The 72,089-nt window shown below is 43.7% G+C and overlaps 2 protein-coding genes across 2 annotated transcripts in view; one reads left to right on the top strand and one right to left on the bottom strand.

Moving 5' to 3' along the window:
* Nucleotides 1–228, top strand: part of LOC115469643 (embryonic protein UVS.2-like) — a 22,387-nt gene extending 22,159 nt beyond the window's left edge. The window contains exon 13 of the mRNA XM_030202437.1: nt 184–228. Coding sequence (XP_030058297.1) covers nt 184–191 — 8 coding nt within the window. The 3' untranslated portion in view covers nt 192–228. The remainder of the gene's footprint in view (nt 1–183) is intronic.
* Nucleotides 229–14,561: 14,333 nt separating this feature from the next.
* Nucleotides 14,562–35,667, bottom strand: LOC115469642 (astacin-like metalloendopeptidase). The gene is made up of 12 exons (XM_030202435.1): nt 35,599–35,667; nt 32,703–32,724; nt 31,743–31,823; nt 29,740–29,880; nt 29,455–29,578; nt 28,647–28,825; nt 27,961–28,045; nt 26,281–26,408; nt 25,523–25,656; nt 23,122–23,347; nt 16,482–16,600; nt 14,562–14,780 (listed from the first exon to the last, which is right to left on the bottom strand). Exons 1-12 carry the CDS (start codon nt 35,665–35,667, stop codon nt 14,562–14,564), a joined length of 1,527 nt encoding a protein of 508 aa, XP_030058295.1.
* Nucleotides 35,668–72,089: the final 36,422 nt, after the last annotated feature.

Raw genomic sequence — 72,089 nt, 5'->3', positions numbered from 1 at the left:
TAACACTGCAGATAGGTGTACTGAATATGGCAGTAGCATCTTTTCTCGGTAAATTACAAAATACCTCTTTTACTCAGTGCCTAGAAGGACTGGGAGACTCTACTTTGCAGTTTTGATATCTTGCTCTTAGAATTCTCCAGAGCTACAATCTAATATTTCTTTATCCTCATTCTCTTCCTGCAGTGCAATAATCCAATAGGACTCAAACATGACAGAGAGACACACGGAATGAAACATGGCATCTCCTAAAGCTTCTCTGGTGCAGGAAAAGAAAATGATTTTATGATTTATTTGCCTTTGCTAAGGCTTGCCTCTATATATTTTTTTCTTCTTATTGAATCTTTCACTGTGTAAGATTTAGAAGCTGGGGCTGATTCTAAGATGATGGGACATGGAAGAACCAATGTAGGATAACTGGAACTAGTTAAGTATTTGAGAAATACCATGAGTGATATTGTTCTGCAGAACTGTAACTTTAATAAAAGTGGGAAGCTTACTGCCATGATAGTAGGTGACAAATTACAGAAATAAAATACAGAGCTGTTTATTATGTGTAATTTTATTTTATGAGCTGGATGATGCACATACAATGTAATGATCGACATCAACATGTCGTGTGAGGTGGAGAAAAGAAGGTTGAGGTGGCAAGTGCTCTACAGTCTCACAGAGTGGAGGAATATTCTAGTGGTTAGAATAGCAGGCTGAGAACTAGGGAAACCAAGGTTCAAATCCCACTATAGCTCCTTGTGATCTTAGACAAGCCACAGTTACAAACTTAGGGGTCCTTTTACTAAGATATGCTAAATGAATTTGATGCACACTAATGAATTAATGTACATTAAGTGCCATGTGGCCCATAGGTATACAATGGGCTGTGCGGCATTCAGCACACGCTAAATCCATTAGCGAACCTTAGTAAAAGGACCAGGGCTTTTTTTGAGGGGGTACTGAGTATCACCACCTTTTCCATTGTCTGATAAAATTGACCCAAGGACCCCAAGTTTTAATGAAAGAGCTCAGGCTCTACAACCAATTCTGCCTTGTCATAGATTCTGTGACTGGTTGCAGGGGGTCTGGCTATTATGGGGTGGGTCCCTCAGTGATCACCCCACTCCTAAAGGGTGGCCTAGCATTTGAGTACCGGCACCTTTTTTGCTAGAAAAAACACACTGAAAAAGACCCTTTAGATTGTAAACCCTTTAGGGACAGGGAAACATCTATTGAACTGAATGCAACTTGCCTTCAGTTACTACTGTGTGAACTAAAATGTGCCAGTGTTTATCAATCTGTTGTGGTTTCTTTTTCTGATCTTTTTTGATTATGGAGGAAAAGCCTCTGCCTGCCTGCGGTCAAAATTCAAACTTTCATATGACTCACAGACTCATTCATCATCATTCATTAACTGATGATGAATGAGTCTGTGAGTCGTATGAATTTTGACCGCAGGCAGGAAGAGCTCTTCCTCCATAATAAAAAAAGATCAGAAAAAGAAACCACAACAGATTGATAACCATTGGTGTGTTTGGGAAGTAATCTTCACAGGTTGGTGGTTGTAGTTTCAGCCAATTGAAGTGCACTAAAATGTGGACAGTTTCTTCTCCTGTTTGCTGATGCTGCAAAGCATGAGCAAAATTGTCAATGTGTCGGTTCCTGTAAGACTCCACAGCATTCTTGGGATAGTGTATTAATACACAAGACCTACATCCAGCAGAAAGTTAGGTGACAGATGTTCAGAATATGTCTGCATCATCCGATTCCACAGAAATGTATTCCTACAATGAATCTATTCTTGGCAAGTTTGTCTACGCAAGTGCAACCTGCAAACACGGTGTCATGCAAGATACAAAAGTGGAGATGAATGTGATGCTTTATTCATGTATTTGGGGCAAGGTTGACCCCAGGGTCAGGCACACACATTATTTTTTGTATGTCTGAGGCTATAAAATTACAATCACCTTCACAATCCTCTTCCCGAGCAAACCAAACAGGTATAAAAGATCCTTGATGGCTAGCTGTATAGTTTCTGGAGAGGCACACCAAACCCAAACAAGAAAAATAAACGAAGGAGGCTGATATGGGTTAGAATAAAAGTATCCATTTAGCAGGTCCTCCACAGGCACACAAAACATACAGAAATAGAACTATGTAAGCAATAAGCACATGGGAGCACATTTAAGCTGCATTAAGTATGAACTACCCTAAAATCAGAGGTCAAGAACCTTGGTATACTACTAGACTCATCACTCATTCTGACCCCGCAAATTCAAACAACCTTCAAAAATTGTCTCTATCGCCCTCAGCAGCTACAAAATCTCTCTCCATATATTGAAAAGATGAGTCTGACCACTGTGGTCCATTCCATGATAACATCACAACTAAACTACTGTAATGCCTTGTACACTGATCAAACCAAAAAGAGTTTGCAACAGCTCCAACTAATTCAGAATGCTGCAGCACGACTGATCGAAGGCTGCATGCAGCATGACCACATCACATTCTTCCTACAAAAACTACATTGACTACCAGTACCTTACAGGGTGAAATTTAAAACTCTATGATTGATTTCCAAGGTCCTTAGACAAAATGGGCCAGAGAACTTCAAGAATAAGCTAGGCATTCCTTTGAGACCTCTAAGATCCTCTTGAGGAGCATCACTATGTGTTCCTTCATCAAACAAATTGTATGATGTGAGACCCATTAGCGAGCCTTCTCAGAAGTAGCCCCTACACTCTGGAATTTACTCCCAGAGGGCCTACATATAATGTGAGGCTACCTCTAATTCAGGAAGCAGGTGAAATCCTGTCTCTTCTCCCAAGCCTTTAATAATAGGGTGTCTGACTATACACTCATTCTGCACCTGGACTAGCTTGCTACACACACTGTAACAGATCAGTTCCTTTTATCTTGTTTAACTGTACAAAGAACTTGCCTTGAGTTTAGCCACCCATCTATTTATCTCAACAATACAGTATAGGGGGCGAAGCACTTCTGTGTATGAAAGAAGAGCTGGATTTGGGGGTGATTGTGTTCGAAGACCTTAAGGTAGCCAAGCAGGTAGAAAAGGCGACGATCAAAGCTAGAAGAATGCTTGGGTGTATAAGGAGAAAGATGACCAGCAGGAAAAAAAGAGATGATAGTGCCCTTGTATAAGTCTTTGGTGAGGCCTCATTTGGAGCGCTGTGTGCAGTTCTTGAGACCACACCTACAGAAAGATATAAACTGGATGGAGTTGGTCCAGCTACCAAATCGGTAAATGGTCTGCCATAAAACATATAGGGACAGGCTTATGGACCTCAACATGTATATGCTGGAAGAGAGGCAGGAGAGAGGGGATATGATAGAGACATTTAAATACCTCAGTAGCATTAATGTACAGGAGGTGAGTCTTTTTCAAATGAAGGAAAACTCTGGAATGAGAAGGCATAGGATGAAGTTAAGAGGAAATAGGCTTAGGAGGAATCTGAGAAAATACTACTTCATGGAAAGGGTGTGGATGTATGGAGGTCGTGGAAACGAGGACTGTGTCAGAATTTGAGAAAGTGTAGGACAGGCATATGGGATCCCTTAAGGAAAGGAGGAACTAGTGGTTAATGAGGAAGGGCAGACTGGGTGGGCCATTTGGCTCTTATCTGCTATCATGATTCTATGTTTCTATATTTCTATTTAACTGACTCTGTACCACACATCTTGTCCCCATCTACTGTATATATCTGCATTTGGCCTCACAGCTATATGGTAAACTGTATTGTAAAAAAGCATTAGTTTCATAACTATGTAATTGAATGTTCTAATGTATGCTTATTAGATATTTCATTAGTAGTATGCTGACATAGACTTTCAGGCTGTTAAATATGTATAATTTTGATCCCATTTCATGGTAGTCCTATTATGCCATACTTTGTATTGTTATTTGAATATTTTTACTGCTATAACTATCTATTGCTCATGTTTGATTTATTCTTACTGTACACTGCCTTAAGTGAATTCCTTAAAAAATGCAGTAAATAAATCCTAAAAATAAATAAATATTAGGATTCAATTTGCTGTTTTCAAGTTTACCTCACTTATTATACTTATGTTTATAGTTGGTCACATTACTATTGTTATGCTGTTAACAAAATTGCAAGTTTTACATTAAATTATCCCTGCTGTACACTGTCTTGGGTGAATCTCTTCATAAAGGCGATTAATAAATCCCAATAAATAAATAAGCAACTAGTATGGGTTTTACCACACAATAGATGTTAATGTGGATTCATCCTAATGGAATCAGCCAGTGCAGAAGAAAAACATGCCAGCTGCTTAGCATTGGTAAGGGTAGGTTGTGGATGTGACAAGGACAGACTGGAGAAGTGTCTGTCAGTGACAGCTAGAGTATGAGTCAGCTGCCATAACTGCTGATAGCATGGCTGCACTTAGCACCACCTCAAGACGTGACAGTAAGTGCAGCTGCACTATCGACAGTCTGAGAGCATGATCACATTCTTGATGGCTAACTCACGATCACCCCCCTCCCCACCAATATCCACACCCTGATCACAGCTCCCTGATCCTTCCCAACACTGATCACTGCTGCTGGTCCTCTTTCCACCCTGATCACGGTTTCCCAATCCCAAGGCCCAACCATGACCCTTTGCTGCCACCTCCACCACTGCTACTGCTTCTCTAGACCAGCAGTAGGGTAGCAAAACAACAGAACCCAGGCATGGGGCTGTAGCCTATATGTATGATATTGCTGGCTCTGCTTGTCTGATTTCCCTTCCAAAATTGGGGCAGGAGCAACAGAGCCAGAACCAGTGTGCATAGAGGCTGAGACCCCATGTCTTTTTCTTTTTATTGCTACAGAGTGCCAGGGAGGAGGAGGAATAAAAGATGCCAGGAGTGGATGGAAAAGGGGGAGAAAATAGATGCTAAATAGAAGGAGGTAGATACAGGATGCATGAGGAGAAAACGGGGAGATGCCAAATGGAAATGGGGAAGACAGAGGGGGATATGCTGGATGGAAGGGGGAATGAGGAGACGCCAGATAGAAGGGGGAAAGAGAAAGAGATATGCTGGATGGAAGGACACTAAATAGAAGGAGGAGAGGGGATACTGGATGGAAGGGGGAGAGATAGGGAAATTCAAGATGGAGGAAAAGGAGAGAGAGGGGAGATATCAGATTGAGGAGGAGAGAGGAGAGTTGCTGAGTGGATGAGGGAAAGGAAATGCTGGATGAAGAGTTTAGACAGAGGGGAAATGCTGGATTTGGGAGCGAGAGAGGGGAGATGCTTGAAGAAGGAGAGAGAGAAGGGAAATGTAGAAGGAGAGGGAAGAGAGAGAGAAGGGAGATTTTCTGGATGGAAGGTGGAGAGGAGATCTGGATGGAAGGAGGAGATGTAAGATTGGGTGGGGGAGGAGAGAAAGAGGAGATGCTGGGTGGAAGATATAGATAAAGAGGTGAGATACTGGATGGAATGGGGACATTCTTGATTGAGAGGGAGAGAAAGTGGAGATGCTAGATGGAAGGTATAGAGAAAGAAGGGAGATGCTGGATGGAAGATGGGGAAAGAGGGAAGATACTGGATGGAAGTGGGAAAAGATATTCTGGATGGAAAGGGGGAGAGACAGAGGGATGCTGCATGGAAGAGGGAAGGGGGATGCTGGATAGAAGAGGGACACAAGAGAGATGATATATTGAAGGGGAAAAGGATAGAGGGAGATTCTTGATGGAAGGGGGAAGAGAAGAGAGGGGAGATGCTGGAAAGGGGGTAAGATAAAGTTAGTAAAAGTCTGGGGAATAAGAGGAAGTGATACCAAGCTATCGAGAAATAACCCATGAGAACACTAGACATGCCATATTTAATGTGTAAGGGCTGTATCTTTGGAATTCACTCCTAGCTTCTCTTTGCCTTCAGACTTGTTTAAAACTGACCTTAAAACACACCTTTTCAAGGATACATATAAATGAGTCTCCATCTGCAGTGAGTGGACCAGGAGGTACCTGGAAGACACCTGTAGCTCTCCCTCTCGTTCTTTTCTCACTTTTCTGTCCTATTAACTATAGTAGTTCTCCCCCTACCCTAATAGTCATGTCTGAAATTCTTTTTGTATTGTCTACCTTGTTCATTTTCAATGATATTTAGGATTTTAAGCTGCCCTGAAGGCTGGGTAAGGGAAAACTGCATATAAATGCAGTAATATGAGTGAAATTGAAGTCTGGATAGTAAGAATGAATAAAATTTAGACAGAGAATCAGAAAAATAAATGGAAGAAAGCTGAAAGGAAAAGATCAATATATAAGATGGATATCGAGGAGGAAGTGAAGACAGAATGATAGAGAAAAATATCAAATGGATACGAAATCCTAGCAAGAAAATTAAGGAAGACAGAGGAAAGCAGAAACCAAAGAAAAGGACCAGACAATTAGGAACATTAAATGGTCAGACAACAAAAGTAGAAAAAAGAATTTTATTTTTAATTTAGGATAAAGTATTGTGATAGCTGTGTTAGTCCACTCAAAGGGCCCTGTTTACTAAGCCGTGCTAATTCTAACTTTTTGCACGTGCTGAAAATGCTAGTGTAGGCCTTAAGGGTTATAAAATAAGAATAAAACAAAAAAATGGAAATAAAGTGATATCTTTTTATTGGACTAAATACATCTTTTGATTAGCTTTTGGGTCAGGATGGTACAGCATAAGAGTAGTATACTATCCTGACCTGAGGAAGGAGGTTTTTGCCTCTTAAAGCTAATCAAAATAAACGTATTGTTAGCCCAATAAAAATGTATAACCTTATTCTCCATTTTTTGTTCTATTTTTATTTGCTAATTTATTTATTTATAGGGATTCACCCAAAGTGGTGCACAGTAGGTACAGTTTAACATAAAACTTATAATTTTGTTAACGGCATAACAATAGTAAAATAACCAAGAATAAACATAAATACAATAAATGAGGTAAACTTGAAAACAGCAAATTGAAACTTAATAATAGATCTACCATGAAATAGTATCAAAAATATACACATTTAACAGCACTGGAATTCAAATACCAGAGATATAACACAATGTTAGTTTAATACTAATGATACACCTAATAAGAATATATTAGAACCCTCAATTAACATAGCTATGATACTAATGCTTTCCTATAGTACAGCTTACCATATAGCTGAGGGACCAAGTGCAGATATATATATAGATGGGGACAAGATGGGTGGTACAGAGTCATTTGGGATAAATAGATGGGTGGCTAAACTCAAGGCAAGTTCTTTGTATAGCTAAGCAAGAGATGAGGAACTGATCCAAGTTACAGTGTGTGTAGCAAGCTAGTCCAGGTGCAGAATGGGTGTATAGTCAGTCACCCTATGTATTAAAGGCTTGGGAGAAGAACCAGGATTTCACCTGCTTCCTGCAGTAGAGGTAGTCTCGAGTTATATGTAGCCCCTCTGGGAGCAAATTCCAGAGCATGGGGGCTACTCCCGAGAAGGCTCACTGGCGGGTATCACATCATACAATTTCTTTTGACGAGGGTACAGATAGAGGGGCATAATCGAACGACGCCGGCCAAATAGATGGCCGACCATCTTCGGGGCCGGCTCCGCAAGGGGGCGGAGCCAACCGTATTTTCGAAATACGGTTGGGGCCGGCTAAATCGATCGCCGGGTTTAGAGGAGATGCCCGGCTTCATTTTTCAGCCATAATGGAAACTGGGCCCGGCCATTTCAAATCCAGCGAAATGCAAGCCATTTGGTCGTGAGAGGAGCCAGCATTTGTAGTGCACTGGCTCCCCTCACATGCCAGGACACCAACTAGGCACCCTAGGGGGCACTTCTAGAAATTAAAAAAATAAATAAAAATAGCTCCCAGGTGCATAGCTCCTTTACCTTGGGTACTGAGCCCCCCAAATTCCCGCCAAACCCCACTCCCCACAACTCTACACCATTACCATAGCCCTAAGGGGTGAAGGGGGGCACCTACATGTGGGTACAGTGGGTTTTAGGGGGGTTTGGAGGGCTCAACATTAACCACCACAAGTGGAACAGGTAGGGGGGGATGGGCCTGGGTCCACCTGCCTGAAGTGCACTGCACCCACTAAATACTGCTCCAGGGACCTGCATACTGCTGTCACGGAGCTGGGTATGACATTTCAGGCTGGCAAAAAACTTTTTTTTTTAATTTTTTTGGGTGGGAGGGGTTGGTGACCACTAGAGGAGTAAGGGGAGATCATCCCCGTTTCCCTCCAGTGGTTATCTGGTCAATTGGGGCACTTTTTTGTGACTTGGACCTAAAAATAAACGGACCAAGTGCAGCCAGCAAAATGCTTGTCTGAGCCGGCCATCTTTTTTCCATTATGGGGTGAAGCTGGCTATCTCGTAACCACACCCCACCCCGCCCCCGTCCCGCCTTCTGTACCCTCCCTTGAAGATTGGCCGGCTCTGCAACGAAAAGCAGTTGGGGCTGGCTAAAATCGGCTTTCGATTATACCGATTTGGCCGGGATCAGGAGATCGCCGGCCATGTCCCGATTTGTGTCGGAAGATGGCCGGCGATCTCTTTTGAAAATAAGCTCAATAGTGATCCTTGAGAGGACCTTAGTGGTCTCAAAGGTGTGTAGTAAAGGGCTAACTTATTCTTTTAGTACTGTGGCCCTTTTTGTCTGAGGGCCTTGAAAATCAGAGTTTTAAATTTCGCCCTGTAAGGTACTGATAATCAGTGTAGCTTTTGCAGGAAGGGTGTGATGTGGTCATGCCACTTGCAGCCTTCTATCAGTCATGTTGCAGCATTCTGAATTAGTTGGAGCTGATACAAACTCTTTTTGGTTTAGCCAGCGTACAGGACATTATAGTAGTCTAGTTGTGATGTTTTATCATGGAATGGGCAACTGTGGTCAGACTCATCTTTTCAAAATATGGAGAGAGATTTTGTAGCTGCCGTAGGTGATAGAAACAATTTTTGAAGGTTGTTTGAATTTGTGGGATCAGAGTGAATGATGAGTCTAGCAGTATCCCAAGGTTCCTGACCTGTGATTTTAGGGGGAGTTCATACTTCCCAAAAGGTTTTTTGAAGTTGGGCATTTGTCCATTTGTGTTTGGTATCCAAAGAATCTCTGTTTTGTTTGGGTTCAGGCAAAGTTTGTTGTTCGCCCATTCCTGAGTTGTGGTTAGGCAGGCAGTCAAATTACTCAGAGCTGTGGGTAGATCTGGTTTAATGGGTATGAATAGCTGCACATCATCAGCTAAGATTTTGTAATGTAGTGATTGGAATATGTAAGTTCTTGAAATTTACCTCTGCTGTCTTTAAATTTTGCACAGTACAGGGAACATGTGCCACTGTTTCCCTTTTTTTTCTTAAATCTTGTTTTAGTTATTTGCATTTATAAGAATTCAGAAGCAGACACACTTGTTCAAAGCAATCCAAAGTTATAATATCAAGGTTAACAAATTTAAACAGAAAAAAAATCCCATAGAAAACTTAAACATATTTCAGATAATATAACCTTTCCTTAGACCACAATTTGTGTTTTTTTTTTTTTTGGGGGGGGGGGGGGGGGGGAGTTGAACAGAAAGATAAGGTGCTCATATTACGGCAACATACCTAAAAGTAAAGGCCCTGCCTAAATTAACCCCACATTCCAAATAATTCAATCATCCAAACTAAGGGACTCTTTCACTGAGCTGCACTAAAAGGGGCCATGCGCTATGATTAGGGCGTGGTTAGTCCCATGTGCTGAGGCCACTTGTAGCGCTGCTATGAAATGGCCACATTTCCCTGTTTTCCATTATTGTCTAGGTGCTAATTTCCAAATTTGCTTGTGGCCATTAGCACGTGAACCCTTATCAACACCATTTAGTAGGTGGAAAGGGTTCACATGCTAATTATGTGCTAATCGGTTGGCATGGCAACATAGCTGCGCAAACCGATTAGTGCTGGGCACACCTCCTCTCTGCCCCCCAACATGCCCCTGGGGAAGCATGCACAGATGCCTGAACTATCGCAGGTAGTGCATTTTGGTCAGCGGGAAGCATATGGGAGTGCTTACCACCGCTTAGTAAAAGGACCCCTAAGTTGCTTTAATACTACCAGATATCTTCAAGTCCAAAAAGGATTTAAGATGTTTCAATGTGAAAAAAGAATATTTCACATGCTTTTCTATTTGATTTGCCATTTCTTGTTCACTGGGGACCTGTTCTGATCTTCACATTGGGGCCCTTTTACTACTACTACTACTACTTGACATTTCTAAAGCGCTACTAGGGTTACGCAGCACTGTACAATTTAACATAGAAGGACAGTCCCTGCTCAAAGAGCTTACAATCTAAAGGACAAGTGTACAGTCAGTCAAGTAGGGGCAGTCAGATTGGGGCAATCTAGATGTCCTGAAGGGTATAAGGTTAGGTGCCGAAAGCAACATTGAAGAGGTGGGCTTTGAGCAAGGATTTTACTAAGCTGCGGGAGGGCCTCTGCGTGTGCAGTGTACACCAAAACAGGACTACCAACCGGCTAGCGTTCCCCCCCCCCCCCCCCCATGGTAATTTCAGATTTGGCGTACATTCATTCTAGCAGTACAAATTATTTTTTACCGAGTGCAGCATTTCCAGCGGTAATTCCGGCAGTTGGCGGGCGCTGAACAGTTACCACATATGTAGCGCATGAGCCCTTACTGCTAGATCAATGGGTGGCAGTAAGGTCTCAGGCCGTAAATAGGCGCACGCTAGTTTTAATTTTAGCGTAAGCCCATTTCCCGGCCCGTTAAAAAAAATGCCCTTTTTCCCCAGACACGGTAAAAAATGGCCCAGCTGAATACAAACTTATGAGGAATTATAGGCAGGCACCTAGGTGGAGTATTGGGCCATTTTACCTTTTGAAAATTTGTCCCTGAAGCAGGCAGTAGCTGAAATATGTTGGTTTAATGGACTAGTGAGAAAGTATTTCGGATTTAATAAATCCACTGAATATAATGTTGTCTTGTATTTATTAAACACATTTAAAAAGTAATTACTGGCTCATCATTGCTGCTTTGTGCATGTGACAAATTTGGATGCAGCATTTTGAGGTCCTTTTACCAAGGTGCAGTAAAAAGACCCCTATGCTGAGGTCCCCTTTTACTGCAGTGGGTAAAAGGCCTTTTTAAAAAAAAAGAGAGAGATGGCCGTGTGGTAAGTTAACCACTTGCTGCGGGGCCATTTCCTGGGAGAGCCCTTACTGCCACCTATTTAGGCAGTAACTGGGCAGCATGTAGCATGGCCCGATTACTGCGGGTAAGCCCCCGGTATTAAAAATTGTAAGCATTTTTGAAGTGCCAGTAATGGTGTGTGGTGGGAACAGGCATTTCTGCAGGGCTCCTGCAGTAGCTCGACGGGAGTGCTAGATCATTGAGCAACAAGCCTGTGGTGGGCTTGCTATACTTTATTAAAAGGCCCCTTTGTACCTCTTATCCTTTGTATACAAACCAGGGCTGCTGAGAGGGGGGGCAAAATTCCCCAGGGCCTGATGTCCAAGGAGAGCCCAGCATCCAAGGGGGCCCGCTGGGTGCTAGAATTGCTCTCCCAATCCTGTGGGCGGCAGCGCCGCAGAGCACAGAATTTCCATCCTGCCGCATCCTAACAGCCTCTTTGGACGCAGCAGGAAGGAAGGAAGGATTCTGCTCTGAGGCGCTGCTGTGCACAGGAACAAAAGAGCAATGCTATCACTTGGCCCTGGGGAAGTTTGCTGTGCACAGTGACAGGTGGCGGAGCAGGACAAGTAAGCGGGGCAGGCCCGGTAGGGGGGGGGGGGGTGGGCCTGTCTGGAGAGAGAGCAGGCCTGGAAAGGGGAGGGCCCAGGGGGGGGGGGGGTGTTTGCCCCGGGCCTGGCTTTGTCTCTCGGTGGCCCTGATACAAACGAAACTAGTAGAGTAGCTCTTGTGGAAACTTCTGATAATGAGTCTTTTAGAACTGCTGACAAATCTCGAAGAACATTCTCTCCTTCCAAATTTTGCAATTGACCTTCTGGAAAGACCCCTAAGTTCTTAGTAGGCAAATAATAAATCTTGTTCAGTGGGGGAATTTCACATTTTCTTGAAAATATTTTTTAAACAGGTCCAACGGGGTCACTCCTACTGCATTAGCAAAGTTCAGAATTCTAAGATTCTACCTTCTGTTAAAAAAGTTCTCCATCTGTTCCATTCTATGATGCATATCAATGTTATCTTTCACAACTGCAACAATAGTATTTTTAACCAACTTAATCTCAGTCTGAAATTGCTGAATGTTCTTTGTAAAATCTTGCTTAAACCTTTCAAATGTCTGATAGAAAATCAACTTTACTCACTAACACCCCCCCCCCCCTTTTACAAAGCTCTAATGTCGACACAGTCAATTCAAAGTGAATGAGCTGTGTTGGCATTACCGTGCGGCTTTGTAAAAGAGGGGGGAGGGGTAAATTTGTCATTTCCTGGGTAACATAGTAACAGATAAAGATATGTATGGTCCATCCAATCTGCCCAACAAGATAAACTCATAGACTTCACTATTGAAGTATTCAATTTTTGAATGGCTTTCCAAGGAATCTCTATTGTTACCACTGTGGAGGAGGTAGAAATACTTTCCCCAACACTCTTCACTACATCCGCCATCTCTGCAGGCTTGCTCCCATCACCACTACCACCTTGCATGGTGACTTCCACCTGTTTGGAGCTGTCTCAGTGGGACACAATAGAGGACTGAATTCCAGGGGGGACAACATTTTGTATTGCACAAATGAGCTAGAGGCTTCTTCCTCCAGCTTCAAAGCCAAGCGTCCTCCGGTTATTCCTTGTGGGTTCTGGACTGCATAATGGTTCATAGATTGGGCCGGTGACAACATCTGAGCCAGCGAAGGTAAGCTCTTGATGCTCCCTTTTTCTTCATATGTGGCGTAATAGGAAAAGGAATAATTCCAGCTTAGAAATAGATAGCCTGAGATAGCCTGCACGTCCAGTCACCATCTTGGCCAGTCCTCCCCCTGTTTCTCTTTCTCTGGTGTTGTTGAAATTTTTGAATATAATGTGGCATTATGAGAGATAATTGTTGAAAGCAACATGTATGTTGGCAGGCTTTTAGAACTAGTGATTGAGTTTTGACCCAAGAAACTTGAATGCTATGGGTTTAAACTGAGGCCCTTTTTCTCCCATATATTTCTAAATATTTCGAGATACCTGTCCATTGGGGAAATTCTATACATGGTGCCAAAAGTTAGGTGCTACTTCCATACTGAATTTTTGGCAAGAAAAAGTATTCTAATGGATGCAAGGCACGCAAAAAACCCACTTACGTGCCTATTTATAGAATGGAAAACAGGAAGGGTGGAAGAAAATGTTCCAAGGCAATCAGACAAAAAGGAAGTCCATGCTTCTAAAAAAATCTATTCTTTACTAAGGGGTCCTTTTACAAAGCTGCGGTAAAAAGTGGCTTGCGGTAGTGTGGGTGTGTCTTTTAGGCATGCGCTGGGCCATTTTTTACCACGGCTGGGAAAAAAGGCCATATTATAAACTATATATTTAAACTAGCATGTGTCTATTTATATCCTGAGCCTTACCACCATCCATTGACCTAGCAGTAAGGGCTCACACGCTACCTACACGGTAAACATGCAGCACTGCCGGTTACCGCTGGGAACGCCTCCTGTGGTAAAAATAGAAAATTACTTTCTACCACAGGATTTGGTATGCGCCAAAATTGGAATTACTGCTGGGTGCACATGCTACCCTGGTGGTAGTGATGATTGGGTGCGCGCTACCCTCACATTAGCCCTCCCGCACCTTTATAAAAGGGCCCCTACGTAATCAAACAGGTGTACAGTCTTAACCCGCCAAAGGTGTAGACAATAATGACCCAACACAGGACTTTTTCAGTATAAAGCCTTCCTCAGGGATCACCTTATATAAAATACAAATGAAACATGACTGTAGAACATGCCAGACTAAAGATAGATATCAGAGTGCACCAAAGTGAACTCCTTGAGTCGTACAGTGGTGTCCTCCATCAAAATGGGTAGAGCATGTAAGTGTTTACGTGTGGATCTGCAAAGAGGGCGTGGCCATGGGAGGAACATGGTTGGGCCTGGGGCGTTCCCTTAAAATGTGTGCAGTTTTATAGAATTCGGGGGGGGATCTGCGCCTAACTTGTGCACTGGGATTTACACCTGGTTTCAGTTGGTGCAACTCCTCATGCCCAAAGTTGAGTGTGAATCCTGGTGCTACTTCCTATTTTATAAAGGACACCAATCCCGGAACACCCATAATATGATGCTACTCAGCATCAATATTTTTTGATGACAAATTTTGAGCGCCATTTATAGAATTTTCCCCATTATGCATAATTTCTGGTTTTCTTCTTTGTTTCTGGTGAATATTACATTTTCTGATAAAATTAAAACTTCAGCATTTACTTTGTCTCTTTCAGAAGAAACCAAGACCTCAAAGGTAGGGCAACAGGAAATGCCCAGAGAACACATCTATACTGGCCATTTCCTTATTGCCATAAATTACATGAAGATACATGGGAGGGTGTTGTACCCAAAAATGGATTAAGAGAAAGCAGAAGGATGCATGTCCCTGAATTTTAACTTTGGAAGATATATGTTGCATTGAATCCTTGGAATTCCAGGAACTCATCAGTGTGGAAAGTGAGAATCAATGAGTTTCCAGAGAAGAGCATAGGGAGCATCCCGTAATAGCCACAATACTTGCCTAGGAAGCCATCTGAATCTGAGATAGTCAGATAGTCATAAGTACAATCGTCACTGTCTTCCAGCTCAAAGGAATTCATCCTGAGGTATATCTGTGTGGATATGGCAAAGGCACATTGATTGGTCTACAAGAATGAATGAAAACCATCAATGAGATGAATACAGGAAAGGTCCATGAGGGATGTGGATGGATGTGGAGCCATGTGAGAAGACTCATTGCAAGGCCTCATTTGCATAAGTCAATAGGAGCTGAAAAGTATGGGCCAGCCTGGATGAATGCAGAGGGAGAGGAATGGCCAGCAGTAAAAAGAAAGTGATAGTGTCTCTCTGCTAAGAACTCATTTACTGTCCGATGATCAGAAGCAAACGCAGGCGCTAGAGGCTGTTAGCGCCATACTAGTGCCTGCATTTGCTAAAACCACATGATCAGAGCCCCCGAGCGTGTGAAACAACACGCTTGTGGGCTTTGAACGCAACTAGCATGAAAATGCATGCAAAACAGGGCTATTAGCGCAAATAGCATGCAAGTGCATGCTAAACCTATTCATCCCCAAAGATAGGCTCGCTGGCCAAGGCAAACCCTACGCCAGCTCGGAGCTGGTGTTAGGGTTTGCAGACCATTGGGGAGGAATGGTGAGCCCTGTCCAGCATGCATTTGCATGCTAGCAGGCCCCCATTCCACCCAGTGAAGCAACCCACCCCTGGAACCGATGACACCCCCAGCGACAGGGGGCTGGAGGTTCAGCGGACCTCTGGTCCCCCTGACACTGGTACAGGGAGGGCTGGAGATCCAGTGGGTCTCTAGCCCCCCCTAACCTCACCCCCAGCATTAGCAAGAAGTAAGTCCCTGGTGGTCCAGTGGCCCGCTGTCAATCCCCTACCCCTACCCTACCCCTACCCTTACCCCTACCTTGAGCTGGAGGAGGGAAGTGGCCTGCCTCCTTCCTCTTCCTTTGCCGCTGCCTACAAAATGGCAGTGCCCAGCCCTGCCCAGTGTATCCTGAGATGCACTGGGAGGGGCTTCATACCATATAAGGGAGTTTCTCAGGGACTTACGTCTTGCTAATGCTGGGGGGGGGGGGGGGCTGGAGACCCACCGGATCTCCAGCCCTCCCTGAACTTGTGTCGGGGGGACCTCCAACCCCCTCTCACTGGGGGGGGGGGGGGGGTTGTCGGTCACCTACTGGGCCACCAGGGACTTGTGGGCATTTTATGTTTCCTGATTTCTGGCCCTGAATGGAATTAAGCCATAGGAATAAGTGAAGAGATCTGAAACCTCTTTGCAGTGAGAAAAGTAATCCCATGCTTATTACAGGTTTACCTATTGATATAAAGCCGTTTTTCAATGCTATATTTCTCAGCATTTGAAATAAAAACCTTAGGTTAATAAGTAACAACAATAACTTGTAATTATTTTGCAACTTTTCCCCAGACAGGATTACAAAGAACTTTACAATTCCAGAGCCTGAACTACAGGTTCTAGAGCCAAAAATTTTTAAGGGTTTGTCACAAACATTTTGTTTTTTGCAGAGTTTGGGTTAGTGTATCGGCCACTCAGCAATGGCTGTTGCTATCAGGATTGCCTTGAGATACTTAACTAATTGATATAGATTCATTAATTTCCTTCTCTGCTCATTGTGCAAGAGATATCTTTCTCCTTTCCTTGTAGTTTGGATAGATGGAATCAGAACTCACAGGTCTCCTGTGCTCATAGTTTAATCATCTCTGGGCCAAGAGTGTTGGAGTCCATGTGACTGGCCAATGCATGGGTCTCAAATTTAATCACATCTTACCTTATTTCCAAGGGGTGCAATGATGGTCCAGATGCAGTCAAGAGAAGGTGGATACTCAGAAGGGAAGTTTGGTGATGTCACAACTCCCTTAGTGCTGGTGAGTGTGCCGCCACAGTTCACTAGAGAGCAAAGATATTGCAGGTTATGGGACATCACAAGACTGACGATTAGAGACAGGGCAGGTGCAGTATGCTGGGCACTTGCAGATCCATTTCTGTCTCTTTTAGGAAAAAGCTGTTTTTGGAAGTTATGCTGTCTTTTCCAGATTGCTGATATTTCTTCATTTATGAAAGAACATTTTGGCTGATATTTGCTTTATCAACCTATCTTCAAAGCATATCAAAAGAATATGATGGAGGGGGTGTAGTTATCAATGTGGGCTACCATTAACATGTGCTATTTTACCACTGTCGTGTTATCACAGGGCTCATTTTATGCAATTACATCTAGTTACTAATAACTGGGGTTAACAGCTAAATATCACATCTTAATGGTAGCCCACATTGAGGGCTACAAAATCCTGTGTAGTGTAGAACAGGTAAAAGTGAATTGATTTCTCACTTTCAAAAAGTACAATGACCAGGGGACACTCAATGAAATTATATGGGAAATACTTTTAAAACAAATAGGAAGAAATATTTTTTCACTCAAAGAATATTTAAGCTCTAGAAGTCATTGCTGGAGGTAGTGGTAACGGCAGTTAGTGTATCTGGGTTTAAAATAGGTTTGGGCAAGTTCCTGGAGGAAAAGTCCATAGTCTGCTGTTGAGATAGACATGGAAGAAGCCACTTCTTGCCCTGGGATTGGTGGCATGGAATGTTGCTACTATTTGGGTTTCTCCCAGGTACTTGTGACCAGGATTGGCCATTGTTGGAAGCAGGATACTGGGCTAGATGGACCATTGGTTTCTGACCCAGTATGGCTATTCTTATATTCTTATGTAACACCCCCCTTAATTAAAGAGAAAAGAAATGTATCTAGAAATTGAAATCACTGCTACATGTAATAAAACTGAGCCACGTATAGGACAAACAAGCCCTTGTGACATCACTGATGAGGCTGGCTCTTAGGCATTGGTGGAATGAATCACAATATCAGTACTGGTTACCAGATACTGAAACTCTTCATATTAAGAGGGAAAGTTATCAACATGAGCTACTCTTAAGACATGTTATTTTACCACTAACTCATGCTGTTTTAGCAATGAAATCTAGTAACTAATAACTGGGATTAACAGTAAAATAACATTTCTCAACAGCAGCTCATAATGATAACTTCCCCCCAAACATGCCTTTTGTCTTCTTAAGTGTCTAGAGTTCATTCATCAGTTGTGTTTTTTTAAAACCCTTTAGAAATTCTGTTACACATCTGAGCTATGCTTTAAATTTCACCCAAACTGCCTCTGAAGTGCAAGAGGGCCAAAGAAAGGGAGAGCCACTCCCTGCTCTGGGGGGCCTTGTTGTGAATGGACTATAGGGTAGTATGTAATCTAGGAGGTTTGCAAATTCTAGTTATTATTAGTGCTTTTTGAAACTATGAACCGAAGGCCCCTTATCGTATTTCTGCATTGATAGATAAAAAATATGCTACCACTTAAACCAATTCCATTTATAAATACCAGATCTTTTGCAGGGAATGGGAGATTTAGATCTAAATGAGTGAGAGGACCCTCTTTTAGGGTTAATATATCAATTGAATATAAAGGGTCGGAGTTCTCCTATATCCCCATACCTATCTATTATATAAATGTCAGATCAGTGGTAAATATGGCTGTGCTAATATGAGAATGGATTGAACTAGAACAACCTGGGTTGGTTTTCATTACTGAAACTTGGCTTCATTTTAAGGAGGACCCAGTTCTTAATGTTTTATGTCCTAATACCTACAAGATCTTATATATAGTTAGAGAGGGAAAGAGAGGGGGTGGGCTGGTCTTGATATATAGGTCATTTTTTCATATTATTATTATTTATTAGGATTTATTTACTGCCTTTTTGAAGGAATTCACTCAAGGCGGTGTACAGTAAGAATAGATCAAACATGAGCAATAGGCTATTACAGCAGTAAAAATATTCAAATAGCAATACGAAGTATGGCAAAGACTATTTACAATGTCAACACAATACGTAATAGAACATTTTAATACAGCTGGAGTCCAGCCACATCACCCCTTCTCTGGAGATGATGGCTTGTTCTGTTCAGGATGACACACTGCAGGGAAAATTGGGATGTGTGCTGTTCTATTTTCTTCCAGGAAAATTAAATTCAGCACAAGATGATTTAGGGATTTTATTTCTGGGGCTAATTTGATGGTCAAAAATTTATTGTTATTGGGTGATATTAATATCCATGTAGATAATCGAGAGGACTAGGGATTCAAAGCACTGGTAGATGCATTGCAACATCTGGGGTATTATAGGGCGGAAGGTGGTCCAACTCATGAAAAAGGCCATTAGATTGATTTTTTGGCATATAGGTTTCAGTCTCAAGGTGATTTCCAAATCGAAGATCGTGACTGGATACCTACCATCTGATCAGATAACTTTAGATTGCAATTCGCTCTTAAAAGCATTATTGGGCTCATTTTTGAAAGAGAAGGATGTCCATCTTTCTATATAAATCGGAAGATGGACGTCTTTCTCCCAGGGACGTCCAAATCGGTATAACCGAAACCCGATTTTGGACATCTCCAACTGCAGTCCGTCGTAAGGATGTCCAAAGCTCAAGGGGGCGTGTTGGAGGCATAGCAAAGGCAAGACTTGGGCATGCCTAACATTGGATGTCTTTGACCCATAATAAAAAAAAACCAAGGACGTCCCTGACGAACACTTGGACGTTTTCACCCAGACGTGTTTTGTTTACGAATAAGGCACAAAAAGGTGCCTGAAATGACCAGATGATCACCGGAGAGAATCGGGGATGACCTCCCATTACTCCCCCAGTGGTCACTAACCCCCTCCCACCCTTAAAAAAACATATTTTAAAATATGTCATGCCAGCCTCAGATGTCATACTCAGGTCCATGACAGCGCATGCAGGTTCCTGGAGCAGTTTTAGTGGTGCAGTGCACTTCAGAGAGGCGGACCCAGGCCCATACCCCCCCTACCTGTTACATTTGTGGAGGAAACAGCAAACTCTCCAAAACCCACCACAAACCCACTGTACCCACATCTAGGTGCCCCCCTTCACCCGTAAGGGCTATGGTAGTGGTGTACAGTTGGAGGTAGTGGGTTTTGGGGGGCTCAGCACACTATGTTCCTGGGAGCAATTTATGAAATCCACTGCAGTGTCCCCTAGGGTGCCTGGTTGGTGTCCTGGCATGTCAGGGGGACCAGTGCACTACAAGTGCTGGCTCCTCTCACACCCAAATAGCTTGCATTTGGACGTTTTTGACATGGACATCTTTGATTTTGAAAATTGCCGAAAGTCAGAAACGTCCATGTCTAGGGACGTCCATATTTAAGGAATTGGATGTCTCTGGCGGTATTTTCCAAATGAAAGATGGACGTCCATCTTGTTTTGAAAATACGGGTTTCCCCGCCCCTGGATTTCACCATTTTGCAAGGACGTCCAAATCGCAACTTGGACGTTTCTTTCGAAATTGCCCCTCCACTTCTCCAGGGGTAAGATTGAAAAAAGAACTATTTTGGAATATAATTTTAGATAAGTTAGCATCACAGGGTAAGAGTAACGTAGATTTTATGGTTCAATTGGATAAAATTTGTGGTCAAGTTCTGGATGATAGTGCTAGCTCAGAAAAAGAGGGGTTCCGGTAAGAAAAAATGTATTTGGTATAAAGAGAAATTGTTAGAGTTGGATAGAAAATGTAAGAGATTTGAGAGACTTTTGGCATAAGGGGCATCTGGATACACAAAGACAGCAATGGCATGAAGTTGTTGGTATATAAAAAGCTGCCAGAAGACAAGCTAAGTCAGATTATTTTTTCTAATTATGTTGGGGAAGAACATGTTGATACTAAGAAACTTTATTCTCTGGTAAACCTCTCACCTCTTGCTTAGAGTATTGAAATTTGCTTCTCACAGGTCTCTCACTAAGCCATCTTTCTCCCCTTCAATCTGTTCAAAATTCTGCTGCATGACTTATATTCCGCCAGTGTCGCTATGCTCATATTAGCCCTCTCCTCGTCACTTCATTGTTTCCCTATTTATTTCCGCATATAATTCAAACTCCTCTTATTGACTTACAAGTGCATTCGCTCTGCAGCTCCTCAGTACTTCTCCACTCTTATCTCTCCCTACAGTCCTCCGTTCATTGGGTAAACCTCTCTTATCTGTACCCTTCTCCTCCACTGCCAACTCCAGACTCCGTTCCTTTTATCTTGCTGCACCATATGCCTGGAATAGACTTCCTGATCCAGTACGTCAAGCTCTGTCTCTGGCCGTCTTCAAATCTAGGCTAAAAGCTAACCTTTTTGAGGCTGCTTTTAACTCCTAACCTCTATTCACTTGTTCAGTACCCATGTCTGTTTAATCATTCCCACCTTAGTAATTCTTTTATCCCTTATTTGTCCTGTTTATCTGTCCTGATTAGATTGTAAACTCTGTTGAGCAGTGACTGTCTCTTCATATTCAAGTGTACAATGCTGCATATGTCTAGTAGCGCTATAGAAATGATAAGTAGTAGTAGTAGTAGTAAACACTTTAATGAGCACTAAAGAACTACTGGAAGTTAATAAGGTGGTGCCTCTAGCAGAGGAGCTTATTTTTTAGAACTAAAATTGAAAAAGTTAGAAAGGAGATCTCACCACAGCTAACCATCCCACTAGACTTTATTCAGAATCTTGATTTAGCTAATAACTTTACTCATGCTGATAGAGTTTGGGACAATTTCTCTATTCTTGCAGGTACCTTACTCCAACAATGTTTATTCAGATATTCTAAATCTTATTGCTTATCTGATGTTTGTCAAGCAAATTTGATGTCTCATGCCCGCCCCCACAGATTATGTGGTTTCTGTATCAAGGATTAATGTGTTTGTTTGTCTGTGTCCAAACTCATCCAGCCCCCGAAGAGCTACAGCCACTAAACCCAGCATGCAGACTCTACCTGTTATTGTTATTGTCAGGGTTGCCAGGTGGAAAATTTTTTCCCCACCCAAATCAGCCCAAATCCAGCCCAAAACCCGCCCAAAGTCAAACCCCGCCCCTGACACCCCCACCCCCGCCGTCATCAACCCTGCCCCCGCCGTCATCAACCCCGCCCCCACCGTCATCGGCCCCGCCTCTTCCATCACCGACCCCGCCTCCCCGTCATCAGCCCCACCCCGTCATCGGCCCCGCCCAGAATGTCACTAACCCCGCCCAAAACATCACTAACCCCGCCCAAAACGTTACTAGCCCCGCCCCCGCGGCCTGAAAAAACCACTCAAAAAACCGCCGAAAGACCCAAAACAAGCCCAAAAAACCTCAACCCGCCGCAGGCAAAAATTTCCCGCGGCGGGTCGCGGAAAACCGCCTAATTGGGCGGGAAAACCGCCCACCTGGCAACACTGGTTATTGTGTAGTTTGAAGTGACTCAGTTCACGGGACACTCGGGAGAGGGGGAGCAATACCTCCATCCATTAAATGAATAGGCTGCTCGGAAAGTTCTTTCTTGCTGTTGCTAAGCAACAAACTGCTTTCTTGCTGTTGCTAAGAAACAAACTGCTTGGGACAAGTTGAGGGTCAGACAGAGACTAGTGGGGAGAAACACAGACAGTAGCTGTGCAGTTATCTCTCATTCTCTAATACCCTCTTCCCTAACAATTTCAGTACAAGGGAAGTGCAGAGACAGGTGGGAACAGGGTAGGGAGAAAGTATTGGGGTCAGACTAGGAAGTGTGTGTGTGTGCATGAATTCACTACCCTGCCAGGGGAACGCTCCTTGAAAAGGGCAGGAAACTGAATTTCAATATGCTTTTGAAAAGAAGGCTGTGTTTTGACAGGAAAATGGTGAAAGCCAAATGGCAGGCACTTGCTAGATTGAAAGAAAGAACTAACCCCCCCCCCCCAAAAAAAAAAAACAAAAAAAAAAACAACAACCTAAGCAAATTGATCAGAAAAGTTAGTGCTAGGTAGGAATCCAGTCTCCACATTTTCTGATTTAAGGGAGTATTAAACTCAGTGTCAATGTCACCCTTTCTCACACACCCTTCAGCAAAACACCCCACTCACACTCGTTCTCACACACCCCTTAGCCAAACAACCCCACACACCCCAGAATAGCATACCCCCACGCATACTCATTCCTCAGTACCACACCCCCACTCACACTCACTCGTTCTCACATACCCCAGAGTAGCACACTTCCACGCACATTCACCCCTCAGCAGTAAACTCCCACTCACACACCACAGAATAGCACACCCCCACTCAAATTCATCTGTTCTCACACACCCCTCAACAAAACACTCCACTTACACCCACCTATTCTCACACACCCCTCAGCAAAACACCCCCACTCACACTATTCTCACATTATTATTATTATGATTATTATGATTAATAATAATAATAATAATATGAAATTGTGTCACTGTATTGGAGATCTTAACCATCCTAATACTCATATTAAATCCAGCATCATCGATAGAGCTGTCTGTGCTAATGTGACTAATAGATTCACAAGGAAAAAGGGCAATACCTGAGTTATAGGAGGCGCTGAAGTAGTTGGACGCATTCCTGCCATCACTGAAAAACTCCAAAAGCATGTGGTAGCTGGAAGCAACTATTGCCAAGGCTTGTCTCACTGCACAAGCCCTGGCCAGTAATACAGGCGATGTCCTACTGTCTCCATCATAAACTGTGATGTAGTTGGAGAAGCAGCTTGGGGAAGGCTGGATATAAAAGGTATTAAACTTCAGGACAACCTGAGAGGGAAGACAATTGAATCCAAACATTAGTGTGTGAAGAACTCATGTGTAGTACAAACACAGCCCCTGGTTTCCTGTGGCAACTCAGGGGTAGATTCTTTGGTATGAGACAGCAAATTCTTTGGCAATATTTCTGAAATTATTTGGCAATTGTGCAGCATATTTTCTGAAATGTGAATTATTTTGTATATTAAATGATGAAAATATATTCTACATAATACAAATAAAATAGTTTTCCAGCTTTGCTTAGTGTATGAATAATTTATTTATTCTTTGGGGATTTTAATAGATGAGGAATTTCAGGGATTGATGTAGAAGAAGAGAAAATGTGGAGGGAGGACTGGACATTGGGAGGAGGAAAAGGGAAGGATAAGGAAGGAAAGTACCGCACAGATACCGCATGACCCTTACAGTAATTTCATTGTTGATGCGCATCAGCTATGCGCGCCCAAAAAATATTTTTTATTTTCTGGTGCACATCAGAAGAAGGTGGGACATTGAGCGAAGGGAAGACTAGTACAGACGTCGGGAGCGCCGCCTCCTTCACTGATGCTGCGCCATTCGCTGCCCTGCCAGCCGGACGGAGGTAAATTTAAAAGAGATTTTGTTGGGGGGAGAAGAGGGCGGGCAGTTGGGACATGGGAGCAGGAGGGCAGGGGAGAGAGGACAGCGATCATCTTCACGGGGGGGGGCACACGCTCCAACCGCTTGTCTGTGGGGGGGGGGCGTGGCACCCGATCCCCTGCGGGGGGCGCCACCCCCGATCCCCTGCGGGGGGCGCCACCCGATCCCTTGCAGGGGGGCGCCACAGACCCTTGGCACGGCCCTGAACACTCTCATCCTTCCTGTCTCATCAGCTCATAACCTTGGGGTCATCTTCGACTCCTCCCACTCCTTCTCTGCACATATTCAGCAGACTGCTAAAACCTGTCATTTCTTTCTCTATAATATCACCAAAATTTGCCCTTTCCTTTCTGAGCACACTACCAGAACCCTCATCCACACTCTTATCACCTCTCGCTTAGACTATTGCAACTTGCTTCTCACAGGTCTCTCACTTAGCCATCTCTCTACTCTTCAATCTGTTCAAAATTCTGCTGCACGACTAATATTCCGCCAGTGTCGTTATGCTCATATTAGCCCTCTCCTCAAGTCACTTCACTGGCTTCCTATCCGTTTCCGCATACAGTTCAAACTCCTCTTATTGACCTATAAGTGCATTCACTCTGCAGCTCCTCAGTACTTCTCCACTCTTATCTCTCCCTACAGTCCTCCGTTCATTGGGTAAATCTCTCTTATCTGCACCCTTCTCCTCCACTGCTAACTCCAGACTCCGTTCTTTTTATCTTGCTGCACCATATGCCTGGAATAGACTTCCTGAGCTGGTACGTCAAGCTCCATCTCTGGCCATCTTCAAATCTAAGCTAAAAACCCACCTTTTTGATGCTGCTTTTAACTCCTAACCCTTAATCACTTGTTCAGAACCCTTATTTTATCATCCTCACTTTAATATTCCCTTATCTCGTTTGTCTGTCCTAATTAGATTGTAAGCTCTGTCGAGCAGGGACTGTCTCTTCATGTTCAAGTGTACAACGCTGCGTATGTCTAGTAGCGCTTTAGAAATGATAAGTAGTAGTAGTAGTAGTAGACTTTCAAAAACAATGAGTGCGTAGTTGAGAGGTGAAAGGGTGTTTGATGGGCAGGTGAGGGGAATGTCTGCAATGATCTTCTCTCTTTACCCCCAAACCTGAGTTCTTGTTCTCCTCGCTACTTACAGTGGAGCCCGTTGTTGGCCAGTAGGCGCGGGGGGGGGGGGGGGGGGGGGTCAACAGTTACCCCATTCATTTTTTTAGTGGCTCATGGTCCGCATCTTGAGTTACAGGCACAAGGGCTGCCTCATTTTTTCTTCTGCTGACAAGATGAACTTCATCAGCCATGACAGCTCCTCAGGCCTCCTCCTGTCTTTAGCTGCTGGTGGGAGGAGCTCTGTCAACTGACCAGTCTCTGTTGTATTTTTCATTGTTGTTATTGTGTTATTTTATGACTGTGGTGATGTTGCATGCTTTGTTTTGTTATGTAATTTGCTTAAAGATTGCTGATCATAGGTGACACATCACATTTCACAATACACTAAACTAAACTCCTGAACATATTTTTAAAATTCTTGCTCACCTGTGGATGTTTAGAGCTGCCCTGTTCTGAAGGAATTCGAATCAACCACAGACAGCTGCCTCTGGTCCAGCGTGATGGGGAGAGGTTGAAGGAAAACCTTCCAGTAGGTTCACTGAGCAACGTCCGGCAGAGATCTGGAAGAACAAGGGTGAAATAAAGCTGGGGTCCTGGGGACTTAAAGAAGTTTTACAAGAGGGGCTTATCAGAAAGGGAAAACTCTTTGAAAATGAGTTTGTAAACTTGAATTCAGTTGTTGTGTAACCTGGGAGTCTCTTTGATGGGTGTTTGCAGATGGGAACAAGTGCATGAAATTGGGATAAAACTCTGAGTCATGCTGAAGTAATAATTTTGTAACACGAAAAAATGAAATAGAAAACACTCAAGAGCCAAAAGGAATTATCCACAAATGTCCATAACAGCATAAAATTCATCAAAACTTGTACATAAACTATTTAATCTGAACTGTGATATCTGTAAGTGTTTCCCAGACACATATGTACCCAATCTGAGGCTCTGGATTGATGGACAAATTACTTGCTTTTTAGGAGGTCACAGGACACACACGATCAGAGAGCACTCAAACGTGTGTGAATATTGTGGGTGGTGGTGGCTTGGTGAAGCTCCTTTAGTATCAATAGCTGTTGTGGGCAAAAAATTGCAATTAGCATGTGATCCCAAGCTCCACTCCTGATATGTGCATTTGTTTGCAGGGCAGCTCTAAACACCCACAGGTTAGCAAGGAAAAGGGGACCACTTACTGCAGTTGTACAACTTGTTGATTTTGGCTATGTCCAGGTTACTGAGTCCATATCTCTGTCCGATGGATATGTTCGGGTCAGGAATGGGTACAATTGTTGCCATGCCAGCTGTGTTAGTATAAGAGTATCTGTAAACAATCAGCAAGAAGGTTTCAGTGTTTGATGAAGACCACGGTGGAGGGGGGTGGTGGTACAGTTTGGGAGGCAAACAGGAACTCTTTGCCGTTTAGAAGATACATGGAAGCATGCACACTGTTTATAAAACCTACAGGAAGAGGACATATATATCTTAAAGAAGGCAGAGGGGCTTATAATGGGGTGGGGTGTAATGTATGAAAAGCATGCAGTGGGCATGTATACTATTTGGAAGTCACATGTATAATCACTATTGTTTGGAATGCATGTCAGAGATGTGTAATGTTTGGGACGCATGAGAGGTAAAATTGTGTAATAATCTTACCCTATATATAAGGGGCAGTCAGGGCCCCTGTTCATGCTAATGTGAGCTGTAAAACTGTGTAATAATCTTACTCTATATATAAGGGGCAGTCAGGGCCACTGTTCATGCTAATGTGAGCTGTAAAACTGTGTAATAATCTTACCCTATATATAAGGGGCAGTCAGGGTCACTGTTCATGCTAATGTGAGCTGTGGAGGAGTGGCCTAGTGGTTAGGGTGGTGGACTTTGGTCCTGGGGAACTGAGGAACTGAGTTCGATTCCTGGTACAGGCAGCTCCTTGTGACTCTGGGCAAGTCACTTAACCCTTCATTGCCCCATGTAAGCCGCATTGAGCCTGCCATGAGTGGGAAAGCGCGGGGTACAAATGTAACAAACAAAAAAAAAAACTGTGTAATAATCTTACCCTATATATAAGTGCAGTCAGGATCACTGTTCATGCTAATGTGAGCTGTAAAACTGTGTAATAATCTTACCTTATATATAAGGGGCAGTCAGGGTCACTGTTCATGCTAATGTGAGCTGTAAAACTGTGTAATAATCTTACCCTATATATAAGGGGCAGTCAGGGTCACTGTTCATGCTAATGTGAGATGATTGGCCCTGCAAGAATTCTGAAGTATTTAAGGCAGTGACTTCGCTTACTATGTCTCAGTTTGTTGCACAGGGCTCAGAATGATGTCATCACTCCCTGGTACAAGCTATGGAAGATGAGCTCAAAGGCCCACAGCAAAGGGTCAGTGAAGTTATTTTGGGGTTCTTTTACTAAGCTGTGATAAGCACCCTGTGGTCATTTTTTAATCTGCGCACACAAACCACATGCTAATTTTTTTTTTGTTTTTTAGTGCAGAGGGAGTGTGTCTGAGAGTGGAGAGAGGGTGTTTCTGTGCATCTACATTACTGTATGCTAACTGATTAGCACAGGATTAATGCATGAGCCCTTGTCACTGACAAAATAGGTGGCGGTAAGTGCCCACATGCTAATATTTTTTAATGGCTGTGTGCTAATAGCAAAATTAGCACATGGCCTTTAATTAAAAAAATATAAAATCGGCTATATTTCACCTGCAGTAAAAATGGCCTTAGCTTGTGGAAAGACTCATGTAAAGGCACATTAAGGCCACTTTTACTGTGTAAAAGGACCCCTCTAATAGCTATTCAGGGATAAGGAATTTGTTTTCTGCAGCTCATAAAATGATGCAGCTGGGAAAGCAGTCACTTACCTGCCCATATGCATGACTGAGTTATAATCATATGGAAGGCCCAGGTTATTGGAGTCTGTCTGCCGATTCAAGTTGTAGTGGTCGCCTACAAGTTAGAAGATTAATTACAAGCTGATCTCATTGGAAAAAAAAATACCTAACAGGGATCCCTGGCATCTCAGGCTCCTCCATCAACTGTCTATTTAACTCTGTTTTGTTTTAAGAAATTGTTTGTTATTTTTTATTTTTTTTAATTTCTAGTTATAGTTTTACATTTTATATTCTCAGGTTGTTAGCGTTTATGATTATTTTAATTTATATTTGTTTTTATCTTAACTAAGGTTCATGCTATGTTTAAACTTTCTTGTTATTCTTGAATTTGTCACTTTGATGTTTATTAACTTAAGGCAGGATATCAACTGTAATAAACATAAATATGAATATAAACTGGTCAGGTGAGCCAGAAGACCCATCTCAAAGCCTCACTAGAGCACTGCTGAATTTGATTACCAGCTTAGCTTCTCACTCCTGAAACAGTCATAGCTGCTAGGCTACAGCAATGCACACCATCCTTGAGCTGGACGACTGAGCCAAAGACTGTCCTAGTGGTCACAGCTCTGAGGTCTCCAAACAGCTCTACCATATCTGGTTCCCAAAATGCAACACAGCACACCAGCCAATCGTCACACACTCTGACTTTTACGCACTTTCAGAAACATATTGCCACTGAATTTTGACGTAAGCGTCCCGGTCACTCCTGTTGTTTTCATGGATGAAGCCCAAGGCGTGGGACAACTCATGTTCAATGATCCCTTTCTCCAAGCAGCCTTGCTGTTCCAAGTTCAGGGCCTGGCCACCGCCAATCTTCCCGATGTAAGACCAGCATCTGCATGACGACACCGGATATCAGACCGAAGCACTGAGGACCATCGTTGGACTAAAAGAAAGACATGGAGGGGGCAGAGGGAGGATGCACTAAGATCATAGAGTGCAAGTTGGGGTGATTGCTGATCACACATTCTGCATGGGTACATCTGTAGTTTCCAGCACAGGTCTGCTCCTTTGGTAAATCAAAGTCACTTCAATATTATCTGAGTACACAGTGCTGGGGGGGGGGGGGGGGGGGGTGGCTCCCTCATCCTTGCATGCTGCAGGAACACAACAGGGTGACTCTTTCTATTTCATTCTATGGATGCTCAATCATTTCAAACCATGTTGGAAATGTTTCATGTGATTAGAACCCAAACTGACAGGAAATAATCTGAAATTTAATTTTTTTCCTGTGTTGTCAATAGTGTACATTATTGTGCAATACTATTGAAAACATTGCCCTCAGAACAAAATTAATGTAAACAACCTAAAAGAAATGGAAAATCCTATAAGCAATGTGGAAATTAAACAAAGCAAAAATTTTTGACCTGCACATCCCTATCCCATTCTTTCCCCCATGTATCTCTCCCTTTTTATGGAAGGGGAAATGTTTCCCATATTGTGGTTCTCAAATTACCAACTTACCCAGACCTGGGGCTGGAGGTAAGCTGCAGGAAATTAGTCTCTGCTGTGCGGGGAATGAAGCGAATGCAGGTCATGGTGGTGAACTCCTGCATAGCTGCGGTTATCCTTGCTCTATCATCCACAGCTATGAGAAAAAGGGGTACAGCTCAGTCAAACAGCAGAAGGATATGAAGATGCAATCTTTGCTGCCAGAGCTTTTAACAGTAAGCATGGGACTTGTCCCCAGTGGCTCAGAGGTCTGTGGTCCATAGGGACAGATGGGAGACCTCAGGAAAAGAGACTTACAATAAACTAAAGAGAAGGTGTAGGGCACATGGACAGTTCCATCACTGGATTTGGGCCAGAAGCAATTGCCGGTCGGACAGTTCCAGGCACTGCGAATGGACCTCAGGGCAATATCCCCTTCTGACAACTTCTGTGGAGACTCTGGAGGGAGACAAGTGAGAACAGAGGGTCAATGTCTGCTCACATTTGGTACAAATTGCCTGGAATATTTTGTGGGCAGGCATTTAATAAATGCTAATAAATAAATAACATATCCAAAATTGTTCCCAGCATCCTACTCAACTTACATATCTTTAACTACTTTGCAAACATATTTAAGTGATATGGATCTTCAGATATAATAACACAGGTACTGCAGAATCAACTTATTTTAAGCAGCCGAGTGTGAATCATCATTGATCCAAAAGGATTTTTCAAGAATTTTTTCTTTACATAACACTGCAGTAAAATTAAACCTCTGGCAGAGGTTCATACTGTTTTTGAAGCTTGAAACTAAGTAATTTTATTTTTACTGCAATGTTATTTAAACAAAATAGTCTTGAAAAATCATTTTGGATCAGTGATGATTCACACTCGGCTTCTGGTGGTTACCACCGGGTTAGCACGGGAGCCCTTATCGCCATCTCAATGGGTGGTGGTAAGTGCTCGCCCTCGAAATGGCCATGTGGCAAGTGGTTCACTTACCACTTGGCCATTTCTTTTTGAGAAAAAAAGACAGCTTTTTCCCCGTTGCGGTAAAAGGGGGACCTCAGTGCGCATCAAAACACGCACTGACGCTAGTGCAGGCCCCCTTTTACCGCAGCTTAGTAAAAGGACCCCTAAATTTGTAGATACCATGTGGCACTGTGCTCGGAGTTACAGTTAGGAGACAGTAAATAGTCCCATGCTAACTACAAAAGTGGCATGTGCTAATCACAAAATTCTCCACCCCAGGACATATCCCCTAACACAAAAAGCACTTAACCCATGGTTTACTGACCAGTAACTGCCAAATTACCACAAAGCCCCTTAATGAGGTTAAATGCTTAACACAGTTTAGTAAAAGGGTCTCTCAAATACTAAGAATGTATGATAATTTTTATGTCCAACAGATCTTCCATTAAATCCTATCAAATCTAATTAAGGAAAGAACATCTTGTCAACAAAGGCTGGAGAATGTCTTAAACAAGCCTTAGAATCAAAAAATCATTCAGAGGATTGCTGAAAAACAACTTTATAGTCCCTGCCTGATTGACCCTAATCAAAAGTTGCAAGATCAGCTGATCAGAGGCAATCCTACCATGTATAATAAACTTCTTGTTTGCCTCTTTTGGATTAATAATGATGCTTGATTATTTATCTAGATTGTAAGTTTTCAGGAACCTAAAAACAAACAAACAAACAACAACTAAATACAACCCAGACATCCAAGCCACATGAATTTCTCAAGTACTAAAGCAATTCTTTCATAGCAAAAGCAAAGTTTTGCTTGTATAAAAACAGCCTTTAAGCAGATACCAGGTTTCGTTTTAATTTTCTGAAGTTCTCCTTTCTGAAATTATCCCCAGATTGCCCTGTGCCCTACAATCAATCCCAGGAGCAGCTTTAGTTTTGGCAGTGTCCTGTGTGAGCACCAGAAACAGCATCATCTATGGCCAGAGGATGCCCTTCTCCAGGGGGCTGCTGCAGGTGCTGGCACCCGATCAAAGTTTCAAAGCTGTGGTGCCCAGGCTGCATGCACCTAAAGACAGCCTTAATTCAGTCTCTCAGAGCTTCCTCCCTTCCATAGGCACCCTACAACCCCTCAATGTCCCTTAACTCTCCTCCCTTTTTGAGTCATCTCCTCAAAAGTCCCTCCCCTGCTATACTCCTCTCTCCACCCCACCATCATTCCCTTTCATCTCCTCTCTTCATCTGCACAATCCAGCAGGAATCAAGACACCTGCAGAAGAGAGTAAAAGGGAGAGACAGACAGACAGAACTACACACTTAAGACAGAAACACTTCCCATGCCCCAGAGTTACCTCGATTAAGTCTTAAAATTTTATTGAAAATCATCTTTTCGTCCTCAGCCTGGGAATAAAATGGCAAATAAATCCAGCGCCCTGCAAGGAGATAGTAGCATGGAATCATACTTTAGCACTATGGTGCCCTTCATCCCAACAGTAGCAAATCCTGTATGTATATAACCAGTTCTGGGATGGATGCACTGCAAAATCTCTCACCTTGCATTAAAGTTTGCAAAGGAGGAAGGAAAATATGTGTGCAAGAGAGTGAACTAGTACCTGTGGTGGAAAAGAACCAGTGATCATTATCAACCATTTATACTTGGATATACTGAGGGTCTGAGGAGATAAAGTGAGCTGTTCAATGTCATATAGAAAGTTTGGGCAGCTGGAATTAGAACTGAGATGCAGTTTTATTTATTATTATTGTATTTTATATATTGCCTAGACCTAAGCGGTTTACAATTTTCTTTTTCAGGTACTGGTACTGTTCCCTAATGGACTTACAATCTAGTATTATATTGTACCTGGGGCAAAGGAGGGCTAAGTGACTTGCCCAGGGTCATGTGGCGCTGCAGAGGGAATTAACCTGGTTCCCCAGGATCTCAACCCACTACCAAGTGTTATGCAGCAGTGGAAATTGAACCCAGTTCCCCAGGTCTACAACCTGCTGCACTCACCATTAGGCCGCTCATCCACTCTGAGTTAAAGTGACTTGATCAGACTCACACAGAATAAGGGCAAAATCCAGAACTAGACCTGAGAAACATGCAGGAAATACACCAGTCTCCCCCCCCCCCCCCAAGCCAGTAGCAGGGCAAGATATGACCTTGTATCCCAAAAGCTCTTCCACTTCATTTTAGAGCTGTGAACCTTCTGGAGCACTGATCCTTCCTTCTTTACCTGATCTCAGGACTTCCAGATCTTAATACAATTCTTAATAACCAACAGGATGGGTAAAATATAAATCACACTCACTTCCTTCTTCTGCTCTCCTCATCTGCAAAATAAAGAACAATTGAGTAACGTTTTTGGACAAGGTCACTGCCGAAATGACATGTTTATTTCACACCACCGGGTAGAGAGGTGGGGAAAAGAAAAAGCATCTCGCATGACTGTATGCTTCAGTGAGAAAGAATTTAACTCATTTAATCAATGTCATCATGATTTTCACTCTATTTTAAACCAAAACCCAAATCACTTGTAGTGAATACTCGTCAGTGAAAAGTCGTGCAATTGTCCTGTGCGACTGTGAAAGAGCCATCTTCTATATATATAAAAGGCAAACCCAACGTTCTGAAGCCTCCACGGAAGTTGAGGCGCCCGAGATATCCGGTGTGCCCTGGAGTGTCTGCACCGCTCTCGCGTCAAAACGTCATGACGCGTCAAAACGTCATGACGTCGAGGGCGGAGCTATTGACACTCGAGGGCCGAAACGGCCCACAGCGAACAAGGCAAGTACTTTCGAGGGACGGAGGGAGGGGGCCCCTTGCTAGCGCCCGTTTCATTCCGCTCAGAAACGGGCATTATTTCCTAGTTTCTACAGAAAGGACTACAACACCCAAATTCTAGAAAAGACACCTAAAATTGGTCAAACAAAAGCGCATCCAGTTATAGAATAGGCTGAGTTATGCATGTAACATAATTAGCTAATTGGCACTAAATTAGCACTTAATTGGAGCTAAGAACCAATAATTGGCATTAACAAGCACTAATCAGCATTAATGAACAGTTGTGTACATTACTGGCATGCCTCTTTTCTCGTGCACAAGTGCAAAGGAGGCATTAATGTGGAAGGGATCTGAGTGTGTCAGGGTGTTCTGTGTGCACTTTATAGAACAGATGCATTTACTCACCCAACTGTTGATTTAGGGCACCAGCATTTACACCAGCCATAGACATGGCATAAGTGGTGGCACTTAGCTGCGGATTTATGCTAGTATTCTGTAACAGATTTGGTGCACAATTCTGCCATTATAGAATTCTGGCTTAGAGCTCAGGTTTTTGGTGCCTAACTTTTAACGTCATTTATAGAACTCCAACCCCCCCCCCCCCCCCCCCAATGCTCAGATCCTCAGCTGAGGTAAAGATATGGAATGAATTTACTCCCTCATCCTATAATCTCATGCACAAGTTTAAGCATCTTGTGCACAATTTGTGCACGTAAGTTATTGAAAACAAGCAGTAACGCACATAAGTGATGCCATTACTTTGACACAAATAATCAATAATTGGTACTAATTGACATAAATTTATACTTAAGCATGTAATTACCCTTAGGGGCCCTTTTACTAAGACGCATAGGCATGTACAAATGTCCTACGTGCGTCAATTTTGAACTACTTCCCGTCTACCGCATGGCCTAGGCGGTAATTTCATTTTTGACACGTGTCCACTACGTGCGATGGAAAATATTTTTTATTTTACAGCGCGTGGCGCTAACCGAGCGGTAATCAGCATTGTGCGCACATAGACCATTACCGCTCAGTTAACACTTGAGACCTTACCGCTAGGTCAATGGGTGGCAGTTAGGTCTCAGGCCCAAAATGGACGTGCGCCAATTTTCATTTCGCTGGATGTCCATTTTTGGCCAAAAAACCCACATTTTTTGCAGGCGTGCTGAAAAATGGACCTGTGCACGCCCAATACATGCGTCTACACCAGAGCAGGCCATTTTTTAGCACACCTTAGTAAAAGGACCCCTCAGTTCCTAATCTGTCATCATAGCACGTAACTTCTATCAGGCACAATAGCACGGTGAAGAGCACGTGAAGGGGTAGAGGAGTGTAACTTTATAGAATAATGTCATTTACAGGTGCAACTGTTGCATTTAGGTGTGAGCATTCATGACTGCTGTTGACATGGAGTAAATGCTCACGCCTAAACGGTCCATAAATGCCAACTTACACTAGTGTTAATGACATGCATAGCTGACTTTATAGAATTTGCACATTAGCATCTGATAATTTGGTGCCTAGCTTTAGACAACTTTTCTTGAGTTGACCCATTAATCCCCGGGATTCTATATATCGCACCTTAATTTCTGTGCGGAAATTGAAGCATATTCTATAACAATGCATGCAACTTAATTGTTTAATTAGATAATCAGCGCTGTTAATTGGATGTTAACAAGCAATTATCAGCAATAATTGGAATTAAGATTTATGCGCTTGATTTGCTAAACGTATTTTGCAACATGGTGCACATAAATTCTAAGTCGCATAGTTGAAAAGGGGGCAAGGCCATGGGTGGGGCAGGACGGGATGTTGGTGTTTCTAAAATCTATGCGTGTTGTTATAGAATACACCCACTCTGCATCTAATTTAGGTGTCAGGATTTATGCCAAGTAAAACATGGCGTAAATGGCTGTTACTAAATTTGATCATGTGGAGAGGTGCTCGACGTAATTCTATATACTGCAAGTAGAGGAGTGTGGTAGCCGTGTTAGTCCACTCTTAAGGTTATCAATAGAAATCAAACAAAATAAAACATGGAAAAGAAAATAAGATGATACCTTTTTTATTGGACATAACTTAATACATTTCTTGATTAGCTTTCGAAGGTTGCCCTTCTTCGTCAGATCGGAAATAAGCAATGATAAGCTTATTTCCGATCTGACGAAGAAGGGCAACCTTCGAAAGCTAATCAAGAAATGTATTAAGTTATGTCCAATAAAAAAGGTATCATCTTATTTTCTTTTCCATGTTTTATTTTGTTTGATTTCTATATATACTGCAAGGAAATGTAAGCCTATTCTATAAAATCTAGGCGTACTATAGAGAATATGCCTAGGTGTATTGTTTTTTCTGCGCAGAATTTTCAAGTGCCATACATAGAATCTAGCCCAATGTGCCCTCATATCTCCATGACTCACCAGGATAGGAAAGCCCAGGGTAACATGAAGCAGAGCCACAAGGATGACGACTTTCGACACTAGTGCCATCCCTCTAGGTGTGTAGCATGTGGGATCTCTCACAAGCTAGTGATACCAGCACACACTTTCATGGGAAGCAGTGACCCTGCGACTGAAAACAGCTCTTGGTTAGTGTCATAAGAGTGCTCTGCCTTGATAAAAGGGTTGCCTGGCACCCCTATTCATTTTACTGTGCATCTCATTGATCACTCAAAGTTGTTGGAGTGCACCATCAAAGTTCACTTTCACTTGTGACCTATTAAGAATGAAAAGCAAAAGGCTCCATAAGAGGCTCCTACCATTATGAAGTATTGTTGACAGTGCATTCAGATATATTGATAGGAATACTTATTCCTCAAAATTCCAGTTCCTTTCCTGTCTTACATTTTCAAAGAAATAATTTTTCAACAGGAACCTGAACTAAGAAGCACTAGTTGCTTTATTTTCACTGTTGCTACAGTCAGTAAACTCACCAGTGTTCACTTATTTCCGTGGAATGTTCTCCATGTTTTACTGTTACATTTTGTTTCATCTAGTTTGTTGCTCTGTCTTTCCTGGCCCAGTAGCACAGAAACCCCACAGTCTCCAGTTTATAAAGTCAAGCCCCTGGAATTGTGGGATATGATGGTAGAGTTGATTGTAGCATGAATATTATGTAGGGCATCTACATATAGGGGGAGGGGGGAAACAAGTTTTGCTTTAAACCACCCTCTGGTTTGATTCCTAATTCCCTGTACCGCCTTCTCTTCCTTTCCCTCTACTTCCTTCTCTTCCTTCCAACATTTCCCTCAACTTGCTTGCTGGACCAGTCCTCCGTCTCTGTAGTTCCATACCTGGTCCCCTCGCCTTCTTCCACTTCATTTTTTACTTACTTTATAATCTAATGAAGTCTGATGTCCCCAGAAGCAGCAGTTCCAGCAGTAGCTCCGTGTCTGCCTAGGGTGACACAATTTGGGGGCAGCAGTTAGTGAGTCTACAAAAGACTCATTGCTGCCAGTACAAGGCCTTGAGCATCTTCACATGCTGAAAGCCTGTTGGGTCCCACCTCCTCCAAACTTCCTGTTTCAGATGGAGTGTAAACCAGCACTCTTTGAGCATGTATGAATGCTCAAGGTCTCATCCTTGCAACAGTAACTCACACACACTGACTACCTCTCTGGTCTGCCTCAGATGGGTTAGGAAAAGAAAGCTACTGAACATCTCGGAGAGGGAAGGAGGGAATGGGAGATGCTGGACAACTCAGGGCAGAAGAGGGAGAAGATGAGATATGTTTGATACCATGGGGAGGGGAGATAGAGAAGGACTGGCAGGGCTGTCCCAAGAGTATCTAATACCATAGGTGAACCTTCAATTATGCACCCCCCCCCCCACCATCATGGGGCAATTCAAGGCCCTGTTCCTTGTCCAGCATGTCCCTTTCTCTTCCCTATCATTCTGTAGTCCAGCATCTGCCTTCCTACTTCCTTCTTCCAATAAGGTGTCCTGCATCTCCTCCTCTCTATCTCCTCTCCTTGAGGTGTCCAGCTTCTCTCTGCTTCCCTAGCTCCCCCCCCCCCCCCAAGGTGTTCAGCATTTCCCTTCATCCCCAAGGTGTCCAACATCTCTCTCACCATGATATGTCCATAATCCATCTGTTTCCATGCTTCTCCCCCCCCCCCCCCCCCCGGTCAAGGTGTTCAGCTTCTCCCTTTCCCTCCCTCTTCATGGTGTCCAGAATTTCCCCTTTCTTGCCTCTCCTCCCCAAGGTGTCCTGCATTTCCTTTTCCCTCCTTGCCCCTGAGGTGTCCAGCATCTCCCCTTCCCTTTCTACCACCTTAAGGTGTTAAATGGGCACATGGCTGAAGGTTTGCCTAGGGTGTCAGATACCCTTGGGTTGGCCCTGGATATGTCCAGAAAAGAAGGAAAACCTAAACTAGCTTCGTATGGGACAAAACTCCCACCCATGTGGGATATACACGCAGACCAGAATGTTTTGAACTGGATCTCAAAGAATGGATGAAGGTTCATAAGCTCAAAATTAACCCCAATAAGAGAGCAACGGAAGGCAACAGAAGTCACTCAGTGTTTCAGAAACAAGATAGATGGTTTTACAGTTAGATGACCAGCTGTCTGTAGACAGACATATTTCTACCACAGTGAAATTATCTTTCTTTGACCTTTGACCACTGTGACAGTTTAGATCATACATGGGTGAACTAGATCCATTGACCATGACATATTCATTTGCTCTCTCATATGCTAGTTTGCCAAAAGGGAAATGAAAATGATTTCACTTTACAGCTGCCAAGAAAGTGTTGGGGAATAAAAAATATATTTATGTAACCCTCCCCTCCCCCCATTAAGACAGCATAAAAAGTTCAAGTCAAAGAATTAACTACAAATGTCTTCATTCTGTTGATTAACTCGTTCATCCATATTCTCCATCTGAAGGTTTAAGAAGATTTTGGCAAGCTCTGTTTACAACATTACTGTATCCGGCTATAAAACTATCACTGTCTAAGTATTATACCTTTCATTGTTTAGTCCCAGCCCTCCAGAAAAGCCTTCCAAGGAGCCAGCAGACTGAATCACATTATTTTAGATTTTACAAATTATTGAAATCATGTTTTTTTTCCAGCTTTTTAAAAACCATGTTCTGTATGGTTTTGGTTCCAATTCAACAGTTCAGTCTTCATTCAGTTTTGCAAATAGAAACACTTTTTAGTTTTGAAAGTATTACCTTCTGATTATTTATTTGTTTTTACTGAATTCAGTACTCTTATTTGTTTTGGAGACCATCTTAGGACATTTGATATACGTGGCATAGCAAATGTAATAAATAAATATATATTGATTAGTGAATTAACATTGTCATTTGGAAAATAATATAGTTCCTCATGCTTGGTATCTCTGGTTGTATTTTCTGCTTTGTTTTCTTCCCCCTTTTTAATCTCATTCTTGGCTCCACTTTTGTTTGCCAATCTTTTCTCTCTTTTATTTGATAGAATAGTCGAATGGTTAGAGCAACAGAAGTTCCAATCCTGCTGTGTCCCACTGTGATCTTGGGTGAGCCATTTAACCCTCTATTGGCTCAGGTACAAACTGTAAGCCCTCTGGGGAACAAGAAAATACCTATCTTACCTGAATGTATCTTGCCTTGAGCTGCTATTGAAAATGGTATGAGCAAACTCCCTTCCCTTTTGTTTTAATTTCTATTTCTATTTTTTATCCTTGCTTTATTTCTTTTCCTCTTTCTCCTGTCCTCGCTCTTTCCCTTCACCCCTTTTCAGTCTGTCTCTCTCCTTTTTTTTTTGCTCTCCTCTCTTCCTTTTGTCCTGCTTTGTTTCTCTTTCTATTTTTCTGAACTCTTTTCCTTACCTGTCTTCCTGGTGCACATTTCTCCCTTCTTTCTATGTTCTCTCTGGCTTCTTTTCTTCCAGCTCTCTCTCTTATCCTTCCTTTCCTTCCTCCCTTCAGAGTATCAGCTCTACAACCCCAACAGTATGTCAAGTCCTGACAGCCACACAAACAAAAGGAACCAATGCTTGCCTTTAAGTCACTTTGCATCTATTCTGAGTACAATTAGCCTCAACTTGATTTGCCTTGGTACCTGGACTTAAGAAGGAAAAGGAGTGCACAGAACAGTTAAAGGTGCTTTCTCATGGACTGTCCTCTTTGATGGTCCTTTGCCAAGCACAGCCATTGAAGGAGGAAGATGTACCCCCAAAGCAAAAAAATACATGCAGGGTTTTTCCTGAAGGGACAGAATACTCTTTTGGGCTTCTCAAGTATATCAAAAGCATCCTGAATCACCACAGTCAAACCACACTCACAGTAGTTGTTGTTCAAATTCTAGATTCCTTTACTGGCATCCCTGTGAAAGTGTCCCTGGATCCAGGGCTGACCTGGCTTGAGTCCCCCTTTGACAGGTTCCATCAGTCCCTGAATGCTAGGTGCCTGGCGCCTCCACCTGAGGAAGAAGGGTATTAGCAGGTGGGATTTTCCTCCCTTCCCTCTAAGAAAAAAAAAATCCAAAACAGAAGTATCTGTGAACAAGGCTGGCTAGATATATTTAAAAGTTTATTTGATTTATACAATGCTAGGTTTACCAAAAATAAAAGAACAATCATCTTTTACATAACACGTTCCCTCTAAAACATCAATTAACCATTCAGACAATTTGTGGTACCTATCCCAGAATAACATTACCAAGTAGATAAGGAATAGTGATTTCATACTCCCCACATCCCATCACTAGATGTCCTCCCAATTTTCCTCCTTCCTCCCCTCATGACCCAAGTTTCACCCATAGGCTGCTGGAGTACAAGTGGAATAGTGGCTGCTGGAAGTCCTGTTAGGATCTGTGGTGCCTGGCCTGCCCGTGCTGCTCTGTGGTCTGTCCTTAAACTCTGTCTCTCAAAGTTCCACTTCTCCTGATCTATGGGTTCATTGTTTCTCAGCTGCCAGGCTTCCCTCTCCTTGGAGGGGGCATTTCTCACCTTTGCCACTGCAGCTTTGCTTGAGTTGCCTGGGGCCATCTGCTGCTCTAACTCTTCCCCTAGGGCCTAGGCTGTCTTTTTTCTCCATCTCTGCCACTGGACCCCTGCCTGGGGCAGTCTGCCATTGGAGCCCTGCCTCCAGACACCACCTCTGCATTGCCACCCCTACCCCAGCACCATCTCTCTGCTGCTACCATTCTACCTAGGGCTGTATCCTCTGGGCACTGACTCACCTCCTCAAAATTTAGGAGACCCTTCCCCTACAGGAGGAGTTTCTATTGGCATGATCCAAGACCTAGTACCTCTAGTTTTGTTTTTGGGTTTCTTTTTGTGAAAGTTTAGCTTTTCATGATTCCAGCTCACAGATCCCATGGATTGCAGTTCAGCTTTCCTGGTCTGCAAAGACCCTTCCCCTTTCAGCCAAGAGTAGAGAATGACACGGAGACAAAGTTTGTCCCTGTTCCCGCCCTGTCCCCGTGGGTTCTGTCTCTATCCCCATCCCATCCCCACAGGCCCTGTCTCCATCCCCACTCCATCCCACCAGGTTCTGTTCCTGTCCCCACCCCATTCCCATGGGCTCTGTTCTCATCTGCAGAATCCTCAAACAACTTATGATTTTATACTTAAATCTTTTTATTAAAGTATAAAAAGGGAGTTTAAAATGGCTGTCGAGTGAATCGGACGTGTGTTTGAGCTCTCGCAAAATTTTCCTTGTGCTTGAAGCTATGCCTAAGAGAAGGGGAAGAGCCACAGCCCTAGCCTCTCAATGGCAGAACCCCCCACTCCTATCGGCCCGATTTATGCTTTTTTGCAGAGGACTCCTGATCCTAGAACAAGCCCACCCTTGGCTACGCCACTGCTCCGAGGTAGTTGAAGGCCTACAGGAGAGTCCTGGGCTGGAAGTTACGTTGAGCCCTGATGATAGAGCACCTCCTCCTCTGCCTCAGCCATGTGGAACTAGCTCCCCAAAGCTGGCGTCTCCGAATCTGAGTTCCAAAGTGGTCACAGGAATAGGAAGACGAGAGGCGATATTAGATTAAGCAGAAGCTATGTTAACCATGGCGGTCAAAACAGCGACGGCGGAGGAAAATGCCTCATGTTTGGCAGGTATTCTCATACAGCAAACAGAGGTAGAAACTATTTCATTTGCAATGTTACAGACTGCTAAACCTCCCGAAGTGATATTAGATAGCCTTTGGACTTTGATTGTTGATTTGGGGAGGGCATTAGTCCCCCAGATTCAAAAGATAAAACAAGATTTTGGATAAGTAGAAGAGAAGGTTAAACTATTGAATTTACAAGTCCAAAAACAAGAGAAGGATATTCGACAAGTTCAAGATGTACAAAATGCTATGCTTAAGGACTTAACAAATTTAAGACGGAAGACAGAAATTTTGGAGAACTATTCTAGAAACAATAATTTTTGATTTACAAATTTTCCTTATCTACTATCTGTGGCTCCAAAAGAGATGTTAAAATCTTATTTTAAAGACATTTTTCAGATAGGGGAGGAAAGTATCCCCCCCTTTGCTCAAGTCTACTATCTACCTTCCAGAAATTTACCTACACAGGAAAATCAACCCTTAGATGTAATGGCTTTATTAGAAACTTCAGATACTGAACAAATAGTACCTGCTGCTTTGGTAGCAATGGTAGCTTTAACGCTGGACAAAATATGGATATTAAAAATGTTTTATAAAAATCGAGAAAAATTATTTAAGGGATTAAAGATTTCTGTTTATCCAGATGTCTCGAGGGAGACCCAAATGTGCCGGAAAAGATTTCTTCAAAAGAAACAAGAAACGATTCAATTGGGAGCAAGTTTTTTTCTTAACTTTCCCTGCAAATGTTTAGTTAACTACCATTCTGAAACATTTATATTTTATGATCCCTCCCAATTGGAGTAATTTATTACAGCGAGAAGAGTAGTTGGAGTAGAACCTCCAACGATAAGTAGCTCTTGAAATATTATATATAGGATCAAGCACATAACGTTAACTCTCTTTAACTATATAATGTTTATTCTTCAACGATGACATTTTGAACTCCATTTGTGGACTTATGTTTGGTTAATAGAGAAAAAGAAATATGCTTTATTATAATTTGTTGAGATGTTAATTAAGATTCTTTAACCAACTTTCTGGACAAGTTTGATATGCTTGTGTATATTGATAAATTTAATAAATAAAATGAAAAAAAGTATAAAAAGGAACAATATGCTGTACAACTGTTTAAAAATCACAAACAGAAAACAATAATAATGACGAGCAACAATACTAACCCCCCCCCCCCCCACCATTCAAAAATTGCTGACTTCTACTAGCCCAAGGAATCTTAATCTACCCTGTTAAATCTCTAGGGGTACAAAATACAATCCATTCTGTATGTCTTAGTGGGGAAGAAATATGCACTGTGAAGCACTGTTATGAATTTTTAATCTGTGTATGAATAAGTCATCACAATCTCAGGATTCAATCTAGCTCTCTTGTCTTCCACAATCCTTCCTGCATTAGAAGATGTCTTCTTAGACGATGTTCTGGTAGTAAGAATGTACAGGATCCCTCATGCAAATTTTGCTTGTGGTCAGCATGTTTGCTTGTTTTTCCAATCAACCAAAATATTGTTGTCTGCATCACTCCAACATAAATAACAGTCTAGTTCATTAACAGGCTTCAAAGTAGAAAATGACTTCCCTATGAGTTCTGTCCCCATCCCTTTAGGATCTGTCCCCGTCCCCTTGGGCTCTGTCGCGCCCTGTCCCCCTGAGCTCTGTCCCTGTCCTCATCCTGACCACCCCATCCTGGTGCATTATGAGACTTGCAGCACTGATTTCAATGGGCAGGATTAGGCACTACAAATCCCACACTGCTCTGAAATGCAAGTAAAAAAAAACCAGATCTGGCCAAAATATTTCCAGCCTGAAACTGGGTAACTTGGCATCTCTGAGTCTGCCAGGCTTTCCGATATAATTCTGTCCTTCTCCTCTCTGACTGGTTAGAATCCACACACTCTATTAAAGGAAAATTCTTCCAGATTTGCCCTTTCAGTCTCAGGAAATATCACAGGGGATCTTCTTTCTATGGGTGTTTGCTTCACCATTCAGTGCAGGCCGGTGTAATAAAGCGTAGGAGACTTAGCACACAGCTTAGTGTGGGTTCTATGCACTCTTATAGGTGTCCTATATTGATTAATTGGAGTTATTCTTTTTTAATTAATTAATTAATGTATTTATTTTGATACCACTTAGAAACTTTCAGTAAACATTTTAGTTCAGAACAAACCCTGAGTTTTGGGGGAATGGATGGGAGAGATCAGATGAGTGATCCAAGGAGCCAATGGCCTCTCAACTAAGCTGATCCTGATCTAGAACCCCAAATTCCACAGAGGTGAACTGTAAATATTACAGTGCTGCTTCCTTGAAGTATGTACCCCCAATTTCCAACACAGCAAACTCAGAAAGTGAGGGGCTACATAAGTAGGAAACACAATAAGAACAGCTAAGTGAAGGAAGGCCCAAGGAAATCTCAATGAGGATTGAAGAATTAGCATTCCACTCAGAAAGCCGATCGATTGAATGACTTCATAAATGATATACCCCTACATCAGGGGCTCTTAACCCAGTCCTCGGACTCACCTAGCCAGGGCAGGCTTGGGAAACCCTGTTAGAAGGAAAGTTGCTTTTTGCAGCATCTTAGTTCTCTGACCTACTTATTTATTTATTTACCGCTGTTTTGAAGGAATTCACTCAAGGTGGTGTACAGTAAGAATAGATCAAACATGAGCAATAGGCAATTACAGCAGTAAAAATATTCAAATAACAATGTAAAGTATGGCATGGAGGGGCATAATCGAACGCGAACGCCCATCTCCATGGGCGTCTATGTCCGAAAACGGGTACGTGAAGAAGCAGGACAGACCGTATTTTCGAAAAAAATGGGCGTCCATCTTTTGTTTCGAAAATACAGTTTGGACGGACCAAATGCCATGGATTTGGTCCTTTCTGAGCTGGGCATTTTTTTTTTTTTTTGCGATAATGGAAAATAAAAACGTCCAGCTCAGAAACGTCCTAATCCAAGCCATTTGGTCATGGGAGGGACAAATGTACAACACTGCCATTGCTCTTAGGGGTGAAGGGGGCAACTACATGTGGGTACAGTGGGTTTCAGAGGCCTCCCATTTACCACCACAAGTGTTGCAGGTTGGGGGGGGATGGGCCTGGGTCTGCCTGCCTGAAGTGCACTGCAGTACCCACTAAAAGTGCTCCAGGGACAGGGCTTGTTGCTGCTGTATAACCTTGGCACACCAGTTGACACCTGAAGATTAATCTCGCTGAAAATGTCCTTTAGTTGAATAAGCACCTTTACTCACAGTTAACTGCAAATCAGAGGTTGTGCTCCACTGACAACGAGTCTCGCAGTAGGTCCGAGCTGGCAGAATGGTGTACAATGCCCTCTTTCAACAACATTCAAGGTAAGAACTAAGTGCTATAACGTGGCTAACACATGAACAGGATCTAAAACTGGCTTACAAAAATGGCCACTACCTCATGGACTACCGGAAACAAAACAGGGCACACTCTGACCCAGTAAGCAGAGGGAAAAGCACAATGGGAGTATAGCCTACCAACTACCAACATCGTGAGCATTTAACACAAGCTAGTGGAATCACGGAGCCCAATACCCTACACCCACCACAATGCATTGCTGATGTGACTCTGCAGTGCCCTTAACAGAAAAGGTGTCACACTCACCCGAGACCCACATCAGAACCAGGGAAAGGCTGTCAGAGGATAGAACACATTCTGCTGTCATGGAGGTGGGTACGGAATTTGAGGCTGGCATACAGGCTGGCAAAAAAAGTTTGTAAAGTGGGTTTTTTTTGGTGGGAGGGGGTTAGTGACCACTGGGGGAGTCAGGGCAGGTGATACCCGATTCCCTCCAGTGGTCATCTGGTCAGTTGGGGCACTTTTTTGGGACTTGTTCATGAAAAAAAGGGTAAAATAAAAGTGACCCAAAATCGCGGTAAAAATGCCTTTTTTTTCGATTATCAGCTAAAGACGCCCATCTCTCCTCGGCCGATAACCACACCCCAGTTCCGCCTTCACCACGCCTCCGACACGCCCCCGTCAACTTTATTCGTTCCTGCGACGGAGTGCAGTTGAAGACACCCAAAATCGGCTTTCGATTATATCGATTTGGGCGCCCGCGAGAGAAAGACGTCCATCTCCCGATTTAGGTCGGAATATGGGTGTTTTTCTCTTTCGATTATAAGGTGGATAGCATACTACTTACAATGTCAACATAATATGTAATAGAACATTTTAATTGATAGTGAAGGGTAAAGCAAAAATGGAACATATAGATAGGTAAGAGAGTAAGAAAAGTTAGAAAGTAAGGTGACTAATATAAAGAAAGCTGCACATGAGGTCAGAGAGATGGTTAAATACGATCTCAGCTAGGGTAGGAGTGGATAAACATATCCTGATGCACTATGTGCAGCCCATGTCACTCCTTGTGTGTGTGTGTGAGACTAACAAGGTAGTTACTTCTTCCATTAAAGGCTTGGTTGAAGAGCCAAGCTTTCACCTGCTTCCTGAAGCAGAGATAGTCTTGTGTTAAGCGGAGCCTTTCAGGCAGTGCATTCCAGAGTGTGGGGGCTACTTTGGAGAAGGCTCACTTGCGGGTATGCAACAACAAAAAGGAGATAAAAACCCTCAGGAAACCGTGAGATATAAGACAAAAAAGTGAGGAGAACGAATGAGGATACCAAAAAATGTATTTATTCATATAAAAAATGACCGAACACGGCCCTTTTCGGCCCAAAGGCCTGCCTCAGGGGTCTTTTACAACCTCAGGTTTTTTAGGAGAGGTGTATAACAGGCTTGTTCCTGGCAATTAAGTTAAAAAAAATTTTTTTTTTCGAAGAGAGGAGACCCAAGAGGGTTCTGCTATACCACATTTCCCACAGTGCACGTTCTACATCATACTACCTGTGGTTGTAAAAGACCCCTGAGGCAGGCCTTTAGGCCGAAACACGGCCGTGTCGGGTCATTTTTTATATAAATCAATACATTTTTTGGTATCCTCATTCGTTCTCCTCACTTTTTTGTCTTATATCTCACTTGCGGGTATCACATTGTGTAATGTCTTTTGGAGAGGGTGTGGTTAGTGATAGTCCTTGAGAGGACATTAGTGTCCTTGGCAGTGTGTAGAGGATCATCCTATTCTTCAGGTACTCAGGGCCATTTCCTTTAAGGGCTTTGAAGATCAGGGTTTTAAATTTAGCCCTGTATTGTACTGGTAGCCAATGAAGTTTTTGCAAAAATGGTGTGATGTGGTCACGTCGCTTACAACCTTCTATGAGTCTTGCTGCAGCATTCTGAATCAGCTAGAGCTGGTGCAGGCCCTTTGTAGTCAGACTGTTGTATAGTGCATTGCAGTAATCCAGTCTTGATGTTATCATGCACAACTGGGATAAGATTTACCTTCTCGATGAAAGGAGAGAGGCAGCTTAGCTGTCGCAAATAGTAGAAGCAGCTCTTGAAGGTTGTTTGGATTTGGGGAATCAGAGTAAGTGTTGACTCTAACTGTATTCCAAGGTTCCTGACTTGTGATTTGAGGGGGAGTTTGTACTTCCCAAAAGAGATTTTGATGTCAGGTATGTATCCACTTGTGTTAGGGATCCAGAGAAGTTTGGTTTTACTTGGGTTCAGGCAAAGTTTGTTGTGTTTAGTCCATTCTTAAATTGATGCTTCCGCCTCCTCCAACATTAGACAGGTACAAGAATGGTATGGGATTTGCGTTACAAGACGTATGAGGAGAGACTTGCTGACCTGAACATGTATATCCTGGAGGAAAGGAGAAACAGGGTTGATATGATACAGACGTTCAAATATTTGAAAGGTATTAATCCACAAACGAACCTTTCCGTAGATGGGAAGGCGGTAGAACTAGAGGACATAAAATGAGATTGAAGGGGGGCAGACTCAAGAAAAGTGTCAGGAAGTATTTTTTCCCGGAGAGAGTGGTGGATACTTGGAATGCCCTCCCGTGGGAGGTGGTGGAGATGAAAACGGTAACGGAATTGAAAAATGCATGGGATAAACATAAAGGAATTCTGTTCAGAAGGAATGGATCCTCAGAAGCTTAGCGGAGATTGGATGGCAGAGCCGGTGGTGGGAGGCGGGGCTAGTACTTGGGAGGCGGGGCTAGTGCTGTGCAGACTTCTACGGTCTGTGCCCTGAAATGGCAGATACAAATCAAGGTCAGGTATACACATAAAGTAGCACATATGAGTTTATCTTGTTGGGCAGACTGGATGGACCGTGCAGGTCTTTCTCTGCCGTCATCTACTATGTTACTCATGTTACTATGTAATCAGTTTATTCAATACTTGTCTCTGTCATGTCTTCCCTGCCTCTGAACAGAGACCCAGGTAAGGGGGAAGGAGAAAAGCAGGTGGGATTTGATATACCTCCATTCGATGGTTACAGTCATAGAAGTTTACTTATTATACAGGTACTTATTTTGTACCTGGAGCAATGTAACAAGGGGTTCACAGGTGTTTGCTTGGAATCCAGCAAAAACCTGTGGAAATGATATGCAGCAGTTTCAGCCCTCAGAGATAAAGAACTTCTACATAACTGAAGAGGGGGGCGGGGCAGTTTCAGAGGCAAGAAACACAAAGGAAAAAGACTCAGTTAATGCATTTTGTCCATAGAGATTACCTTTATCTTGCTAAAAAGGACAGACCCATAATCCCACACTGCTCTGATGACCCAGAATATACCAGATCTGGAGGCAGGGCAGATTGTATCTGGTTGTGAGAGAATAGCTTGGCTGACAGGTGCAGAGGTGACTGAATCATACCCTAGGGGTGTTGGATTGACATCTGAATAGGCAGAAATGCAAGTAGCATGAGTGCCTGGGCATTGTAACACCTGCTGGAGCCCCTCCAAAATACACAAACCAAGGCTCAACAGGATGAACTAATTTCTTTATTCTTTCAAACTCTGAGGTTGTTCAGTTCCAGACCTGCCATACAATAATACCTCAGCAAATTATTGGCAATGCATTCTGAATAAATGGCCTTTAACAGCATAAGGCTTTAACTCCCTTGTGTCACTGGCTTGTTTGCAAAAGCAGTTGAGTGTTTACAGCAGCACTGGTAAAATGTTAAACCATTATGTGCAGAGTTCGGAGTACCTGGCTCCATTACCCCTAAACACTGATTTTCCTGGTACCGCACACTGCATTAACACTGAAAGGTGAATTTCCCTGCAGTGTGCACTGCATTAACATGACATGGTGACTTCTGCACTGCACACAAAATTAATATTGAGCAATGATCTGCTTGGCATGAATGCTGAATGATGATTATATACCTAGTAAATCAAACAAAATAAAACATGGAAAAGAAAATAAGATGATACCTTTTTATTGGACATAACTTAATACATTTCTTGATTAGCTTTCGAAGGTTGCCCTTCTTCCTCAGATCGGAAATAAGCAAATGTGCTAGCTGACAGTGTATATAAGTGAAAACATTCAAGCATTACTATGACAGTCTGACAGGGTGGGAGGAGGGGGGTGGGTAGGAAGTATGCATGGGGACATCAAAGCATATCATTGATATTCTAACAGGATGGGTGTGGATAGGTGAGGGGAGGGCGATCAACAGAGACATACAGCTTTATGGTTTATAATGGGCTAGGAACCCCAGATCCTTGTTAAGTCCTTTCTGTTGGGTGTTAAAATATTCAATCATTCTGACTTCAAAGGTCTTACGTTCTTGTATGGTTTTAAAGTTACCTTACAAGAACGTAAGACCTTTGAAGTCAGAATGATTGAATATTTTAACACCCAACAGAAAGGACTTAACAAGGATCTGGGGTTCCTAGCCCATTATAAACCATAAAGCTGTATGTCTCTGTTGATCGCCCTCCCCTCACCTATCCACACCCATCCTGTTAGAATATCAATGATATGCTTTGATGTCCCCATGCATACTTCCTACCCACCCCCCTCCTCCCACCCTGTCAGACTGTCATAGTAATGCTTGAATGTTTTCACTTATACACACTGTCAGCTAGCACATTTGCTTATTTCCGATCTGAGGAAGAAGGGCAACCTTCGAAAGCTAATCAAGAAATGTATTAAGTTATGTCCAATAAAAAAGGTATCATCATTTTCTTTTCCATGTTTTATTTTGTTTGATTTCTATTGATAACCTTAAGAGTGGACTAACACGGCTACCACACTCCTATACCTAGTAAAGAAATGTTTTTGAAATACATTTTATTGAAATTTATAATTACAATTATAACAGATAAACAGTGTACAAGGTATAGCGATATACAATAGCACATTCAAGAGTAGAAATAAGTACAGCATAAACCAATTAAAGATAAACAATAAGATTTTAATATGGCAATTATCCCATGATGAATGACATTGCAATATTGTATTTGAACGTAGGTCTGTGTCATCCCAGTGTGTGATGCTTGAGGGCAGAGATACTGATAGAGGCAGCAGTTTGACAGACACCTCATGGCACATTGATTCTAATATTTGTCACAAGCAGTAACAAAGACTGGCCTAGTGGTTGGTGCATTGAGCTGAGAACCAGGGAAGCTGGTGTTCAAATCCAGCTGATGCTCCCTGTGATCTTGGATAAGTCATTTAGGCAACCTTTAACTAAAACTTAGGGGTCCTTTTACTAAGCCGCGTAAACATCTACACGCACCCAACGCGTGCCAAAATGGAGTTACCATTTGGCTACCATGTGGTTCTTGTGGTAATTTCATTTTCGGTGCTCGTCCCAAAATTTTTTAAATTTCGGATGTGCGTGCCAAGTGGCATTTGACGCGCATAGGTCATTACCACGCCCCCCCCCCCCCCCCGGCTACCACATGAGTCTTTACCGCTAGGTCAATGGCTCGTGGTAAGGTCTCAGACCCAAAATGGATGTGCAGCAATTTTGATTTTGATGCACTTCCATTTTCGGCAAAATTTTTAAAAAAGGCCTTTTTTACAGGCACGCTGAAAAATGGATCGACGCGCGCCCAAAACCCGCACCTACACTACCATAAGCCATTTTTCAGCGTGTCTTTGTAAAAGGACCCCTGAGTGCACACTAAGTGGTCCTTTTACTAAACTGTGCTAGAAAGTGGCTGGTGCTGCAACACGTGGGTTTGCTGCAAGCTCTGGCCACTTTCTAGCTTGGCTGACAAATGGCCACGGTTGGTATTTTTTTTAATGGCAATGCGCTAATTTCCCAATTAGCACGTGACCATTACCACCAGGAGCCCTTACCACCACCTATTTAGGAGGCAGTAAAGGTTCCCGCACTACTCCTGTGCTAATCGGATAGCACACAGTAATGTGCCCGCTCTACCCAATTAGCACAGGCATGCCTACTCTCCGCCCTCAGACACGCCTCCTGCAGCAAAAATATTTGTTATCATGGGAGTAGCATGCACTGCTGCCCAAACTACCTCTGGATGCCTCAGCATGTCCTGCGGTAGTGCCCTTTTACCACACGGTAGACCCAGATTATGGAAAAGCACCTGAGAAAATTAAGCCCTTTCATAGCAGTTTAGGTTAGGGTGAGGGTTGGGGAGGGAAGCAGGGTGTTGAACTAAGTATGGATTCAGGGCCGCCGAGAGGAGGGCAGAATTCCCCGGGCCCGGCCTCCAAGGGGGGACCGGCGCCAGGTCTCTCTCTCTCCTGCTCCAAACTGGCCCCAAGTGATCACATCCTGATAGGAGCAGGACAGAGAAAACTCCGGCGCTGGGCCTCCCTCTAGCGCTGTTCTTTGCTCGCCTCTACCGCCATGCTGAGTGGCTGCTTTTCCCTCTCAGGCACATGCTTGGTTTTGAAATCGAGCATGCGCAACGAGAGAAAAAAGCAACCGCAGGGGCAGGGCAGGCATAGAGTGAAGAGCAGCATTGAATTCTTCCACTGGCAGGGCATCAGGATCCCCACCAGCCCCAAGGTATCTCAGTTGCAGCAGTGGTGATCCTGGGGGGAGGGGGCGGGAGTGGTGATGATGTGGAGGGGTGGCGACGATCCGGGGGGGGGGGGAGGCAGTGGCGGCAGCGGCCCTCTCCCGGCTCAGTCTCTCGGCGGTCCTGTATGGATTCATACAGTGTGACAAGGCGGTGGCCGTAGCGAGAAGGTTGCTAGGCTGTATAGAGAGAGGTGTGACCAGCAGAAGAAAGGAAGTGTTGATGCCTTTGTACAAGTCGTTGGTGAGGCCCCACCTGGAGTATTGTGTTCAGTTTTGGAGGCCGTACCTTGCTAAGGATGTAAAAATAATTGAAGCGGTGCAAAGAAAAGCTACGAGATTGGTATGGGATTTGCGTTCCAAGACGTTTGAAGAGAGACTTGCTGACCTGAACATGTATACCCTGGAGGAAAGGAGGAACAGGGGTGATATGATACAGACGTTCAAATATTTGAAAGGTAATAATCCACAAACAAATCTTTTCCAGAGATGGGAAGGCGGTAGAACGAGAGGACATGAAATGAGATTGAAGGGGGGGCAGACTCAAAAAAGATGTCAGGAAGTATTTTTTCACACAGAGAGTGGTGGATGCTTGGAATGCCCTCCCACGGGAGGTGGTGGAGATGAAAACATTAACGGAATTCAAACATGTGTGGGATATACATAAAGGAATCCTGTGCAGAAGGAATGGATCCTCAGGAGCTTAGCCGAAATTGGGTGGTGGAGCCGGTGGGGGGAAGAGGGGTTGGTGGTTGGGAGGCGAGGATAGTGCTGGGCAGACTTATACGGTCTGCGCCAGAGCCGGTGGTGGGAGGCGGGGCTGGTGGTTAGGAGGAGGGGATAGTGCTGGGCAGACCTATACGGTCTGTGCCCTGAAAAAGACAGGTACAAATCAAGGTAAGGTATACACATATGAGTTTATCTTGTTGGGCAGACTGGATGGACCGTGCAGGTCTTTTTCTGCCATCATGTACTATGTTACTATGTTATATTAGTTATCCACCCAGAATGATAGAGAATCAATGAAACCCCTCCCTCCAGCCCCCAAGGTACTTGGCAAAGAAATGATATCCTAGAAGCCGACAAGCTTCTCTGGCTGCAAGCTGGAATATATCCTTGCAGTGTGGTAGATCTGGACAGACTGGATGGATCAACTGGTATTTTCTTGTCATTACCATAGGAGCCGACTCTGTGGATGCTGTGGGTGCTTGAGCACCCCCAATATTGAGAAAATTCCTTGTATGTGTCCAGGGAGGGGTTATTTCCACTGGGCTTATCACTCCCAATAATTTTGAAAAGTTGGCTCCTATGGTCATTACGTACTATGTTCTATTGTATTACTATGAGGCAGCAGGAAAGCTGGGACTTGTATGTGGTTCTTACTCATCTCTGTGTATCCTCTGCTTCAAATACAGGTGGGGGACAGTAACAAAACGGCAGCTTTCTAATACAAGCAGCTCGGCAAACCTGAGTATAAGTCAGCTGCAAGAACCCCTGGACTCTGGGTTACAGTCAGAGCTCTTTCTCAGTCATGTGATGAAAGCACAACACTGTTCATGCTTAGCTGTTAGGATTAGGCATTTTGGTCTGGCTGGGTTGCTTGGTGGGAGTGCTGTGTACTGCCATATAGAGGAATCTGCAATTTGCTTTCAACTCAGGTCTTCACCTCCCCAGATCATTTAGGGATGAGGATGCTAGGGAAGCAGTGTTCACAGTCCAGGGAGAGAGGCATGGTGAGTCATAGTCAGTGTGCAATGGTGACACTTAGTGGCTGAATTTAGGCTCATCATTGCTGGGTTCAGGAAGGTGCCCTGATATGTGGCCTCCAGTGCACGACTGTCAGTAAAGAAAGGAAAGAGTGAAGAAAGCTGGGTGTGGATAGCAGAGCAAAACCTTCCAAGCCATTTTATTCTTTCCTGTAGTATTTATTAGGATTTACCACTTTTTTGAAGGAATTCACTGAAGGCAGTGTATAGTAAAAATAAATCAAACATGAGCAATAGACAACTACAGCAGTAAAAATATTCAAATAACAATATTTTATTTATTTATTTGTTGCATTTGTATCCCACATTTTCCCACCTATTTGCAGGCTCAATGTGGCTTACAATGTTCCGTTATGGCATTCGCCATTCCAGAGTAGAAGTTACAATTGGTGTTACATAGAGAATAGGTTGACATGATAAAATTAAGCATACAGGCATAGAAAGAAATCAATCAAAATAGAGGTCGAGTGGTAATGTGTTGTAGTTACAGTTATTGAACGTTGTGGTATGCCTTGTTGAAAAGATATGTCTTCAGAGATTTACGAAAGTTAGTTAGTTCGTAGACTGTTTTTAAGTTACGTGGTAGTGCATTCCACATCTGTGTGCCCGTGTATGAAAAGCTGGACGCATATGTTAGTCTGTATTTCAGTTTTTTACAGCTTGGGAAGTGTAAGTTAAGGAATGTGTGGGCTGACCATTTAGCATTCCTGGGTGGTAAGTCAACAAGGTCTAGCATGTAGGCTGGCGCACCTCCGTGAATGATTTTATGAACTAATGTGCAGATCTTGAACATGATACGTTTCTTAAGTGGCAGCCAATGTAGCTTTTCTCTTAGGGGTTTTGCACTTTCGTATTTTGTTTTTTCAAATATGAGTCTGGCTGCAGTGTTCTGGGCTGTCTGAAGTTTCTTGATGATTTGTTCTTTGCAGCCAGCATAGAGTGCATTGCAGTAGTCAAGGTGACTCAGCACCATTGATTGTACCAAGTTGCGAAAAATGGCCCTCGGGAAGAAAGGTTTCACTCTTTTAAGTTTCCACATTGAGTGGAACATCTTCTTAGTTGTATTCTTCACGTGACTTTCAAGTGTAAGATTTCGATAGATGGTAACTCCGAGTATGGCATAGTATACTACTTATAATGTCAGCACAATATGTAATATAACATTTTAATTGACAGTGTAGGGTATAAGCAAAGATTGAACACATAGATAGGTAAGAGAGTGTCGCGTGCTCGCGGACCTTGGCATGCTGTCAGGCTTCTTCCCCGGGAGCACTGGGTTCGTGAGCCCATGGGCCACTACCGTGGAGCGGCAGTGGCAGGCAAGATCACCTCCAAGGTAGAGATGAGACAAAGCTGGACCAGAACCCCGGACTGGAGTTCTACACCGGAATACACGGAACTGGAACGCACCGGACGGGTGCGCACTGGAGTGGAGCCCACTGGACTGGAACACACTGGAGGGCCCCACAGGACTGGAACATACAGGAGTGAAACCCGCTGGACTGGAACACACTGGACCGGAACACACTGGACCTAGGCTTCACCTACGCTTGACCACCTTTCCCCGAGGGTTAAGCCCTAAGGTTCTGGCAGCCGGTAGGACTTACAGGAAAACCCGGAACTGGAACTTGCAAGCAGGAACAACAGGAATGAAGATCCAGGAGTGCCCCCTGGCACCTAGGCGCAGGCAAGGCCGACAGGCAGGGACTGTCCGGGTTCTGGCAGTCGGCAGGTTTAAACACAATGACTAGTAAACTGTACCTAGGCTAATAGAAACGCTATACCCAGGCAAACCAATCATACACAAGAAACATACACAGAGCACACTCAGGAGACTTGAAAGCTATACACCAGCTAACAACAAAGCTGTGCCCAAGCTAACAAGTCATGCACTGGAAACAAACACAGAGCACTAGCAAAGCTATACACCAGCTAACAAGCCACACGGTGCCTAAGCTGGCTAGTCTAAACAAACACAGAGCACTAGCAAAGCTATACACAGGCTAACAAGCCACACGGTGCCTAAGCTATCTAGTCAAACATAGAAACTCACACAGAGCAAACACTGAAACAGTGTACAGAGCACTCTATACACCAGGGCCCTAAATGAAATGCAAAGGCCAGGGCTGTAGTCTCTAAGTGATTAATAAAGCCCTTCCACACCACAGACACAGCTGCAGCAATCACCTTGCATCCAAACAGAGGCTTGACACACAGAGCAGTCAGCCCAGCGGGAGCCATCTTGGATACTGGCATAGAGGAGTCGGCGGCAGCCATCTTGGAAAAGGCATAGCCCACACAGGTGAGGTTCAGTAGGGCAATCAGCACACAGAGCCAGAGAGAAACTAAGACAGAGACAAGCAGAAGCCAGCACAGCCACTGACTCCCAGAAACAGGGTACGTCTGAGGGTGGTCACGGCCACAGACGTAACAGTACCCCCTCCTCAAGACCCCCCTCTCGGTCTCCCTGAGGAGTTCAGGTGTCCAGGGGTAACTATGGTGAAACCTTCTGATGGGTCTCAAAAGCCAGACATAGATCACTGGACTGGAAGTCACAAGGAAGTTCAAAACTGGCAGACAAAAGTAGCACCTGTGACCAGGAGGCTCCTTCGAATCACCACGGGGCAACCTCAGGAACATGGATGCATCAAGAGGAACAAAATTCAAAAGTAACCCTTCCCAGAGGGAACCCACAATGTCCTGGACCTCTTGGCAATTCCGTGTAATGGCAAGAGCAAGGCTGAAGCCACTACCCCAGCTGACATCAGAAGCTGGGCTGGGGCCCAAAGTGGCATCCCAGTCTTGACAGGAACTAGAAGTCTGAACAGAAGCAGATCTGGAACTGAAACCTGGGTTGGCATCCAAAACGGAGCCGGGATTAGGACCCGGACTGGAATCAACCCCTTGACTGAAACTGGAACTGGATTCAGGAGCTTGACTGGAACTGGAACTCGATCCAGACTCAGCATCTTGACTGGAACTCCAACTCAATCCAGGCTCAGCATCTTGACTGGAACTACAACTCGATCCAGGCTCAGCATCTTGACTGGAACTGCAACTCGATCCAGACTCAGCATCTTGACTGGAACCGCAACTCGATCCAGGCTCAGCCTCTTGACTGGAACCGCAACTCGATCCAGGCTCAGCCTCTTGACTGGAACCGCAACTCGATCCAGACTCAGCATCTTGACTGGAACCGCCACTCGATCCAGACTCAGCATCTTGACTGGAACCGCAACTCTATCCAGACTCAGCATCTTGACTGGAACTCCAACTCGATCCAGGCTCAGCATCTTGACTGGAACTGCAACCCGATCCAGACTCAGCATCTTGACTGGAACTGCAACTCGATCCAGACTCAGCATCTTGACTGGAACTGCAACTCGATCCAGGCTCAGCATCTTGCCTGGTACTGCAACTCGACCCAGACTCAGCATCTTGACTGGAACTACAACTCGATCCAGGCTCAGCATCTTGCCTGGTACTGCAACTCGACCCAGACTCAGCATCTTGGCTGGAACTCCAACTCGATCCAGACTCAGCATCTTGACTGGAACTGCAACTCGATCCAGACTCAGCATCTTGACTGGAACTCCAACTCGACCCAGACTCAGCATCTTGGCTGGAACTCCAACTCGATCCAGACTCAGCATCTTGACTGGAACTCCAACTCGATCCAGACTCAGCATCTTGCCTGGAACTGCAACTCGGTCCAGACTCAGCATCTTGCCTGGAACTGCAACTCGATCCAGACTCAGCATCTTGCCTGGAACTGCAACTCGATCCAGACTCAGCATCTTGACTGGAACACCAACTCGGTCCAGAATCAGCATCTTGCCTGGAACTGCAACTCGATCCAGGCTCAGCATCTTGCCTGGAACTGCAACTCGGTCCAGACTCAGCATCTTGACTGGAACCCCAACTCGATCCAGAGTCAGCATCTTGACTGGAACTGCAACTCGATCCAGACTCAGCATCTTGACTGGAACTCCAACTCGATCCAGACTCAGCATCTTGACTGGAACTCCAACTCGATCCAGACTCAGCATCTTGACTGGAACACCAACTCGATCCAGACTCAGCATCTTGACTGGAACTGCAACTCAATCCAGGCTCAGCATCTTGACTGGAACTCCAACTCGATCCAAACTCAGCATCTTGACTGGAACTCCAACTCGATCCAGACTCAGCATCTTGGCTGGGACTGGCACTTGGTCCGGGACTACTAAGCCACCTTCTTTCAGCTTGGGCTTCAAGAGTATCCCGTAGGGTTGGCTCCGAGAGGAGTTGGAAGCGGTAAAAGAACAGCTTGGTAGAGGGATCAATAGCAGAAACTGGGTTTTCTTCAAACCCAAGCCAGGAGACACGCCTTCTTTCCGCTGTAGCTTCAGGAGTATTCTTCAGGACTGGATCAGACAAAAGTGCAACCCGGTACTCCTGCAGCGTCATAAACGGATCCAGCTCAAAAATGGGGTTGGAACTGGGATCCACACTGGTACTAGGAGACTCCGTAGACAGCGCCACTTGAACTGGACGCAGAGACTTGGCTTGACGCGCCCTCTGGACTGGACTCGGAGGCTCGGTCAGGAGCATCCCTCGGACTGGATTCAGAGGCTTGAGTGGAAGCGCCACCTGAACTGGGATCGGAGGCTCGGTCAGCAGCGTCCCTCGGACTGGACTCTGAAGCTTGGCTGAACGCGCTGCTCGGACTGGATTCAGAGGCTTGCCTGGACGCTCTGCTTGACTGGGACTGGACCCCTGCTGGGCCCAGCGCGTGGAATTCCCAAGACGTCTTCTCTCAGCGACAGCTTCCGGAGTATCCCACAAAGCTGGATTCAGGACAAGGCTGCGGCGATATTCTGAGAGCGTGATGAAAGGGTCCATATCTGAAACTGGGTTTTCAGTGATTCCAAGCCACCGGACACGTTTTCTCTCAGCTGCCGCTTCAGGGGTCTTCTTCAAAACAGGATGAGACAACAGTTTCCCACGATACTGACGAAGAGTCATAGAAGGATCAAGCACAATGACGGAGCTGGACCCCAGCTGGGTCGGCTGGGTGGGGGTTCTTGCCGGGCTCATGGCCTTTGCATTCTGTCGCGTGCTCGCGGACCTTGGCATGCTGTCAGGCTTCTTCCCCGGGAGCACTGGGTTCGTGAGCCCATGGGCCACTACCGTGGAGCGGCAGTGGCAGGCAAGATCACCTCCAAGGTAGAGATGAGACAAAGCTGGACCAGAACCCCGGACTGGAGTTCTACACCGGAATACACGGAACTGGAACGCACCGGACGGGTGCGCACTGGAGTGGAGCCCACTGGACTGGAACACACTGGAGGGCCCCACAGGACTGGAACATACAGGAGTGAAACCCGCTGGACTGGAACACACTGGACCGGAACACACTGGACCTAGGCTTCACCTACGCTTGACCACCTTTCCCCGAGGGTTAAGCCCTAAGGTTCTGGCAGCCGGTAGGACTTACAGGAAAACCCGGAACTGGAACTTGCAAGCAGGAACAACAGGAATGAAGATCCAGGAGTGCCCCCTGGCACCTAGGCGCAGGCAAGGCCGACAGGCAGGGACTGTCCGGGTTCTGGCAGTCGGCAGGTTTAAACACAATGACTAGTAAACTGTACCTAGGCTAATAGAAACGCTATACCCAGGCAAACCAATCATACACAAGAAACATACACAGAGCACACTCAGGAGACTTGAAAGCTATACACCAGCTAACAACAAAGCTGTGCCCAAGCTAACAAGTCATGCACTGGAAACAAACACAGAGCACTAGCAAAGCTATACACCAGCTAACAAGCCACACGGTGCCTAAGCTGGCTAGTCTAAACAAACACGGAGCACTAGCAAAGCTATACACAGGCTAACAAGCCACACGGTGCCTAAGCTGGCTAGTCTAAACAAACACAGAGCACTAGCAAAGCTATACACAGGCTAACAAGCCACACGGTGCCTAAGCTATCTAGTCAAACATAGAAACTCACACAGAGCAAACACTGAAACAGTGTACAGAGCACTCTATACACCAGGGCCCTAAATGAAATGCAAAGGCCAGGGCTGTAGTCTCTAAGTGATTAATAAAGCCCTTCCACACCACAGACACAGCTGCAGCAATCACCTTGCATCCAAACAGAGGCTTGACACACAGAGCAGTCAGCCCAGCGGGAGCCATCTTGGATACTGGCATAGAGGAGTCGGCGGCAGCCATCTTGGAAAAGGCATAGCCCACACAGGTGAGGTTCAGTAGGGCAATCAGCACACAGAGCCAGAGAGAAACTAAGACAGAGACAGAGACAAGCAGAAGCCAGCACAGCCACTGACTCCCAGAAACAGGGTACGTCTGAGGGTGGTCACGGCCACAGACGTAACAGAGAGTAAGAAGAGTTAGAAAGTTTGGACTAATTTAAGGAAAGTTGCACATGAGGACAGAGAGATGGTTAGCATATAGATAGGTAAGAGAGTAAGAGGAGTTAGAAAATAAGGTGACTAATTTAAAGAGAGGTGCACATGAGGTCAGAAAGATGGTTAAATATTATCTCAGTTAGGGTATGAGTGGACAAACATGTCCTGCTGCAGTATGTGCAGCCCGTGTCACTCCTTGTGTGTGTGAGTGAGACTAACAAGTTAGTTACTTCTTCCGTTAAAGGCATGGTTGAAGAGCCAAGCTTTCACCTGCTTCCTGAAGTAGAGATAGTCTTGTGTTAAGGGGAGCCTTTCAGGCAGTGCATTCCAGAGTGTGGGGGCTACTCTGGAGAAGGCTCTCGTGTGGGTAACACATCATGTAATGTCTTTTGGAGAGGGTGTGGTTAGTGATAGTCCTTGAGAGGACCTTAGTGTCCGTGGAGGTGTGTAGAGGATCACCCTATTCTTCAGTAGTTTTCTGTTGTACTTTACTTGCTCCAGTATGCTGTCTTTATTTATTTATTTATTTATTTATTTATTACATTTGTACCCCGCGCTTTCCTGCTCATGGCAGGTTCAATGCGGCTTACATAGTAGATAGGATTTCAGTGTATTGCGGAGAGAAGAACAAGCTGTAGTAAAGCTGTAGTAACGTAGCAGATAGAAGTAGTTATTTGCTATCACAAGAGAAGGGGTAGTGTAGGTGGGAGAGTTAGGGTGGGGATGATTTGTGTTAGTTGGGAGATTTGATGTAGGAGAGTAGGGGGGAGGAGTTGTGGGAAGATTGGTGGGAGGGTGTGGGAGGGGGTCTAGCTCATTGTCATTAACGCTTGGTTGGTTGTTGTGTGGATGGGTACATAGGTTTAAGTTGGATCATTTGGGTAAGCTTGTTTGAAAAGGTGGGTTTTCAGCAGTTTCTGAAAGGTTAGGTGATCGTTGATTGCTCGAATAGATCTTGGTAGGGCGTTCCAGAGTTGGCTGCCTATGACAGAGAAGTTAGATGCATAGTAGGTTTTGTACCTGAGTCCCTTGCAGTTGGGAAGGTACAAGTTGAGATAGGTTCGCGAGGATTTTGATCCGTTTCTGGGTGGAAGGTCAATTAGTTTGTCCATGTAGCTTGGTGATCCTCCATGGATAATCTTGTGAAGTTTATTCGTTCTTTGATAGGGAGCCAGTGGAGCTTTTCACATAGAGGTGTTGCGTGCTCAAATTGTGACTTACCAAAAATGAGTCTGGCTGCTGTGTTTTGGGCAGTCTGGAGTTTTTTCAGAACTTGGGCCTTACAACCAATGAAAATACTATTGCAGTAGTCAGCGTGAGTGAGTACTGTGGATTGTACCAAGCTGCGGAATGTTTTAATGGGAAGGTATGGTCTGACACGTTTCAGTACCCACATCATGTTGAATATTTTCTTCATGGTGGCAATTGCGTGGTTTTCAAGAGATAGATGGTTGTCTAATGTTACTCCTAGAATCTTCAGGTTGTCAGATACGGGGATCGTGACGTCAGGGGTGCTAAGAGTAGTTGGGAGGAGTGTGGAGAGTGAGGATGATAGGATTAGGCATTGCGTTTTCTCTTTGTTCATTTTCATCTTAAAGGCTTTCTACAATCTTAAAATCCCTACTTTTCTAGGATCTTGGGATCCTCCAGCTCAGAGCCATCTCCAGGCAATATAGTACATGACTAATACCAAGGTTAATATATTCTTTGAACCAACCTGCATAAATGTTAGGAGATTCATGTGGACACTCCTGGATTTCCCATGACTGCATTTATTTTTAATGTAGTAAAATATATTTGAATGGCACAGATCAGCAGAGCTTGAACACGCTGCAGTTTTCTTGTGAATCACACGGGAACCAGCTGATGTGAATTCAGGCTGCAGAAATCCTGTTTGAATGCCAGCAAAAAGAACATTTATAAATCAAGCACCCAGTGCGGGGATCTGCTGCCACCTAGTATTTTGAATCCAAAACTACACTAACGCCATTTGTGAGCTTTAGACAACTGGGGTTCTGCTCTGTTTGGAATTTCTTTTGGATGTGGCTGATCATTCCATAGCCATATTTTTACACCCACCAGACAAGGCTTAACAAAGATCTGGGCTTTCTATCCCACTATAAACCATAAAATTCTGCTGCTCTCTTATCAGCCATCCGTCTCTCCCTGTCTCTTACCCACCCAGTTCTCCCTGTTTCTCACCTGTGAGACTGTCATTGGAATGCTTTTGTGTTTCACTTATATATTCTGATATTTGTCAACATTTGCTTTTTTATGATCTGAAGAAAAAGGGTTATCTTGTTTTATTTTGCTCACACCTTTTTCAATAGTAGCTCAAAGTGAGTTACATTTGGTATTTCTCTGTCGCAGGAGGGCTCACAATCTAAGTTTGTAGCTGAAGAAATGGAGGGTTAAGTGATTTGCCCAAGATCACAAGGAGTAGCAGAGGGATTTGAACCAGCCACCTCTGGATTTCAAGACTGGTGCTCTAACCACTAGGCCACTCCTCCACTCCCAGGCCATACCTCCACTAAATAAATGATAGTCCACTAAAAAAGGTAGACTGAGTTGAAGTAAATCGATTTTTTACTTGTTCCAAAAGTACAAAGACTAGAGGACACTCGAAGAAGTTACATGGAAATACTTTTAAAACAAATAGGAGGAAATATTTTTTCACTCAATTAATAGTTAAGCTCTGGAACTCGTTGCCAGAGGATGTGGTAACAGCGGTTAGTGTATCTTGCTTTAAAAAAGGTTTGTACAAATTCCTGGAGGAAAAGTCCATAGTCTGCTATTGAGACAGACATGGGAAGCAACTGTTTGCCCTGGGATTTGTAGTATGCAGTGTTGCCACAATTTGGGTTTCTGCCAGGTACTTGTGACCTGGCTTGGCCACTGTTTGGAAAACAGGATACTGGGCTAGATGGACCATTGGTCTGACCCAGTATGGCTACTCTTATGTTCTTATTATTTATTTCTACTTATTACCATAGCAACAACCAAAAACGTTTTGGCTTTGGCGCCAATGCGTTTCTGCTGCCAGAATCGGGAATGGTTTGTCTGCATTACGAGTTATATTCTACCAGGGATCCTTCAGCATTGCAAATATTTTGGACTCCTGAAGCAGGCCATTAGGCTGAAACACGGCCTGTGTAGGGTACCTTCCGTGTTTTAATAAAGAACAGGGTCCTACATTGTTTTATTAAAGAACTGTTTTAATCCCTTGATTATACGCCACATTGTTCTTTTGCTTTTCACCTTTTGGTGTTTTTTTTTAATCTCCACTGTTTTGGTTCCACCATTCATTCCATGTCGTGCGCAGCACAGTGATCCAGTCCTGCACCTCACTCCTGACCCCAGCACTCCATGCCATTCCAGTACTGAATCCCCATTCAGAACTTTTCAATTATTTTAGTTTTATTTTAGCACTAACAAATAAATGAGACTATTGGATCAGTGGTATGTCCTACATGCTGCCTTGAAAAGGGCCTGGGTTTGATTCCTGCATCTGTCTTGTATTCCCCAGGCTAGGGAGGCAGTGTCACAGGTATTGGTAATGGACAATACATTTGATATTGCCTTTCTGTAGCAGAAGCAAAGACTTCACATATTATATACAGGTGCTTTCTCTGTCCCTAGTGGGCCCCAATCTAAGTTAGGAAGGAGGGAGGGAGGGATTCTCAGCTTTTGCACAATGGATACAATTAAACATTATATGATAAGGCATGTAGAAAATGGCTCTTGTACAATTTTTGCAGCTGAATAGACACATATAACTATGTGTGTTGACAGGATGGCATGTGCTTACATGTGCACCATGTATAGGCATTCCCAGAGTTGTAGTTTGGGCAGAGCTGGGGTGATGTTGCAAAGCACAGTATGGAAGGAATTCTATATATGGTGCCTTAAAAATCAGCGCCGAAAAACCACACGGTTAGCATGATTCTATAAACTATACCTAAAGTTGCACGTAGTTTATAGAATACGCTCACATGCTGTTCTTGCGACTAAAATGTAGGTGCACCCTTTTAGACCACCTAAAGCCAGCCACAGATCAGGTGTAAGTTAGACACAGATCGGGTATATTCTATAATAGTGCTCATAGTTTTTTAAATGCCCACAACCCACCCATTCCATGCCCATGGCCATACCCCTTTTTTGACTACACACATTAGAATTTACGCATACCACGTTGTAGGATACATCTAGAAAGTTGCGAGCGTTCATTCTAATTAAAGTAAATTAGTGCTGCTAATTGGTTGTTAAGTACCAATTATTAGCACTGATTGGCTTGTTAATCAATTAAGTTGTATGCACAATTTGGCCATGCGGCCATATTAGCGTGACAACTTCAATACAAGCAGTGAATCGTGGTACAAACACTGTTACTACTTCTATATGCAAAAAAAAAATAATAATGATAAGGGAAGAAAAAAGACCTCACAAAACTGTGGTGCATATCACAAAGATGGGGAGTGCTGAATCAGCAATTCCATATGCACACAGTTAAAAATGGAAAGGGAAATGGGACTTGATACACTGCCTTTCTGAGGTTTTTGCAACTACATTCAAAGCAGTTTACATATATTCAGGTACTTATTTTGTAACAGGGGCAATGGAGGGTTAAGTTAGTTGCCCAGAATCACAAGGAACTGCAGTGGGAATTGAACTCAGTTCCCCAGGATCAATGTCCACTGCACTAACCACTAGGCTACTCCTCCACTAACATTAATCATAGGTCAAAAAAACTTCCACTTCAACAAATGCTTAAAGATGCAATCAAAATCAAAAGTTGCAATCAAGGTGTGACAAAGTAGAAAATTTCTTCAACTCTAATGTGTCATGCAGGTGAAGTCACAAAATAAAGTCACTTATCTTAATGAAATAATGATCCAATGGATGGTCGCTGAGCTTTGGCAAGACAAAAAGAAAAACAGTATGGTCCCAATGGACTCGTTTCGCTCCAAGCTTCTTCTGGAGACCTCACTGTGCCCTGAACCTGCAATCTGCTGCCCCCAGGAAGCATGAGTTATTTCCATAAAGTGGGACCTGTCCATGCCCCACCCATGCACCTCCCACTGAGAATTCCCCCTTGCAGTTATGTGCTATTTTTTTGAGTGAATCCGATCTGTTAGATTTTACATGCCTTATTAGCGTGCATAACTTAAGGTGCCATATATAGAATTTGGGAATATCTGCATAGTCCATGCACACATTCACACCTTCAGGGCAGGTCTACAGTTGTGGTAAGAATTTGTGCACTATTGGGGATCATTGCACCAGCCTGTTTATAAACGCATGAAGGCACCAATGTTGCCTTCATTGCTTCATAAAATAGGTGTCTTTATAGAACTTTGACATAGGCATCCTGTTATCAAATTAACCCTCACATGGCCAAAGCCAGGGTTGTGGGAGAAGGTCCACGGACTCCAAAGACAAAAAGGGGACAGTCTTATAGTTGAGAAGATTTATTGATCAAGGACTCAACACAATGCTGTGTTTCAGCCCCAATGGCCTGCATCAGGAATATTTTTGATAAAAAGATTAGAAAATCTTCAGAACTGATATATTCAAAATAAATCAGTCTGATGGTCTTGAGAAAGACCCTTATAATGGACATATAAATCTGATTAGCAAAACATCAGATCCAATGCCAGGGTTTACATTAGCCTAGTTTCCAGAAGATGACAACAGTGGCTGGGCTGAGCTGGCAGAAAGGTATAAATATAGGGAAAACCTTGCACTTTTTGTCCTTTAGATTGTAAGCGCCTTTGAGCAGGGACTGTCCTTATTTGTTAGAGTGTACAGCGCTGCGTAACCCTGGTAGTGCTTTAGAAATATTAAATAGTAGTAGTAGTAATAGTAGTTTTTCTGTGGTGCCATAGGCCAAATGAGGCCAGTTTCAATAAAACACATTACCCAGTAGTCATGTGCCTAGGGTCCCACAAGGTTAAGGAGTTTTCCAGCCCCTTTGGTTGACTGTTACATAGATAGCCACACATATAAAACCCTACTTGTCTTTTATATGTGTGGCTTCTGCTGGTGGATACTGTAGCCTGTGCTGGTTAATGCACATCACATGTTGTCAACTGGCCACGCTGCCCATGATGTGGCTCTCAACTTATAAGAAAAGGCCCCAAAGTCTCGGTGCTGAGGGCCCCTGAGGGTCTTAATCCAACATGGAAGCTGGAGGTGCCAAAGTTTGGGCACATTCCCCCCCCCCCCCCCCATCATCATCAAAAAATTAACATATACTGTGTACAATTGTCAAGAAATATCATGATGTAAGAAACAAATGGAAACACCAATCCATACAGAGACCCCTTTATCATCCATAGCATTATGTTTCTCTATAGCCTCTTCCAGATCTCTATCATGTTAACATCTTTTTCTTGCAGGTTTTACCTGCCTCCAGCGCCTGTTTTAAAACGGCTTCACCAGGCTTTTCCAGTTGTTTAATGCAAACAAGACTCCCAGCAGTTATTACTACGTTTGTGATTTTATCTTATCTGACAGGTCTCACGAAAAAGTGACCACAGGCAATCCATCTCTTTAAACCCGGCACAAGCAGTCATTGGAGCCGACTCTGTGGGTGCTGTGGGTGCTTGAGCAACCCCAATATTGAGAAAATTCCTTGTATGTGTCCAGGGAGGAGTTATTTTCATTGGGCTTAGCACCCCCAATAATTTTGAAAAGTTGGCTCCTATGCAAGCAGTTCCACACTTATGGTTTATGGTTTATTTATTTATAACCCCCCTTTTCCAAGGTGGAATACAGAAAGCCACACGTTATAAATATATAACACACAACATCAAAGCATAACACAAATCAGGCTCCAAAGGCATAAAACCAAAACATTAGAGACCTATGCTATAAAGATCTTCCAAATTTGGGCATTAAACTCCTACATTGTCCTATATTAGCACAGAACTATGGAACGCACTGCCAAAAGGTGTGAAAACAATCTACGACCATCTAAAATTCAGGAAATCACTAAAAACCTACCTGTTCAATAAGGTGTACCATACCGACCCGATATAAATGCCTCAACTCTGCAACACAGCAAAACCATAGATTGTATTGGACACTATATAAACTCCCTTATCTTTGACCCCTAATGTGCCTGTATCATACCTACCCTATCCGACCTTAACATCACATTGTATTTGTTCCCCTACCGGACTTGGCGATCGCTTTTACGGTACTATGTAAGCCACATTGAGCCTGCAAATAGGTGGGAAAATATGGGGTACAAATGTAACAAATAAATAAATATATAAATGGCATCTGGGCACCCAGATTCCATTATAGAATAGAATGTAAGTTGGTATTTGTGCACCAAAATGTAGGTACTATCACTTATGCCGTGTAAAAGGCTGCGTAAATATTGTGTTTTAGCGCATTACATATCATGGGACCTGTCCATGCCCCACTCATGCACCTCCCACCAGGAATGTCCCCTTGCAGTTATGTGCTCTTTGATCTGTGTACGGACATTCTAGAATACCGCTGAATGCGCAAAGCGTGCTTACGTGTGTGCATTTATTTATTTATTTACTACTACTACCAGTATTACTACTAATCATTTATATAGCGCTACTAGATGTACGCAGCGCTGTACACATTATATGCAGGTACTTTATCTGTCCCTAGAGGGCTCACAATCTAAGTTTTTGTACCTGGGGCAATGGAGGGTTAAGTGACTTGCCCAAGTTCACAAGGAGCTGCATTGGGAATCAAACCCAGGTCTTCATGCCATTAGGCCACACCCCTTTTTTGACTGCACGCATTAGAATTTACGCGCACCACGTTGTACCTAGAAAGTTGTGCAAGTTAATTCTAATCAACGCCAATTGGTGCCGCTAATTGGTTGTTAAGTACCAATTATCGGCACTGATTGGCTTGTTAATCAATTAAGTTGTGCAGGTAATTTGGCAGAATTGCAAAACTTTCTATACTGCTGTAACTGACAGGCAGAACAGGCTAAGGTAGAAAGCATGAAAAGGAAATCCATTAATGTACAGAAAAGCAGGATAGTTAAGTCTGAAAGACAAGCATAGCTAAAAGAAAACACACACACACAAAAGAATAGCAGGGTTGAATGGGTACCACTAGCAATTTCAATCAGGCTGTTTCCCCAAAAGCTAATCAGAAGAGCCAGGTTTTGAACTCAATTTTAATTTTAAAGGGGGGGGGGGGGGGATTATTCCAGGTGCGAGGAGCAAGAAAAAAGAAAGTGCTGTGACATGATTTCAAGTGAGCACGTTTTGGACAATGCAAAACTAAACAGTGATTGTTTAAATAATGGAGGGTTCTGAAGGGGCAGTAAAGAGAGACAGGAAAGATAGTCGGGGATACCAAACCTGAAGGCTTTAAATGTAAGAGTGGCAATTTTTTAAAGTAATCCTTTCTTGGGGAGCCAATAATATTGTTTCAGCAGGGGTAAACATAAACATAGTAAACAACTATGTTTACTATGTTTCAGCAGGGGTAAAATATGATCAGAGTGATGGGCATGACAGAGTAACCTGATGGCGGTGTTCTGGAGTGATTGAAATTTCTTTAATGAGTGAAGGGGCAAACCAGCATAAACAACATTACAATAATCAAGACGGGTAGTAAAAAAAAGGATTAATGCATGAAATTGTGGAATATCTGTGACGAATTGCTTGTAATTGGTGGAAGACTAGAAAACTGACTAGTCAAGAGTGAGATTTAGGACAGAAAGGACAGAGAGGATTCAAAGGTTACACCTAAATAACGAAAAGTAGATACTGGTGTAATAGAAGTGCCAAACAGAGAAATGGAGGATGGAGGGGGAAAAGTTATGCCAGAAAACCAACAGGCCACAGCTTTATCTGGATTAGCACTAACTGATGAATCCAGGCACATCTGTAAAGGAGGGAGGGAGGGAGGGAGGGAGGGAGGGAGATAGGGGAAGAGGTAATGGGGTAGACAAGAATGTCATCAGCATAAAGATAGGCAAAGATTCCAAAGGATTGAATGAGAGCAGCTTGAGGACTAGAAGAGATTAAAAGGAAGAGGAGAGAGTATTGACCCTTGGGGCACTCCAGGATGTATTTCTCTCCACTCAGATGTTGTGTGGGAGAGAATGACCTGAAATGTGCGATTAGATAGAAAAGAAGTGAACCAAGAAAGATTGTTCCAGGATTCTAGAATCTTAGTTTACAAATGGTGCCTACATTTAAGTGCTTAGAGATTCCCTGAGCATTCTACCAATGGGGCAGAGTACAGCAATAGATAGTTAACTGTCTCAGAGTCCTTTTCAGGATTGTCTGCCTGTTTTTTAGAGACTCGACCAGCTAATTTACATCTCTCACTTTTGTACCTTTTCTAGTTTAGAGACTCCACAACGCACAGCCCTGTCAGTGCATCTTATTCCTGCTATTCTAGTCTTGTCTCTATATACAGCCATGCCAATGTACCTCACTCCTGCCTGCAGCACCCCGACTATTCTATCCCAAGACACCTACACACAGCTCTGTCAATGCACCTCACTCCTGCCTGCAGCACCCTGACTATTCTATCCCAAGACACCTACACACAGCTCTGTCAATGCACCTCACTCCTGCCTGCAGCACCCTTGCTAGCCTATCCAAATACCCCGAAACACCCCTCTGCCAATGTACCTCACTCCTGCTCTGTAGCACCACTGCTATTCTAGTCCTAGATAGAAAACCCTGCCAATGCACCTCAATTCTGCACTGCTGGACTTCTTCCTATTCTAGTACTGAATCCTTTTCAGTATTTTTTATAATAAACAGTAGGGAAATATAATATTTGTGATCCAGTTTATCACCAAAGAGAACCACCCATTAAATAATTTTCATCCCAAGAATAAGCCTCAGAAACACAGCACATGGATAGTTATCAACAAATTATCTACAGGGCTGAGGCAATGAATTCCAGGCTTCTGAGATAGCCACTTAATACCACCTCTTTCCTCTCTGAAATGGAAAAGGTTTTGAAGGGGAAGTGGTGGGGGGTTAAGGGGTAGGCTGGCAATCCTGGTGTCAGGCTGAGGGCACCTAACTTTGCAGTCATAATCTGAGAAACACTATATTTCAGCATTTTTACCAGGGAGAAAGAAGAAATGTCCTTAACTGACCATGCAGCAGTGGGGAATGTAAATTTTGCTTGAAATGGGTCTATTTCTGACTCTTTTCCTCCCCAACTTCTGGGGGGAGGGTTGCACAGAAATTCCAGAGGACTTGTCAGATTGCTTGGGATAGCATAAGCATCATTCCAACAATGTCACTCTAGGTCAACGGGAAGTACCCAAAAGTAGATCTATTCCTTGTTATTCACTCCAAGGGAAAAGCAATGGTTTTCCCAAATCTACTTGGCTAATTTCCTCCTGGAACTTGTCTAAACCTCCTTCAAACCCAGCTACACAGTCTCCTGCCTTTTTACCTGCATTATCTGTTATAATCAGAACTGCCTGACCCAACCCAGAGGCCTTTTAACCTTCAAAGATAGGAGGGGCTAGGAGAAGAGGAGCATACCAGGCACCAACTGGCATGAGAACATGGAGGGAGGGATCTTGTGTTACCTCTATCCCCACTAACCTGAAAGAAGCAGGTGTTAATCACCCGCCCCGGGCAAGATGAGAAATATTACAGATACTAGAAGTGAATTTATATACCAGCAGAATAGATATTTATCACCACTGGAACGCTGGGCTCAGTGCCCTCCCACCCAATCGCAGAACAACGCACAAACTAATTAACTCATTAGGTGCTAACAATCAATTATTAGTATTAACAAGCACTTAATTGGCAGTAATTATGAGTTATGCGGGGATCTGCTCTACGCCCTATTCCATAACATGCGTGCCTAAATTTCATAGTGCACAATTCCAAAGGGGGCATGGCCGTGGGAGGCACATGGGCAGGTCAGGGGCATTCCCAGAAATTAGGTGCGATGCTATAGAATACTGTACTTGCTCACCTAACTGCCATAGTGCCATCAATTGTGCGTGAGCATTTACACCAGCCTTTGACAAGTGTAAGAGCTGACACCCAAAGTTAGGCATGAAATGCACACTAAGCTACTATTCTGTAAAGGTTGTTCCATCATGCATAGGACTAGATTCTATATATCACACCTAAAAATTGGCATTGAAACAAAATACGCCTAGGCCTATTCCATAAAGTACACCTAAATTTAGGCACACTTTATTGAATAAGCTTAAATTTCAACACGGTTTATAGACTACACTGAGTGCCGGCCCATGTGACTAAATTTAGTCGCAGACAGTTGCGTCAAGTAAAACTTTGTGTAAATGCTGATGCCTAAATTACAAGTGGACCAGGTGTATTCTATAACCGTGTGGGGAAATCTTGCCTGACCAATTTACTTCAATTCTTTGAAGGAGTAAACAAACATTTATTTATTTATTTATTTATTTGTTACTTATATCCCACATTTTCCCACTCATGCAGGCGCAATGTGGCTTACAGAGAATTAAATAAGAGTACAAAGTTAAAAGCTTAGGCAAGCATAAAAGAAGCAAATAGGAGGGGAGAAACTAACAGCATGAACTAGGCAGGGTAAGGGACAAGGGATGCATCAATCAACATGGTAAGTTGGGGGGTAAGTTTTAGCAAAGAGGAATGTCTTTAACAACTTCTTAAAAAGGGCATGGTCCACTTGAGCTTTAAGGTGACGAGGTAACGTGTTCCAGTGTTTGGGACTCCAATAACGGAAGGACGAGGTGAAGATTTTCTTGTACTTGACACCCTTACAATTCGGAAAATGGAGGTGGAGATAGGACCGAGCAGCAGGGTTGGCATTTCTAGGCGGAAGGTCGATCAAGGGGAGCATGTAATCCGGGGCAGCCCCATAGATGATTTTATGTGTTAGGGAGCAGATCTTAAAAGCAATGCGCTCCTGTACAGGCAGCCAATGAAGTTTAAAGCGCAGGGGTTCGGCGTGTGCAAAACGCCTTTCTCTAAGGATGAGCCTCGCCGCAGTGTTCTGAGCCATTTGGAATGTTTTCAATAAGGAGGCCGGGCAACCCACATAAATGCCACTACAGTAATCCAGATGGGATAGGACAAGCCAGTGGACAAGGGTACGAAACAAGTCTCTGGGAAGGAGGAATCTGATGCGCCGAAGCCTCCACATGGCCTGGAACATTTTTTTGGAGACCAAGTGTACATGATTAACCAGCTGGAGATGTGAGTCCAGATGCACTCCTAAAAGCCGCAGGCTGTTGGCAATCGGGAGGGCAGAGCCCAGAACTGGAAGCATTGTGTCAGATACATGAGCGTGCGTGGACGAGAGGATGAGACAATGAGTTTTTTCCCTGTTTAGCCTGAAGCGGAACACCCTGGCCCAATGTTCTAAAGTGGAGAAACAGGCATCTATGAGGTTGGCAACTTCTGATACTGTGGAGTGAAAAGGGATGTAGACTGTAATATCGTTCGCTTAGATGAAAGGGTTGAGGTCCAGGTTTGCAAGTGCTGTGGCTAAAGGCATCATCATAATATTAAATAGGGTAGGTGAAAGGGGAGAGCCCTGAGGGACCCCACAGGAAGCATGCCACGGTTCAGAAGTGTAGGAGTTCACCATGACCTGGTAGGACCTTGAAGTCAAGAAACCCTTGAACCAATGCAAAACTGGCCCTCCTATACCAAAAGAGTCCAGTAGGTGGAGCAGGAGTTCATGATCCACCATGTCGAAAGTGCTAGACATGTCAAATTGCAGCAGAAGAATCTTCCGTCCAACAGATAGTTCTCGTCGAAAGTTAGATAAGAGGGTG

This window comes from Microcaecilia unicolor, chromosome 4 (genome assembly GCF_901765095.1).
Source record: "Microcaecilia unicolor chromosome 4, aMicUni1.1, whole genome shotgun sequence".
In the NCBI taxonomy this organism is placed as follows: domain Eukaryota; kingdom Metazoa; phylum Chordata; class Amphibia; order Gymnophiona; family Siphonopidae; genus Microcaecilia; species Microcaecilia unicolor.
Note: the sequence above shows the minus strand (reverse complement) of the source record. Positions and strands in the feature narration are given on the sequence as shown.

Excerpts from the sequence above, each read along its gene's own strand:
- LOC115469642 (XM_030202435.1), bottom strand. The coding sequence starts at position 35,667 with ATGGCACTAGTGTCGAAAGTCGTCATCCTTGTGGCTCTGCTTCATGTT. Across the intron at positions 25,657-26,280 it reads CAACAAGTTGTACAACTGCA|ATCTCTGCCGGACGTTGCTC; the intron begins GTAAGTGGTCCC and ends TTGTTCTTCCAG. Across the intron at positions 14,781-16,481 it reads TTGCACCCCTTGGAAATAAG|ATATACCTCAGGATGAATTC; the intron begins GTAAGATGTGAT and ends ATATCCACACAG.